The sequence below is a fragment of the Plecotus auritus genome, assembly GCF_963455305.1.
Source record: "Plecotus auritus genome assembly, chromosome: 5".
In the NCBI taxonomy this organism is placed as follows: Eukaryota; Metazoa; Chordata; class Mammalia; order Chiroptera; family Vespertilionidae; genus Plecotus; species Plecotus auritus.
Window position 1 is genome coordinate 143,318,370 of NC_137776.1, and position 72,089 is coordinate 143,390,458.

A 72,089-nucleotide genomic window follows, 5' to 3' on the forward strand; every position below is an offset into this window, starting at 1 on the left:
ATCTTGTAAATCCTTTTCACACCCCTCTACCAGTTTCCCAGAGTGCAGGGTCTCCCTCAATGCTACAAGTCAATAAAAGCAACAGTGTGTTTCAGGAGGTTTTTAGCTGGAGAGATTTGACAAACCGGTGACATGAGTATTTGGGGGCCAAAGGAAAGCTGGAGGAACACTTACCAGAAAGACAGACATGTGCAAAGGACAGAGAGGTAAGCTAGCAGCGATAGGAAGTCCCCCAAATGCATGGAAAAGGGGGATTGATATGGGAAAAGGCAGAGGGAAACAGTGCTAGAAACATTTATGAAGAGAGGACTTGAGGAAACAGGCACAGGTCGAAATGTGTGTTGGCAGCGGGGCGTGGTGGGAGGGGAATAATTCGCCTAGGCACTTATTCACTTATTCAGTCAGTCAACAAAAATATACTGCGTGCCAGCTATATGCGGGGCACTGGAAACAAAGAAAGATATTGCTCTTACCCTACTACAGTTTAGTGGTTAAGAGGTGGAGGAAACCAGTTTTACTCAAATCATTGCAAGATAAGAATTGTCACAGTTACTGGTGCTCTGGAGGAAGACTGTGCGAGGCTATGGGAGACTATGCTAAGGTGGAAGGCCACAGAGGACTTCCTTGAGTAAGTGGCTTTGAGCCAAGATCTGAAGAAAGATTAAGAGCTAACCAGGTAAATAGCCAGGCATAGAGAAAGATAGTGTGACTGCCCTATGGTGGGAAAGAATATTATCAGTAAAATCAGTATGAAGTTTTATTGGAAAACAGCCGCATGTTTGTTTACATGTTGTCTGTGGCTGCTTTTTCATTACAATAACAGTGTTGAAAAGCTGCAGCAGAGACTGTATGGCCCACAGAGCCTAAAATATTTATTTTCTATCCTCTTAGGAGAAAAAAGTTGGCTGAGCCCCTTTACAGGCAATGCTAGGAGTTTTGTCTTTGTTGAAAGAGAATAGAATGCCATTGGTGGCATGGAAAGCATGCCTTATGATTAGAACATGGTGAGCTCACTGAACAGAGTCTCAAGAACATGTGGGTAGAACAACTATGAGACAATAGCAGATGAGGGTGGTGGTGGTGAAGATGGAGAGAAGTGTAATGGGCTGGATACATGAAATAAGAGAGAAGGTAATGTCATTTGCTGAGGCAGAGGGTGCTCAAAAGAGGACTAGTGTTTTTGTTTTTTTAATATATTTTTATTGATTTCAGAGAGGGAGAAGGAGAGAGAGAGATAGAAACATCAATGATGAGAGAGAATCATTGAACGCTGCTTCCCGCATGCCTCACACTGGGGACGGGGGGCTGGGTGGGGGTTGAGCCCACAAGCCACACATGTGCCCTGACCAGGAATCAAACCATGACCTCCTGGTTCATAGGTGGACACTCAACCACTGAGCAACACCGGCCAGGCAGGATTAGTGTTTTGATTATTTTTACCCGAGGAGATTATGAGTTAAGTTTAGGCATGTCAATTTTGAGTTCACTTTGAGATACCCAAGAGAAGATACACATTAGACAATTTAGATATACAATGCTGGAGCTCAAAGAAGAATGCTAATTACATGCACAACTTCCCCTATGGTTTATAAACAACCCAAGGAGATAAATGAGGATCCAAGTCCAGAGTCAAGATTATTCTGAAAATACTGGATTTGAGTACATTGTAGGGCTTCATCTCACTGGGATTTGATCTCCCCAATCTAAGGTGGAGGAAACTAGAGAATGGCAGACACCCCTGACAGGTAGCTACCATATGGACACAAAAGAGTTGAGGGAGGAAAGCATGTTCCATTTGGGGACAAACCCTTCCAACAGGAAAAGAACAATAGACAAGGGACAAGGCCATTCATGGACAAGGAATTCAGCAACAATCATCTCATCCAGTAGAGAAACCTGACACTGAAGAACACCAGATTCTCACAAAGTTCACCAATGAAATAAGACACTCCAAGAGAGATATGGCCAAGCAGAGAGAGGGACTAGAAGTGTTTTTCTAACACTGTTCTAAGTCAGAAAGTTCCCTTATGGCAATGTGAGGAGTTCAGGAAGGGAGTGAATAAATATTCCTCTTTAAGAAAAATATCAAAATCATATAAAGGACAAAAAACCTGTAAAGAGTTAAAAATTAATTTATGTTCTTTCATTTTTTTTAACTGAATGTGTTGGGGTGACATTGGTTAGTAAAATTTATAGGTTTCACCTGGCCAGTGTGGCCCCGTGGTTGAGTGACAACCCATGAACCATGAAGTCACAGTTTGATTCCCCGTTAGGGCACATGCTGGGTTTTGGGCTCTGTACCAGTGGGAGGTATGTAGGAGGCAGACAACTGATGATTCTCTCTCAATGATGTTTCCATTTCTCTCTCCCTCTCCCTTCCCCTCTCTGAAATCAATAAAAACATATTTAAAAAAATTATAGGTTTCAGGGGTGCAATTCTATAATACGTCATCTATATATTGTTTTGTGTTTTCACCACCCCAAACTTTATGTTCTAATTTTAGGGAAGAAGAAACCATGAAGCTAAATTTAAATAAAAGAAATACACTAATATAATTATATTTTAATAAGCAAAGCTGACAAGGGATTAGTGTACATAAAGAGACACTAGTATGTAAGAAGTTGATAGAAGGCTGCTTAGAAGTAGCTTCCCAGAGCTTGGCCATTCTAATGGGCCAAGTATTAGTGGAGGGTAAACTTCTGAGCCTGAACTTTGAGCAGCATTAAATCCTAGATGTCTTTATCTCTTTAAGACACTCACTGTGGTGAATAGTTGATTGATGTAGGAAGTAGCTCATGAAAATTTTTTATTAATTTATATCAAACAGTCCATTGTTTGTCAGTCATAATTTAATACAGAACTAGCATTAGGACTGAATTTTGAGCTCTTATTATTATGCTGGTTAATCACTAACAGACTATATTTTCAGTGGGAAAATAATGGATGTCTTTGTTTCTTTTTTTATAATTAAGTTCAAAGACCTTTCATAAAGATAATATTTTTTTCTCATAGTTAATGCAGTGTTCCCTTTTATAATTTAAAGTTTTGCTTTTTAAGTGTTCATCAATTCAAAAGTTATGCACATTTGTTGCAAAACCTCAAATATTATGGAAAAATTGCAGAATAAAGTGAAAGCCTTCTTGGAAAACGTTTCACCTGCTCCTTTCTCCCTCTCTTCTCATAGTATCATGGTTAACAATTTCAACTGCATACACTTACAGAACTTTATCCATGAATTTACACATGTGGTTTTCTTTATACAAATTATATTACATGTTGTTGTTGTTGTTGTTAGGACTGTTATGTAACTTGCTTTCTTTGCTTAATCTGAGCCTCCAATTCAACACAGATAAATCTATTTGAATAACTTTAACAACTGCAAAGTAACAGTACTATGTGTGGACATAAGGTGTTTCACAGTATTCAGAACCTAAAGCAATATTGTTTTAATGATCTTTAGCATAATAATATCAGACTTGTGGAAAAAAACTATTTTAGCTACAGGTTTTACATTATGATCACAAGAGAGATGACAGAACTTCATGGAAGGAGAACTGCACCTGATGAGCCCTTGAAGCAATCAGCTTATCATTTGACCTCTCTGGGATTTGATGCCCTTATCTGTAAACTGAAAGATTTTTGGTCCAGATGATTTCCAATATTCCTGCTAGCTCTATTTTATATTTATACATACGTGCATATAATTTTATATGTGTACAGGATTGGAACAGTCAGTCTTAGTTAAAAACTTTTCATATTTGGCAACTATTAAATATCTATCTTCACTCAATACTCTAGATAACCTGATGGACAAAAATGTATGGTACCTGCTGTCCATGTCAGATGTCAATTGAAAGATATTTTCTGGCTGCCCTTGAATTGTTATTTCAAACAATAAGCATTTTTGAAGAGTCTGGTTCCACATTAGCTATCCACTTCTTTAAAAATAGGGAATTAGGACCCAGCCAGCATGGCTTAGTGGTTGAGCATTGACTTATGAACCAGTAGGTCATGGTTCAATTCCCTGTCAGGGCACATGCCTGGGTTGTGATCTCCATCCCCAGAGTGGGGTATGCAGAGGCAGTCAATCAATGATTCTCTCTCATCGTTGTTGTTTCTATCTCTCCCTCTCCCTTCCTCTATGAAATCAATAAAAATATATTTAAAACATAAATAAAAATAGGGCATTAGAAATCTGTGTAGAAATTAAACTATTAGTGGATGGAGGAATAGAATGAAGGAAACTAAAATAAAATTTTCTTTTTAAGGAGAAGAAGGAATTTTCCTTTAGTTGTAAAAATACATGCAAAAGAACAAAACAAAAAATAAAACTTTATGGGAACAAATATGGGGGAGAGCAAAATATTGGGGTGGCAACTGTAAGAGAGTGAAAATGTGGTCATTCTGGTTCCTCAAAAAGAGCTGCTGCTCCCCCTTGTGTCAAGTGTGGAAACTTAACCTGATAAAACAAAGCTTTTATCCTAGACTGAAAATGATAGGAAGATCTATTTGGATGACAATGGCATACTGATTTCAAGGGTAAAATGAAGGACATATTCAAATGGACAATTCAAGTAATGATTCTGTCTCAGGTATAGGCTTAATGTCACCAAGATAACAGAGCCAATGATGTGGGCATGTGCCCAGATAAAGCCCCAGAGGATGACTGTAATCAACCCAGGAAATTGGTTGGTCAACACTTATTTCACAAGTATGTTTCTATGCCAACCACTTGGTAAGCTACTAAAAAGAGTGCAAAGTAATATAGGACAGTCGTCTTTCAGAAGTGTGCCATCCACCTGGGAAGATAAAATATGACCACAAGGAGACAATTATAAGGTGTTAGGTCTGTGTCCTACTGGGTGACCTAGAACAGGGAGAAAGGAGAAGGGTTTTTGTGTTGGGATCTGAAGGGTTGGGTGCTTCAGAGAGATGTAGAACCTAATAGGCCAATAAAGTAGAAAAGCATGAGGCCAGAAAGTTAACCATAGTTCTGGAGTTTTGTGTTTATAAACTAAAGGCAAGAAAGAATACTTAGGGTCAGATTAAGCAACTCTGGGCTAACTACTTTGGACTATATTCCATTTGTTTTGTAGATGAATAATTATGTAATGTGTTTGAATAGAAAAATGCCATAATATGAAACGTTTCAGGAAGTTTAATCTGGGAAATTATAGGCAATGAGTTTTCTTTAATTGTATGTAAATATAAATACTAAAAAATTATATTAAAATATTCACCTGTCTAATTCATCATTTCATATTCTTTTACTCCTTTTTCATATAATTTATTACAATCTGACAGTATAGAACTGTGTGTGTGTGTGTGTGTGTGTGTTTAAATTTGCTGTCTCCTTCACTGGATGCAAATTTCATGCGAGTAGGGACTTTGTCACTTTTGTTCACTGCTGTACTCTCTAACTTCAAAGACTGGTGAGCATTTGATAGGTATTTGTTGATATCATAAATAAATTTATATTGAAAGGCTTGAGGTAAGGACAGCAATTAAAGTGTTTATACCGATGATAAAACTTGACCTTGAATAGAAGCAGGAGAAGAGAAAAATGGAGACATTTAATATTTTGAAGAATGAATAAACTAGAGTTAATAACTCACTGGATGTGGCTGGTGAGGGAGAAAGAGGAGTCTAAAACTGCTGAGGCTTCAAGGTTATATGCATGGATGGATAATGGTAGCATTAAAAATACGGGGTAGTCAGTTGAAAAGTATGTTTTGGCTAGATAACAGAGCAAGCTCTTGACACAGACTGAGTTGTTGAGGGACAGTTAGAGATTTCTGATTAGAATCCAGGAGACAGGCCAGGCTTGCAAGTTTAGCTTTATTGTGGAGATGATAGCTGACACATGAGCTTAGATAAGATTCCTGTGGGGCAAACTCTAGCTACAGTGAGAAAGGGAACAAAGGACTGACCCTTAGAGTTATTTAAGCCATCATCACAAATAACCTTAAGAGATTAGCCCATTTATAATTTATGCACTCTCCTCACATATACCTATTGAGTCCTGACCAACAAACAAACGAAAACACTATGATACGAGGATTCTGGGGAACTCACAATCTGGTAAGGGAGACAAAAAGAAAAGATTTACACATCCAAGTGAATCAGCCATCCCAGCTCCCGCCAACTATGGTCTGGTGTTGTTAAATCTATTGATCTTTCAAGACAAGTGAGGTTTATGTGAGAATTTCTAATGCCAAAAAATATAGGACATTGATTAAAATATGTGAAGCCAACCAAAACATTTTTGCTGGCTGGATTGAATTTGTATCCAGCCCTATCGCAATCTCATTCAAGAAGAAATTCCTCTAACTCCCTTAATTGTACAGCAAGCATGTCAAACTTGTGGCCTGCGGGCCACATGTGGCCCACAATAAATATTTTTGTGGCCCAGCCAACATAACGGTATGTAAGAAATTTTTTAATAAAAAATTATAACTTAATTTTTACAATATCCTGTTATACGTAATTATTAATAACAAACTACAACATTTGCTAATGACTGATTACTATAATCATGTTACATTCATTTCCCTTACACGCCTTATGCGCAGGCGCACCATTTTTCTCCCCTAATACTAGCAGCGAATATTTTAGCAGCCAATTGCCACATCATTAGTCTTGGACTGACTTGTTTGGTGTGCACAACAGGAAATATTTTGCTTTCAGATAACAAGAAAAATAGGTTTATTTGCATTACGCTTATTAATCTGTGCAGTTATTCAGTGTCTGGTCAGTTAATGTTCAAGAAAAAATATTAATTTTTTATTAAAATGTTGTATTATTTTATGTTAACTATTAGTCATTTATTTCAGCCCTTTGTATTCAGCATGTTTCTATAGAAATAAACCTATGTTTCTATGAAAATTGAAGCTTTTGTTTTTTGCGGCCCACATAAACTTAAACCTTGTTTATTTGGCCCATGTTAGCCTTTTTTTTTTTTTTTAATATATTTTATTGGTATTTTACAGAGAGGAAAGGAGAGGGATAGAAAGCTAGAAACATCGATGAGAGAGAAACATCGATCAGCTGCCTACTGCACACCCCCCACTGGGGATGTGCCCGCAACCAAGGTACATGCCCTTGACTGGAATCGAACCCGGGACCCTTCAGTCCGCAGGCCGACGCTCTATCCACTGAGCCAAACCGGTTTCGGCCCGTGTTAGCCTTTGAGTTTGACATGCTTGCTGTATAGTCTCAGGGGAAGATGCTTTTAGTCATTTGAGAATAAGTTTAAACAATTTGCTTGTGAGAGATGTTACAGGAGGGCCATTTTATAATCCTATATAATAAAAGGCTAATATGCAAATTGTCCCTGCTGGAGGGAGTTCCAGAGACTGGGAGTTAGACATGTGCTGACCACCAGGGGACAGCGTGGAACATGACAGGCATCGGCGATGCAGCGGGCAGCAGTGGAGGCGCTGCCAGCCCCGATGGACCCTGATGAAAGCAGGACCACAGTGGGATGGTGAAGCAGGTGAGCCGGCGGCGCCAGGCCAAGGCGGGTGCTAAGGGAGGCTCTGGCCGGCTGGCAGCCGGGGGAAGGGAGGCCACAGCCGGCAGCTGCTAGGGACCCTACCCATGCACTGGGCCTCTAGTGAAAGATAGGGTCACTCTTCTTAGTAGGTTTGTAATATTTGTTTACTTATTTAACAAATACAGAGTTATACTATGGATTGGGCACTCAGTATATAATGATGTACAAATTAGACAAATTGACACATCGGTTAGGCAAATTTCATCAGGTAAGAAGGACTTAAAATAGTTACCAATGGAAGGAAAAAAATGCTAGTAGCTGAAATAAAGGGCACCCTGGCATGTTGCTGTAAATGCTTTAATTTGATGAGAAAGCTGAGGGTGCAGGGGAGGTACTATTCCTAGGTAAAGAGTTTATCTGTGTACATTACTGGTAGAGACTGTCTAAAAGGCCCTAGAAACATCTAGCATGGGCAGGAGAAAAGAAAATTAATGAAGAACAAAATACATCACAATAGCAGAAAATAGAAGGAAAAGTTGAAATTGAAAACTGATTAAACCAGTGGTTTTTAAGCTTTTTTTGAGTGTGCCATAGTTAAATAAACTATTTTCCCTTTCTACACAGTCCACAAAAGAGACACACACTTAGATGTCTTCATACACACACTTAAACACAAGTTTCACTGATTATGACCTACTAATGAGCAAAACCGACATCTTTGAAAACGCTAAATCAAGTAGTCCTTAATTCTTCTCAATGGGCTATAGATTTTCCAGGACTTCAGTGTGGCGAGTAAATGGTGATATCTAAGATATGGTACAATTCTATACTATTAAGTTAGTAGATTTAAATTATTTTACTATGTATTTATTCTTTTACATGCATACTAAGAAGCTATTCTCATTTCAGGGACTTTTTAGTTTTACCAGTGTGATTTTGAAAAAATATGAAAACTGAAATTCTTAAATAAAGGATATCCAGGATAAATTTAGGTTTCAATTTCTAAAACTTATTTTAAAGATACTGACCAAAAAAAAAAAAATCAGTGATAAATCACAGTATTATTTAATCATTAATTTAAGTTTCAATTTACATTACTAGTATAATAGTGACATTAGAAAAATTAACCCAAGATGTGTAGTGTCTTGAAAATATGGAGGCTTATTTATTAATGTTGATTCATGCAACTATTTTTTCTATCTATTATGATATTAGTTGAATTTTGAAATAATTAGAAGAGTAGGATATCACATAGAAATCACCACCTTTGTGCTAAACTTTTAGGAATTGAATTTCTTGGATGCAATGGAGTTTGATCATAGTGTTTAAATTATGTTATTTAAAAATATACCAATGTAAATTGAAATACTGTAGACTCAAACTGACACTTTCATATTGTGTGACAAAATTTTAGGGTAAGAAAACAAGACAGGCACCAAAAAGTAAGTAAGGTAAAGAAGCATAAAACTGCCCTAACCTGTTTGGCTCAGTGGATAGAGCGTTGGCCTGTGAACTCAAGGGTCACAGGTTTGATTCCAGTCAAGGGTATGTACCTTGGTTGCGGGCACATACCCAGTAGGGAGTGTGCAGGAGGCAGCTAATCGATGTTTCTCTCTCATCAATGTTTCTAACTCTCTATCCCTCTCCCTTCCTCTTTGTAAAAAAATCAATAAAATACATTTTTAAGAAAAGAAGCATAAAACTGATAGTCCAAGACACACAAAATAGACTTTGATAAAGTTTTCTATTAATCCAGATGTTTGGATCACATTTCCCACATAATAGAAAATGAACATGTGCTTCCTATAAATAGGCCTGTATTTGGATACCATTTAATTTCTCTGCTCTTACATCTGTTATGTGGACCTTTGTTAAAGCTATTATATGAGAAATTCCATAATTATTCATGATGTTATGAATGGAGGTTGAGGACGTAGGCTTTGAGTCTTTGCTCAGGTTTAAACGCTGGCCTCAATGTTAATAAGCTGTGTACTTAGAGAAACAAACTACCATTGGAACTTTCTGGAAAAAGATGCATAATCTGAACATAATCATGGGGAAAACTCAGATGAATTTATGTTTTTAATGATATTTGAACAAAGAATTAGCCTTTACTAATCCTCTTCTTCTTCTTCTTCGCTTTAAGCCTGTATTCTTCTAATGTGTTAAAAGCACAAAAGACAAAGGAAAACTGTGTAACAATTTTAGAGGGAGCTTATAAAAACATGACAACTACATGCAATGTGTTTTTCTTCTGCTATAAACAATATTATTGGGTAATTTGAATAAGATAATATTATTGTATCACTGTTGATTTCCTGACTTTAATTGTACTGTAGTTATGTAAGAAACTGTCTTTGTTTTTAAGAAATATACTCCAAAATATCCAGAGGTAAAGGGGCATCAATCATGTCTGCAACTTACTTGTAAAAACTGAGAGAGAATGATAAAGCCAAGGTGATAAATGTCACCATTTTATTCTTGCAAAAAACACCATTGAACCCCAGTGAAATATTCTAAAAAATGGGCATAATTATACTGAAGTGAAAAAACAAAACAAAACACGAAAAACTTGTATTAAGGATTAAATGAGATCATTTGTATGAAGCTGCAAATAATCCTAAAAAATGTTAGGAACTAGATGTTTCTACAACAACATAATATATATTTTACAGAAATACCTAGATTTCTGCCAAAGGGACAGCAATAGGGCTTATTGGAAAAATAGGGTTAGCAGCAGACCACTCAAAGGCATTCTTATTTTCAACCAGAGCACTAATAAAAATCAATAAAACCCTAATAAAATCTCAACACCTTACATCGCCATTGGCAATCCACACTTTGCAGCCTTTTACTCTCAGCTAAGGATTTTTTCTCAGGGGGATCTTTAAGGAGGGTCTTTATATTTTAAAAAGACCAGTTTCATAAAAAAAATGATCTGTGATAGAGAATTCTTAATCAACCACTTTTTAGTTTTTAAACCACAACAGCAAATATCTTTTGGATATTTTCCATCGACATTTTCAGTTTCACCAGATAGCTAAATGTATGGAAGCATAGCCACTAAACCAGCCATCGAAAAAGAATATCTCAGAATTTAAGGGCCACCCCCCTTAGTTCTTCATCTATTGATAATGATGCTCTTTGAGAGAAAGTTTGCTCCTGCTGACTTCAAAACATTCATACACTAGGGGAGATCACAGACTGAATAACCGGACTTCCTCTTTAAAATAACACAAACCCCCTATGAGTACATTTCTTTTACAGAAGCATGCATTATACGAACAGACTGTATTATTTCCTAAGAAGGAAAAATAAGAGGGAATGAATTTTATACAAAGCATGTTGTTAAGCATGGGCAATTTGAACCAGGAATAGTATGATTGAGAAATAGAATAGGCTCTACTGAGAGTCTTAGAAAAGTGAGTAAAATAACAAAGGGCCATCTTCCTGGAATGGATGGGTCTTTCGTAGAACAGATGAACTAGATACATTCTTGAGTTTGTTTTCAGCCCTCTAAATGGATTCACTGTAATCTCAAGTCAAATCTAGACCTAGTAATACAGTCATAGCCATTACTCTTGGGGGTCAAGTACTCTTTGAAATTATTTTTATAAAGAAAGAGTGGCTTTTATATTTATTTCAGAAAAGTTCAAGCATTCAAACACTGCAATATTAAAATAAAGGGTAAAAAAAATAATCCCAGCTCACTTATCTCTGAAATGGTTAGAAGTGATACATGAATAAAGAATTAAACTAAAAAGCATTTTTAAAAATCAACACAAGGCAATGCTTGAAAGAGAATTCTGACCACATGTTTATTTTTAAAATGTATATACCATGGCATGAAAATGAGAAATGCATGCTAAATAAGTTGAGTACTACTAACGGAAAAAAGAAGCCTAATATGTTGAGAATTATAGTTTTTCACTTGAGAATTTTGGTCATACCTTTTTTATAGTGACAAATATATATATATATATATATATATATATATATATATATATATATTTATATATATATATTTATATATATGTATATATATATGAACTATACACTTAAAAATGATTAAAATGGTAATATACAGTATCTATATAGCATATATATATATACTGTATATTACCATTTTAATCATTTTAATGGTAATATACAGTATATATATTATATACATATATACTGTATATTACCATTTTAATCATTTTTAAGTGTACAGTTCAGTGATATTAAGTACTAAACAGTAACTTTCCATTCTTTCCCTCCCCAACCCCTAAAATCTACTATTCTACTTTTTGTCTCTATGAATTTGACTACTCTTGGTACTTAATATAAATGGAATTATGAAATATTTTTCTTCTGTAATTGGCTTATTTCACTTAGCATAATGTCCTCAAAATTTATTCATGTTGCAGTATATCTCATAACTTCTTTCTTTTTTAAAGTTAAATATTTCATTGCATGTACATATTAGTGATATTAAGCATTTTTCATGTATTTTTTTGGCTACTTGTATAGTTTTGAAAATACCTATTCAAGTTCTTTGCCTGTGTTTTTTTCTTGTTATTGCTGGTCAGTTATAGGAATTTTTTTTTATCACTTCTGGACATTAATCCCTTGTCAGATACATGATGTGCAAATATTTTCTCCCACTTTGTGGTTGCCTTATCACTATCTGTTGACAGTGACCTTTGCTGTATAAAAGATTTTAATTTTGATGGTCACATATATGGTCAAATGATTTTTTACTGCCAGTAACATTTGATCATTTGACCATCTATTCTATTCTATTGGTCTATGTATCTTACTTTTGATTCCTATAGTTTTATAGTAAGTTTTGAAATCAGAAAGTGTGAGACCTACAGCTTTGTTTTTCTTCAAGATTGTTTTAATTATTCAGAGCCCCTTGAAATTCCATATACATTTTTAGATGATTTTTTTTCTGCAAAAAAAAAAAGCCATTGGAATTTTGTTTCATAAACATGAATCAAAATATGAATGTCTTTCCATTTACTTGTGTCTTATTTGATTTCTTTCAGCAATGTTTTCTAGTTTTCAGTGTATAAGCCTTTTACTTTCTTGGTTAAGTTTATTCCTAAATATTTTACTCTTTTTGATGATGTTGTTTTGATTAAATTGTTTTCTTAATTTTTTACAGGTTGTTCATTTTTAATGTATAGAAACCAACTAATTTTTGTGTACTGATTTTGTATTCTGCACCTTTGCTGAATATATAGATTAGATCTATTTTTTGATAGAATTGTTTAAGTTTTCTAAATATAAGATTATATTGTCTATGACTTTCTTCCTTTCTAATTTGGGTGCCTTTTATTTCTTTTTCTTGTCTAATTGCTCTGGCTAGAACTTAAAGTGCTATGTTGAATACAAATGGGCATAATTGTCCTGTTTCTGATCTTAGAGGAAAAGCTTTGTCTTCCGTCACTGATGGTGATATTAGTTATGGGTTTTTCACATATGAATTTCATTATGTTGATGTAGTTCTTGTCTATTCCTAGTTTTTTGAGTGTTTTTATCATAAGAAAGTGTTGAATTTTGTCAAATGTTCCTTATGTCAGTTGAGATAATCTTGTGATTTTGATTTCTTCATTCTGTTAATGTGGTTTACATTGATTGATTCGAAACTCTTTAGAGCAACCCAAGTCTCATTGAAGTTTTAGAGTTTAAATATTTAGAAATCAAGATATTTTGTGAATATGACACTGTAGCTCAGGCCCTGAAGGTTTATCCTTGAGGAAATACATTAGGTTTAGCATGCGCTTTGGGGCTTGCTTTCTTCCCTATGTGAGAACATTCTAACGATGATCATTCTTGGATAGTCCCATTAAAAGATGACCTTGAAACCTCAAATATTTACGTCCAAAGATTCCAAAGCTTTAAAAAAAATGGTCATTATATAATCAGTTGCAGACATCTTGACAGAACACACATCATTTTCCTGGTAACAGGTAGAAAAACTAGCCTTTAGATGAAAAAAGTGCTGTGAGGTAGGTAAGACTATATTCTTAAATCAAAGCTATGAATATCAAACTCAGAAGTTGACTGTTCTAGTTGTGTAAATGCAAATCCGGATAGTGAAGACTCCTGAGGAATCTACCAAATCCACCTGAGAAAGGGAACCTAAGTTTCCTAGACTTTTAAGTTCAGCTAACACCTCTTCCCATTCCTTGCCTTGAGTGCAGTGCATTTTCCTGGTTTCCTGAAACTCACAGTAAAGCAATGCCTCTGTACCATTGTCTTTTTCCTTCCTGCTCATTGCTTCCTTACTACCTATCTTTTGCCCTTACCTCTGCTTTTCACCAGCAATTTAAAAATGACAGCTTTTCCATTCTCCCTTTCCCACCCTGCTTTTTTCCAAGATCAATTTCTATCTCATTCTCTTCCTCAGAACCCCTTGCTCCATTGTGTCCTTCTGCCATTCAGACTAGAATCTTACAGCTTCCTGGATCCAGTTCTGGCAAAGAGGCCTCTCCATTCCTCCCTCCAGCTCTCAAATGCCTAATCCAGTTCCAAACTCCTCCCCACATGAGTCTAAAGTCCTCTCCTCCTGTTTTCTTCCCAGAATGTTCTCTCCTAGCCTTTCCCGAGGCCTGTTGCTGCTGCTGCAACCAGACTGTTCCATTTCTCAGGATACCATCAGCTTTTCCCAAAGCTTTCTCCGTCATTAGATCCTTCCACTAGATTCCTCACACTGACCTGCAAGATCTCTGGGCACAGGTAAGCCTTCCAAGCATCACTGTCATTTGGCTAAATGGATTTGTTGATGTCATAGCAGGTTGTTTTTCCTCCAAAAAAATGTCCTTTGCTCAGAATGCCCCTTAGCCATATTAAGGAGCTTTTTAAAAATGCATCTACCTCTAGAGATTGAATTTAATTGGTTGGATATGGACACTGCAATGGTTTAATAGCTTTTGGGGTCGGGTTGGGGTAGGGGGTGGGGAAGGGAGGAAGTCTAATGTGTGTGTCTAAGTTTGAGAATCAGTACGAACACCCCCAACCTATGTATGCTTTTCTTACCTGGGTCATTTCTAGAGTTCCCCATGAATCTTTGATGATGTAGCAGCCCACCCTTAGGGAACCCTTTACTCTCTGTCCTCAGCCCTAATTCACTCCCAAAACAACAGGAACAAAATGTGCCTTCAGAGCTTTCCAAGAAAGTTGCTGGCAAAGTTGGCAATGCGTCTGGGCCTGGTAAGCTGCCAAAGAGATTTTAATGAAAGAAGCTAGAAGAGCCCAGGCTGAAAAAGAATTCAGGGTGATCACAGTTGTTTACATTTTCTGATGGATGGTGAACTGCCTGGAAACTCTGGCAACATAATATTGCTGCGCAATTAACCCTGTGCTCACACTAGTGCTTCTGCCCCATGTTCCCTACAATTGGCCTTCGAAGTCTTCCAGTCCGAAGTAGTCATCTTATAGATGAGGAAAAAGAGTAAAAGGGAGATGTAATTTAACAGAAGTCCCACAGCTAAACAGGGGAGGAGTGAAGCAGGAAACCTAGTCATCTTTATGAGGATCCAGAATTCTTCCAGACACAACCACTTCTCACCTCTTTAGTAGTCTGCTTTGGAAATGCTACTGATGTTTCTCAATGTGCAAACTGGCAGTTTGATGAATGCCCAAGAGAAATTAAATTTTGTAAAAAAGCAAGTGCTAGAGGTAATTGATGATTCATTATTCAGCTCAAAAAACAAGGGAAATAAATGGGGGAAATGACTATCTCTCTAAACTTCTTCATACTCTCACAGAAGTATGAGTTTTGAAAGGCACTGTAGATTTAATGCTGAGTTCTGGGTCTGGCACATGGTAATTGTGTGATACATGGTCATAGTTATTTTTAATGGAAGAGGTTTTGCAAAATCAGCACACTGCAAAGCAGAAACACAATGAAGCCCCCACACTTTCCTTTCTGAACAGAGAGAAAATGAAATTTTTCAAACTGTGGGTGTTGCATTGATTATAGATTCAGGTTTGGTTTTGTTGCCTTTTTATTTTTAGTTTAAATGTGTATTCAGGTTCTTTTTTCCATAAAAGAAGTTGATCTCTCACTTTTAACTCCAAAGTTCATTTTTTAGTAATCAGTGCCAATCAAGGTGGTATAGTTAACTGGCACTGATTACTAAAAAATGAACCACGTTTTATCTGTGAACTTGGAAAAGTGAAGCAATCAGATAAGGCAGGAAAAAACAGTTTGCTTGCATGCTCATTTAAATTGTCTAGAAAATCAAGTGAGAACCGGGCATTTACATTGTCCGAGTATATTGCCTATTTGTCCCATAAATAATTTGAGAAATGTGAACAGTTTAGTTATGTATGCTCTTAAGGAAAAATTTTTTTTATTCCTTCTATAGTTACTATAAAATGCAATGGTTAACAAATATATTCTCATGTTCATGAAACTTTTTCTTTTGTTAGGACCCTCTTTGATGAAGTAATAGAAACAAATTGTAGCTAGTTTAAACTGGAAAGAATTCAATCCAAGAACAAGATCTCATGAAGTACAAAAAGTCATGAATGCAAGGTCATGAGAGCTCCCTCAGTCTATAATTTCTTTTCCTTTCTACTCCATTTATTTTTAAGATCTGCTTCCAGAGTTTCTCATGTCCTCCTACTGGGTTAAAGGTCCCCAAATCATATCTTCAGACTTAGATTTTATAGATATAGCTGCCAAAGAGAGGATGATCTTTCACAGTTCCAATTCCATATTCCTAAAGAAGGTTCATTTTGGGTCAGTGGCCCATTCTTGGATCAACCACCAGTGGCTACATGGGCAAGTTCTGGAGCAGAAGGATAGCTTCAACAGGCCATGCTTACAAGTGGGCTAGGAAGTCCAAGAACAGGCTAGGCAGACAACCAAGTAGATATCTACTAAATGGCTGTAACTCACTAAGCACTTATTTTTAATAATTATTTAATTTGATCTTCAAACAATGACAGACAACTCTGTACTCAATTCTATAGCATTTTATACTTTGTAATTTTATATTTGTTTACTTAGTTTCCTCATTATTCTGTGAAATTTTGTATTTTTAGTGCCTGACATTGCGGGGAGGGGCACTAAATGTCAATAAATGTATGTTGAAAGAATGCATGGGTAGGATACTTTGATAAGAAGCCTGGGACAAACTTAGATTAAGTGACAGGATGAAGATCATCAGTTAATAATGAGCATGAGATCAACTTCTATAGCTTCAATCCCTTTCTCAACTACTAGGGTGCTTTCTAAAATTGTCCTTTTCTCTTGTCTATCATGTCAATGACTGACATGAAAAGATTTGGTCTGGTGTTTAGAATTTCAAAAATAATAGAATTGGAATAAAGGTACAATGCATTTTATAAGATTTGATTTTGCCCTCTTAGTACATTGTTTAAGAATAGTTTCCAAATCACTACAAAGAGTCTGTATTTTTTCATTTAAATGTTCAAAGGGAGAAAGACTCTTCGTCTATGCTTAACATGGCAAAAATAAGGTTTATATTTTTCTATTTTAGGGTATGTATTTTTGAAAATGATATTGGACAAGGCAATCACTCCTGAAGAGGTAACTACTTCTCTCATAATTTTGGTGATAGTTTTTGTTTTTGTGAGAGCACTCATGAGTAAGGGGAGAAAGCAGGTATCTCCTCCTGGCCCATGGTCCTTCCCCATCATAGGAAATCTTCTTCAGCTTGGAGACCATCCTTTCCTTACATTCATAGAGATGAGGAAGAAATATGGAGACGTCTTTCTCATCAAACTTGGCATGGTGCCTGTCGTAGTGGTGAATGGAATGGAAATGGTGAAGCAAGTACTACTCAAGGATGGAGAACATTTTGCAGGCAGACCTAACATGCATACATTTTCTTTTCTGGCAGAAGGAAAGAGTTTTTCATTTTCAGTCAATTATGGAGAGAGTTGGAAGCTACATAAGAAAATAGCGTCCAATGCTTTACGAACTTTTTCTAAAGCAGAAGCAAAATCCTCCACCTGCTCTTGCTTGCTTGAGGAACATGTCATTGAGGAAGTTTCTGAGCTGGTAAAGGTCTTTGCAGAGTTGACTTTGAAGAAGGGTAGCTTTGATCCCAGAAATGCCATCACATGTGCAGTGGCCAATGTTGTCTGTGCCCTTTGCTTTGGCAAGAGATATGAGCATAATGATGAGGAATTCCTTAGGATAGTTAAAACTAATGATGATTTACTGAAGGCCTCCAGTGCAACTAATCCTGCTGATTTCATACCATGTTTTCGCTACCTTCCACTGCGGATTATAAATGCTCCTCGAGAGTTTTATCGGGCCCTGAATGAGTTTATTGCACTACATGTACAAGATCATCTTACTACGTATGATAAGGTAAGAATTTAATTTCATGCTAGAACAAGGGATTTGTTGAGAAGCAAAAGATAATGATGAGATGTGTCAAATACCGAGAAAGTTATATGTATTCTTCCTTGGCTCTTTTCATTATAATTTTGCCATAATGACCCTTATCAAAACTATTAGGAAATGTGAGTTCCAGTCAGTGAGATCATAGGGCAGCATTATTTAGTTCTCATGTAGAGACCTAAGAGTAGTTTTTAATTCTTTGAGACCTTAGTAATTTCCGTAGTGTGTGGATAAGGTACATACTTGAATTATGAATCTGTAGTTGGCTGATGAATGGTGAATACGTAGGTGAGTTCCTTGAAGAAATGAACTAATGGTTTTGTCTCTTTCATTTTACACTTGAAATTATGAGGTCTTAAAAGTATCAGCATATCTTTTTTCAGAGAGTGTTTTTAATAATTACAAAGAATATTGTATAGGAAGCTTCCAATTTACCCACTTTTTCTATTTGAGTCCTTTTACTATATGGAAATGAACTTTGAGATCAAACACATGTAGATAGAAAATTTCTTGAGGTGACAGAAATGGACCTTTTGTGAGGCTACTCAATCTTTTTTGGCCAAATTTGATGGTCCACAGAAGAGTAAATTTCTCTCATGGAATAGGTGTGTACTAGAAAGAATCCTAGCTCTTGGAGGCCAATTTGCTGAGATGATGGCATCATGAAAAAAAAATTAAAAAGAAAAGGTGGATAGTTGAGCAAATGAAGAAGTGTAAGGAGTTAAGACCCTTCCAATGAGAAAGAAAAGACAGCAAACAATCTGTTTCAAGGTACCCATCAGAATTTTAGAAAAAATACAGTAAGTAAAAGAATTTATAAAGTCATAAATTTTCTTCCTATTCCCTAACCTACTTCAGCCTCATCTCTTCCTGCATGGCGATTACAGTAAAATTCTTAGAATGGGCTTGGAAACCTCTTATTGTATTCATTGCCTAACAATGTCCCTATAGTAAGTTAATCTTTAATTTTTGTAAATGTGCTTCTAGCATAAGTACTTTTGTATTTATTGAAAGAAATTTTAAGAAGAAAATTGAGTTTGATAACTTTTTAAAAATTCTACATACTTTTAAAATTGAGCATTACCAGTGACAAGCAAAATTGCAAGTTTTGAAATGGTTTACTATAGTCTTTATATTCCTAAGTGAATTGAGTTCATTTTACATTACATATTACATGAGATTCATATGTGATATGAAATGTAGGTAGGGACAATAATCATACTAAGAATTATCTCCTCAGGACCATATGCGAGACATTACTGATGCTCTGATTAATACATGCCATAAAAAATATGCCACTACCAAAACAGCCACCTTAAATGACGATGAAATCATAAGCACTGTGAATGACCTCTTTGGAGCTGGTATGTATTTGTCAATATGTAAGGCAAATAAGGTCTAATTGCAATTTTTGTGTGTGCTCTACTGCTTACAGTTTAGAGTATTTTCTTCTTTTGATGTAGGCCATTTTGTATAGTTATCTCACTCTGTATACCTAGAATTGGGGTCCCTGGATCATATGATAATTCCTTTTAATTTTTTTGAGTAACCTCCATACTATTTTCCATAGTGACTATACCATTTCACCTTCCAACCAGCAGTGCATAAGAATTCCAATTTTCTACATTCTCACCAGTCCTTATTGTTTTCTGTTCTGATAGTGACTATACCAATAGATGAGAGGTTAAGCCTATATTCTGAAAAAAACTTTAATGTATAATAATTACTTTATTGTGAGTTTATTGATTTTCAGTTATATTTAGATTCTTTTCTCTAGATTCATAATATTCAAATATGAAGCAAATTGAAGATACAGATTTTGCTAATAATTTTCTTCATGGCATTTTGTCTCATTTCTTTTTCAGGGTTTGAAACTGTATCAACATGTCTATACTGGAGCTTTCTTTATTTGATACACTATCCAGAAATTCAAGCCAAAATTCAAGAAGAAATTGGTAACATATTTTCAGATGAAAAAGATAATTCTTACAATTATCTTTTTTATTATTAAGTTTTTAAAAAACCACCTCTTCTTTCAGATGGAAACATTGGTCTAAAACCACCCAGATTTGAAGACAGGAAAATGTTACCCTACACAGAAGCTTTCATAAATGAAGTATTCAGACATGCCTCCTTTATTCCTTTTACTATTCCACATTGGTAAGCAAAAGATTCTCCTTTGAAACAGCAACCAATGGCAGGTTGAGGGGAATGAGAAATCTAAGGCATTAGAATACTTTAGGTCCTTTAAAAATACATATTATGTTGGTACTAGAGGCCCGGTGCACGAAATTCGTGCCCAGGTTGGGGGGGGGTGTCCCTCAGCCCAGCCTGCACCCTCTCCAATCTGGGACCCCTCGAGGGATGTCTGACTGCCTGTTTAGGCCTGATCCCAGTAGGATTGGGCCTAAACGGGCAGTCGGACATCCCTCTCACAACCCAGGACTGCTGGCACCCAACTGCTCGCCTGCCTGCCTTCCTGATTGCCCCTAACCGCTTCTGCCTGCCAGCCTGATCACCCCCTAACCACTCCCCTGCCAGCCTGATTGATGCCTAACTGCTCCCCTGCCAGCCTTTTTGCCCCTAACTGCCCTCCCCTGCAGGCCTGGTCACCCCTATCTTCCCTCCCCTGCAGGCCTGGTCACCCCTAACTGCCCTCTGCTGCAGGCCTGGTCTCCCCCAACTGCTCTCCCCTGCAGTCCTGGATCCCCCCCCAACTGCCCTTCCCTGCAGGCCCGGTCGCCCCCAACTTCCCTCCTCTGCCGGCCTGGTCACCCCTAACTGCCCTCCCCTGCAGGCTTGATTACCCCCAACTGCCCTCCCTTGCAGGCCTGGTCCCTCCCAACTGCCCTCCTCTGCTGGCCTGATCACCCACAACTGCCCTCCCTTGCAGGCCTGGTTCCTCCCAACTGCCCTCCCCTGTTGGCCATCTTGTGGTGGCCATCTTGTGTCCACATGGGGGCAGCCATCTTTGACCACATGGGGACAGCCATCTTGTGTGTTGGAGTGATGGTCAATTTGCATATTGCTCTTTTATTAGACAGGATTATTTTGCTATTCTTTTAAATCTTAATTCTTTTTATTTTTAACTTTTCTAATGAAAATTTTACATAGAAAAACAGCATATGTTGTGAATGTTTTCATAACTAAACTATGATGTCACTATTTTTCATCTTATATGTACTATTTAAGGGGAAAGAAGGCTATGGAAGTTCCAAACAATGGATAATACAAACGTAATATATGTTTGGACACGAAGTGTCATACAAACTCACTTAACTACTTCTCTGAGCTATCTTAGCCACCTGCTGATGTGGCTTCATTTTTAGTAGCTTAGAATTTTGCTGGCCAATTGACTCAGGAAGCCAGTGTTGCCACAGATAGATTAAACAGAGTTTCTGTTTACAGATATTTGAAAGTTTACTGAACCTCATACCACACTCTCTAGTGCACAAATGCATGCCAGTGTAGATTAAGTAGATAAGCTTTATTAAATAGTAATGTGGATAACCAAAGTTGTGGTAGTTTGAACTATTACCATTCTACACAATTAAAAGAAAAATGAAATTCTCAATGCTTTTTCTCTTCCCATCCTTAAATAGTGAGGAAGTGGGGATATCTCTCACTCCAGGAAGCCGATGTAGTTATGGTTCTTGGCACAGCAGTAGGTAGTGCCTTCAGCCTAGAACTGGACCAAGTAGGTTTGCTCATACTTCTCACCTGAATTAGACATACTTTGCCCCCCAGTCTCTGGCAAGGGTGGACAACAGCAGTCTCCCCTGGAAATGCAGTCTGCTTCTCCAAGCTCAGGCCGTTAGTGATTATAGATGAAATGTACATTCTCTACAGGTTGGTTCATCAGAAGAGAGAGCCCAGAAGTAGCTAAGCCAAATGTGTTTAGTATCTCCTCTCAAACTCGTCAAATTGAAATGTCACTGCTGCTCCTCTGGGGCAGAAGTGAGTGTTGGGGCCATCTAGGCAGTTAGTCAGTGCCATGTGGAAACATACCATGATCCATGCATCATTACAGAGGTATTAAGGATAAAAGTATACAGTTTGCATAACTGAGTATGGGACTAGAAAATAGGTTATTTGTCTAAAGACAACTTAGAGATCATTCAACACAAATAATATCATTTCACAGCTGGGAAATGAAATCATAGAGTCGATATGAGTTTTTTTCAGTAGTTCCCTGTCAGCAGTGTCTAGAGTTCAGATTTCCTAGTTCCAATCCCATTGTTCCTTGGATTTGTTTTCTTAATTTATTGATAAAAGCCAAATCACATTGGATACACAGAAAGTGCTTTGTAATTTCCTTTTAGTTCCCTGCTATATTTTTTTGATTTTTTAGAGATAGAGAAAGGGAGAGGGAGAGAGAGAAACATCCATGCAAGAGTGTATCATTGATCAGCTGCCTCCTGCAGGTCCCCTACCGGGGGATTGAGCCCACAATACAGGCTTGTGCCCTGACTGAGAATTGAACCAGCAACCTTTTGGTACACAGGACAAAGCCCAACCAACTAAGCCACACTAACCAGGGTTCCTGATATAATTTGATGTGTCTACATACAAGCAACTTTGTCGGAGAAATACTGAAATAATTTTCCACTGAGATTTTAGCTCATAGCAATGCCTTAAATATGTTAAGTGCTCAATATGTTTCACAAATACAAGAAAAGGAATAAATTACTAATTTGACAATAGGTGGAAGATGTATCAATTAATGAAAGAATGAAGATTTATAAAGATTTCATTTCATTATAGTTTTTAAAAAGACAATAAATATAGTCTGTTAATTGTGGGTAGCAGTTTGCGGGGGGGACCTTATTTGAATTACAGGATGTGCTGTAATGATAAGGATGTATTTTGCTTTCCCAGTACCACAGCAGACACTACTCTGAATGGCTATTTCATTCCCAGGAATACGTGCACCTTTATTAACATGTATCAAGTAAATCATGATGAGTAAGTCACCAAAATTATTTTTGGGGTTAAATTTGTTTGGCTGTTTGTTTGCTATTTATTAATCAAGAAAAGATACACATTCTTAGCCAAAGTTCATTACTTCTATTTCTCTTGAAATAAATTACAATTCAGTTTTCTATTCTCACTGATAATAGGAAGGGTGATATGTGTTTTTTAAAATATATTTTTATTGATTTCAGAGAGGAAGGGAGAAGGAGAGATAGATTGATCGGCTGCCTCCTGCACGCCACCCACTGGGGATTGAGCCTGCAACCCCACGGAATTGAACCATGACCTCCTGGTTCATAGGTGGACACTCAACCACTGATCCACACCAGCCAGGCAGGAAGGATGATATCTTAATACAAATTCATTCAGGGCAAATTCAATTTCAAAAGTGGGTTTACTGGAAAGGTGTGGGCCAAGGACTTCAAAGGCTCACCCTCTGCAGGGTTATGGCCAGCTGATGTTTGAAATGCAGCGTAAAATCCCCCAACAGAATTAGAAAGACCAAACAGGGATTTTTCTTTCTTTTGATTGGTTTTCCTCTACCTCAGCACCTAGATCAATGCCTGGTACATACTATCCACTCAATAAATATTTGCAAATAAAATATAGCTCGAGTCTCATCTATCTCAGCTTTAAAGGGGAGAGCAGGGATGAAGATACCTCACACAATTTTAAAAGAAGATGATGGTAGTGGTGTTAGCAGTGATGGGAATGATGATGATGGCAGCTAATATCTATAGACCCTACTGTGTGTTGGGCACAAAATCTTTAAGTACCTCCTCTGAACCTCAACAATAACCCTCTGCATGGTGCTACCATGATCCCAATTTGACAACTGAAGAAACTCAATCAGGTGAAATGAATTGCCTAAAGTCACATGTACAGCAAGTAGCAGAAACAGGGCCCACATGCAGTGTGTATATCCTGATTAATGGAAATTGGATGCTCCATGTGGTTGGAGCTTAATGTCTCCAGTAAACTGGTAGAGATTGCATTCTTATGCACTCAGTGGGCCGTATACAGAGCACTCTGTACAACTTCATTGTCTTTACCCAAGATTTCCTCTGACTGATGTCTCATGCTCCAGGCTGTTTGGGAGAGAGGTGATTATCCTGTGTACCTAATAGCACATTCACTGCATAGGTTGTCCCACTGCAAAATTTATTGTCAGAAAGGTTGACACCTCCACTCTTCACATCCAGTGTTCATGCTAAATAAAAGTAAGCATTAAAAAACCCACTTTAAGAAAAATATAGTCAATGTAAATTTAATGGCATTTGTTCTCAGTTAGCCCTATCCCAAGTGCCTGAAGTGTTCCAGTATCTTAAGAACCTGTGATTATATTGAATATTGAGTAATGTTCAAACAAGCTGTGTTAACACAGGTGCTTACAAAGAAATAGTGTTTGTATAGAGGCACTTATTGAAACTAAATGAGTATGTAATTCAAGACTGATATCATGGGGAACTTACTCCGATTTAGCTTAAACAAAGCTCACAAACTTAGGCACCTACTGAGCAGTGGAAACCACCAACAAAGAGAGAATTGCCCTTGTTGGAGCAGTGAGGAGAGGTCACCTGCTCTACCTCTTTCAGCTCAGTAAACTGAAGACAAGCAGGACATTGTCCCAGCATTGTCAGCTTGTTCAATAAGACAGAACTTGGAAATGGAAATTTTCACGTGGAGTCTTCTGATGTTTAAATGTCCACAGCAGTGAATTGTTTTTGAAAGATTATGAGAGCAAACAAAATTTATTGGAGGACTGAGTATGACTTGTAGGTCTTCAGGTCTATGACCTTTGGTGCAGAAAGAAAACAAATTTTCTGCTAGAAAGAGAATGACATCAATACACAAAAAGTCCCATTTCTTGGTAAAGTCAAGTGGGTCCCTGATGTATGGTTTAGGTTGTGTTAGGAAACGTACTAGCAGGAGTTGTCATGGACAAGGCAGATGTGGTGCCTGAAACAAGAGGTGGGGGAGAAGAGAGCACCAGATGCACAGCAATCGGGGACTGTGAGCAGCCCTCAGTCAGAGCTGCTGTCAGGTGAACTGCCTGCTCCGTGATGGATGAGCGAAGGCCTTTTCCTAAACTTATTGGTACCGGAGTGAGAGGTACCACTTAAAGCAAAGGAGATTGAATATTTATTCCTTTTTATTTATACCCAAATTTTGGAATATTCATATGAGAATTTTGTAGAATTCTTCATTAAAAAAATTAAAATAAATTTCCAGGTATTTTATTCATGATTTAATGAAGCAGAAGTCATTTTAATGAAAACTAAGAAAAATTGTACTAATTCTTTAAGGTAACTAAACTTGTCAATAAGTTTAAAAAGTGTATATACATAAATTCATAATAATGATATACCTCTATAATTATATGTATGTACCTATATGTACATATGTATGAATATTTACACATACATTTTGTATAAAATTTCTAAAGGATATTCCAAACATAAACCTTTCATGCAAAACAAAATTATTGTGGGGAAGTTGGCAAGAATGGCAAAATGATAAAATGATTCTTTTATAAAATGTAACTTTTGTCTATTTTATACAGAACTATCTGGGATAATCCCAGTTTATTTAGTCCTGAGAGATTTCTAAATGAAAACAGGGAACTGAATAAAAGTCTTGTGGACAAGGTCCTGATATTTGGAATGGGAATCCGGAAGTGTCTGGGGGAAGATGTTGCGCGGAATGAGGTATTCCTTTTCATCGCCGTGGTTCTGCAACAGCTCAAGCTGAACAAATGCCCCAGGGCCGAGCTGGACCTGACGCCCACGTACGGCTTGGCCATGAAGCCCAAACCGTACCAGCTCCAAGCAGAGCCCCGCTCCACTGGTAGCGCATCCTAGATTCTCAGACTGGTGGCGGCTTTCTGATGTAAGTCAGAAATATTATGGGATTCATATTCATTTAATAAGCAATTTAAAGGTTGCACCCTACGTTATGCTATTATTTCAATTCTTTGTCTATCATCCTAATATAGGAAGTCTTTTTTAGAGTGTGGTGTAGCCTCAGTTCTAAGATGAGAGATCAAGTCTCCTAAGGATATTTTAAGATAATAACAAAGTGTGATGTCACTCAGGAGTTTTAAACCTATGTCTCATGTGATGGTGACCCAGGTGCCACTGTGAACAAGAAAGGAAGGAAAAAGTGAGTGGAGGATTGGACAAGGAGGTTAGGAGGACCTGTCTTCTTTCTTTACACCAGCTTCAAATAGACGGGTATGTTCTTATAGTTTTAAATATAAGGTTCACAATAAGAACAAGGTTCTGATGTTCAATATATATTTTCCCAGTGGTCTAGGGAATATGTGCTCAAGAGGTCCATAAAAGGGAGCTAGAGTGGCCTAGAAAAGCAGAGAACATTTTGTGGTGGAGACAGATGAGCTGAGCTAGTTTTATTTTTTTAAAATATATTTTTATTGATTTCAGAAAGGAAGGAAGAGAGAGAGAGAGAGAGAGAGAGAGAGAGAGAGAGAGAGAGAGAGAGAAAAGAAAGAAAGAAAGAAAGAAACATCAGTGATAAGAGAGAATCATTGATTGGCTGTCTCTTGCATGCCCCCCACTCGGGATCCAGCCCACAACCCAGGCATGTGCCCTGACCGGGAACCATGACCTCCTGGTTCATAGCTTGATACTCAACCACTGAGCCATGCTGGCTGGGCGAGCTGAGCTAGTTTCAGAGAGGTAGAGAAAAGGACATAAGAAGTAATTTCTTCAAAATCCATTTTTATATCAGCTCTTATGTTTTCTGTATTAAGGATTTAACATCAGAGAAAACTGATGTTTTTATAATGCTATCAGTTTTTTGTTTTTGGGTTTTTTTTTTTGCTACATACTAAATATATATGTGTATTAGTGTGCTAGGGCTGCTATAACAAAATACCACAGTGTGAGTGGCTTCAACAACAGAAACGTATTTGCTCACAGTCCTAGAGGTGTCGGCAGGCTTGGTTTCTCTCCAGGCCTCTCTTCTTTTGCAGATGGCCACCTTCTCATCATGTCCTCACAGGGCCTTTCTCTGTGTGCAACCCCCCCTTGTGTCTGTCCTTTATCTTACAAGTTCACCAGTCATATTATATTACAGTCTCCTCCTATAGCCTCATTTGAACTTAATCTCTTTAGAGACCTTACATTCAAATACAATTTCATTCTGAGATACTGAGGGTTGATATTTCAACAAATGAATTCTGGGCGGGGACAGGGGCACAATGCAGCCCACAATAATATGAAAGAAGAGATAGCAATTATTTACAAATATCTTTCAGTGTAGTACCCAGCTTATGTGTGTGCTTCTTTAATTGAAAATGTTAGCGAGCTAAGGCATGTAAGGAGCAGAAACAGTGAAAACCAGAAAAAAGCTGTAAGGGGGTTTGCATGCTAAAGGACTTAGAAATCCAGCTGGTGGAGAAAAGCATGTCTGGGGTCTGATTTAAATGGGAGGCCTTAACGGAGGGATTCGCTCTAGATAATGACCATGCGGACCCGCCTGCTGCAATAGAAGCAAACTTAAACAATTCAGAGACTTTGAGGATTACAGTCGGGACTTAGTCTTTCTTTTCAAATATAAATAAACTCACATTATCCTTGGGAATAAACAAATTGGGTTGTTTTTGTCTTTTTTTGTGAAAGCTTTTGAAATTATTTATATTATCCTCATGACAGTGTGTCAAACAGAAACTATTTTTGTCTTTTTTTTTTTTTCAGTAAGAAACTGTCAAATCTTCTGTTTATTCAACAATGATGGGATGACTAGAACACTACAAGAATCCTCTGTTTATCTGGTTATTTTCTTTAAAGAATTGGATTTTTCTAACCTCTTCTTTTTTGAACAGCAAGCATATATGATCGAGTACTTTTATTTTAACACACTGTATTGTGAAATGTTAATTTTCACTTTTACTATGCTGCTGAGGCATAATTAAATGGTGTACTATTGGGCTTTTTGTACAATTCACAAGTTTGCATTATATGTCTTTTTAGAAACATGGACAAGAATAAAATAGGAAAAGTGTAAAAGCAAAGTACGAATGACTTTTTTTTTGTCATTTAATATGTAAAGATAAATTATTTTTAATTACATGCATTTGGTTATCCTGAAGTGATAATTTATTTTATGACATGTAATCAGGAGCAACGCAGTGTACCAAAATATTACATCAAAATAATTTCTATTAACATAAACACTTTAAATTATCAGCTGGAAATCACAAAAAAAAATGCATTGTGACTATAGAGCTGTTGATAATATGTGGATATGTGCATCAGTGATAAACCAACATGAATTAAGTCCTTCAAGTCATTGTATATGAAGTACAAAAACTAAACAGAGCTATAGGAATTAGATAGCTTGCTACACACAAGTGTATATGGCTACTTATAACTCAGTGTCCTCCTTGTAGCTACAGTTCCCTGGGGCTCTTGGTAACATCATACAGGCAAGACCAGCCTAGAGACATTACTGGGTGAATGATGCAAATGAGATGCTCTTCAAAGAAGAAAAGTTGCACCAAAATTTATAAAGGCACTTATGTATTCCCACATTGCAATTCCCTAACTTCTTTCCTGCTAAACCTATGATTCCGGTGTGATATCAATCCACATGAGAGAATAAGAAATCATAAGCATTTTTGAGAGGCAGAAGAGGTCTTTGGGGATTTTACTATCTACATAATTATTAATTAGACTATAAAATCTGCAGATATTCCAGGCCTCCAGAGGGGTGGGTACACAATATGATTTTTCATTTTCATACAGCATTTCCCCACAAAATCTAAGATTCATAGTTTAAACCAACAAAAAAACTGTGTATACTTTGAATTAGAAATAGCTGAAAGAGCTTTTTTATGGCTTAACAAGCTATAGAAGCAAATACCCGGTGAGGACTGCACCACTGGCTTTCTCTTTAGAGATGAAGGAAATGCAGGACACAGGCAACTGATTCTCTATGACACATTTTAACACTGAAAAAACCTAAATAAATAAAAGTCATACAAGTTGATAGGTCTCCTTCCACCCTTCATCATGTTGTTGACAAAGAACAGTTTACCATGTACTTGAACTAAGTATGACTATCAGGCCTCACCAACAGTAAACTCCACACATGTACACAACACTGTTGGCCTTATCTGCTACCCCTATGGACAGAAACACGTTACATGAATGAATTTCCCAGCTAAGTGAGACGATTGAGTTCTAACATGCTCATATTAATGGAATGGATCTTAATAAAAGTATTTCTGAGTGGCTGATGTTTCCAAATGCCTTTGCTAAACATAATTTTATCTTTCTCAGGCTTTATAGTGATATTTGTTTCTAAATTTACTACTGGGGTTGTACTCATTGATGGACTCTTGACCACCCCCTCCTTCCCTGCCCCAGTGCCTGGTTTCACTCATAATGTTAATGTGAATGTCCCTACTCCCTGCGAGCTCCACAAATGCAGGGCCAAGTCTGTTCGGCTTCCCACGTATCTCCAGTGTTCAGTACTGTTTCAGGCACATAGCAGAAAATCCATAAATGGTTGTTCAGTAAATGTGGAAATTAATTAATGATTAAACGAATGGATCTAGTGCAGGGGTGGGCAAACTTTTTGACTCGAGGGCCACAATGGGTTTTTAAACTGGACCGGAGGGCCGGAACAAAAGCATGGATGGAGTGTTTGTGTGAACTAATATAAATTCAAAGTAAAGGAGCAGAGGGGAGAGCAAGAGAACCCTCCGCTCTTTCGGCTCCACGGGCCGGATAGAACAGCCGAACAGGCCAGATTTGGCCCGCGGGCCGTAGTTTGCCCACGGCTGACTAGTGGAAGGGCAGGAAATCTTTGCAAAAGCAAGTGTCTGAGATTTTCTAATATGGATAGTATGTGTGGCATCTCTGCTTGTATTTTGACTTTTAACTTATCTACATCTCAGGCTGAAAATCTGTCCCATCTTCTCATACTTCTTTAAACTGTAACTTCCAGGTCTCTAATCAGCCCTTCATTCTTTTCTTTTTTTTTCTTAACTAACATTATTATGGCACCAGATTCCAGCTGGAAATTAGCCCCCTAAGTCTCTCCCCAGGACCACCGCCCCAGTGTGCCCTAGGCCAGTGGTCGGCAAACTCATTAGTCAACAGAGCCAAATATCAACAGTTACAACGATTGAAATTTCTTTTGAGAGCCAAATTTTTTAAACTTAAACTTCTTCTAACACCACTTCTTCAAAATAGACTCGCCCAGGCTGTGGTATTTTGTGGAAGAGCCACACTCAAGGGGCCAAAGAGCTGCATGTGGCTCGCGAGCCGCGGTTTGCCAACCACTGCCCTAGGCACTTAGTAAACTATCCAAGGGAAAGATCTCAGTTGTGTCCCAAAAAGTCACTGCTTCTCCCAGCTTGACCTCTTCATCTTGCCAACACACACAGCAGCTGACCTTGTCACTGACTTCACCAGGAACATTTGCTGTCCAATGGCAGCTGTCACTTCTGGCCACTCTGATGGAGAGAAGGGATCCCTGTTTTCACCCTGTAATGTGTACACCCAAGGATGGGTTTCAGGGATTTACCTATTTTTCAATTGTGTAACTGAGAGTAGTAATTTTGAAGAAGGCTTGCATGTCCTGTCATTTCCTGCCTGGCCCCCTGTCCCAGGACCTCATCCGCTCCCTGTGAACAGGTGTGGTTCCTCCATCCTGTACCCACAGCACTGTTCCAGTCCCCATTGCAACTGTTCACTCCAGCTTTTGCAAACTCTGAGGCTAGTAAAACAAAGAAACAAACTAACCTTCTCACAGTCCTAGAGAGATTCGGTTTAGCTTCTGACCCTGGCCCCAGGTATAACTCCTGGATCTTCACTTCCTAGTAGGATTCATCTTTACCAAGGATGACAAAATGAGAACTTTAACTTTATTCAGGGCTAATCTTAGGACCTAATGGGGGAAAAGCCTGATCTTATAACAGATATTCATTGTTGTTTTCCAAAACCTGGGCTATTTATTCTTCTTTATCTTCCCTGTGTTATGCTAAAATTAGAGAAACAAGCATTCATCTTGATTTGTTGTAGTTCTCTCAAGGTATTGCTGTTTCACTGCCAAAGACAAAAGCCATAAAGTCTTTGAATATCTTCTGTGTGTCAGGCAATGTAGTAGGCATTTTGAAATGATTAATTTTTGACACAAACCATGGACTAGGGATGAATATCTTTTTACAGAAAAGGAGGCTCAGAAAGAGAAATAATATAGCCAAGATCACTCCGCTGAAAAGAATTTAACCTTGGCCTGTTTTGTACTATTTTCTAGCATTCCATACTCAGTGGTCTTCACTGGGTTTCAGGTCTCTTACTGTTCTGCCTGACCTTTGACTTTCAGTGGTCTGGAATTCCCAACGGGTTCTGCCATCTCAGAGGAGGTGAGAGCAGAGCAGTTAAGAAATTCAGTGCCTTGGGCAGAGAGTTTGACACCAGAGGACAGAAGGTCTCAGCAGTGCTTGCTTAGCTTCTGTAGTGTTTGGAATGTAAAGTCATTCAACATGTACTCAGATGACTCATTCCCACTGAAAATATTTATTGGCAATCCACTTCATCAGGCTTCTGTGGGCAACGGAACAGTATTGTGTATAAAGGCTTTTCCAAAGTTTAAGTCGCTTTGGGCAGTGAAGTGGTTTTAAAAGATGATCTCTTTTTCGTTAGTATTTTTACTCTACTTATTGCAGCAAATTGGGAAAGGGAGTCAAGTATATGAAAACTGTTCTTTGGAACAAGAGCAATAATGGCCTTTGGTTTTGAAATAAGAATCAAAGGTGGTGTTTTCCCCAGGCTATTGGGCAAGATAGATATGAACCCAATTATTTTAGATATGAACAGCTGCTGTTTGCTTTTTAGTTAAAAATTTGTATAAATCTTCCCTCCATTTAAAGAAAGTTAACTTGCTCTCTGCTCCTTCCCACTGCTTTCTGCTCTATCCTACAGACAAAAGTTGGTGGTGGAGCTTTTTATTAAAATATACATACAGAAACGTGCACAAAATAGAAGTTTAAAACGAATTTTTACCAACTGAACACCATCAACATCCCATAACCCGCCTATCCCCCATCTTTTCATGACCACTTTCAGTCTCCAATCTCTGTGCCCCAAGGATGACTGTTTTCCTGACGTCCGAGGCCATAGTTTGGTCTGTTTTGAATTTTAAATAAGGGAATGAAACAGTATGTACTCTTTTGTGCTTGACTTCTTTTGTAACACATTGTACTTGCAAGATTTATCCACATTGTGCATAATTATATTTCATTCATTCTCATTGTGCTGCTTATGAACATTCCAGTGCCCATTTTTTTGGTGAATGTATGTCCATCTTTCTGTTAGCCATATCAGTGTCAAACTGGAATTGCTGAGTCATGAAACAGTCACGTGTTTAACTTTAGAACTTCCAACTGGTTTTTCAGCATGGCTGTACCAATTGATAATTTCACAAGCAAGGTAAAAGAGTTCTTTGTTTTTTCACATCCTTTTCAATGGCTGGTATTTTCTGCATTTTTGTTTTAGCCGCTGTGATGGCAAACATGCCCTCATTAAAGAGACAGATGGTCAGAAACATCCCTGGCCTGTTACCTCAAGTGAACTTGTTTTTGGCAATGTTACTTAGCTCATTCACTCTTAATGAAATGAATCTAGGACAGACCCAGTGCATTCGTCCACCAAAGTCCTTCAAAAGTGGGTGATCTCCCAACCCTCTGCTCTCTCCCCTCAAATACTACAAATGATCTTACCTCACAGTTACCATGGCCCTCTGCTCTCTCCCCTCAAATACTACAAATGATCTTACCTCACAGTTACCATGGCCCTCTGCTCTCTCCCCTCAAATACTACAAATGATCTTACCTCACAGTTACCATGGCCTCCTGAGAAAGCAGCTTTTGCCAAGACAATCTTTTTCTAATTTCTTGGGAAGATAACGCTATAGAATTTTCTCTATTAATTAAAACAATTTTTGCCTTCAAAATATATCCCAGTTATTACAATGTCTATGTTTTTGTTCATAACTTAGGAGTGATCTAGAAGTGGTTATTTATATCTGTTTGTCTTGTGGTGTATGTCTTTTATTTTTATTTTATTTTCAGAATTCAACAGCTTTTCATTACAACAGCTGAGATTAAAAAACAGGATGTTCTCTCTAATTATCACATTTCTAGAATTCCTTCTTGGTCAAAAGTGTAAGTCTCTTGACCCTTCCAAACTTTTGCTTTTCTGAGGAGAAGATAAAATCTTGGGGAGAACACTTTGAAATCTTATTTATTATTTTCCATTGCTTTTGTGTTTCATTTGCTCTATTTCACTCTATGTATTTTTCAACTAATACCATTCTGTTCATTATTTATTCATATTAAAATAAAGAATTAGAGTAATATTCACAAGGTATTCCTGGCAATAAAAAAATCTTAAGTTTTTTTTTTTTAAATAAATCTTTATTCAGATTATTACAATTATTTCTCCTTTTTCCCCCCATAGCTCCCCTCCACCCCTTTCCCACCCCACCTTCTGCCCTTACCTCCCCCCCAATGTCCTCATCCATAGGTGTATGATTTTTGTCCATTCTCTTCATGAACCCCCCATACCCCTTTCCCCCTGAGAATTATCAGTCCACTCCCTTTCTATGCCCCTGATTCTATTATATTCACCAGATTATTCTGCTCCTCAGGTTTTTAATTCACTTGATTTTTAGGTTCGCTTGTTGATAGATATGTATTTGTTGTTCATAATTTTTCTCTTTACTTTTTTCTTCTTCCTCTTCTTTAAGAATACCTTTCAGCATTTCATATAATACTGGTTTGGTGGTGATGAACTCCTTCAGCTTTTTCTTATCTGTGAAGCTCTTTATCTGCCCTTCAATTCTGAATGATAGCTTTGCTGGGTAGAGTAATCTTGGTTGTAGGTTCTTGCTATTCATCACATTGAAAATTTCTTGCCACTCCCGTCTGGCCTGCATAGTTTCTGTTGAGAAGTCAGCTGACAGTCGTATGGGTGCTCCCTTGTAGGTAATTAACTGTTTTTCTCTTGCTGATTTTAATATTCTCTCTTTGTCTTTTGCTCTTGGCATTTTAATTATGATGTGTCTTGGTGTGGTCCTCTTTGGATTCCTTTTGTTTGGGGTTCTGTGGGCTTCCTGGACTTGTAAGTCTATTTCTTTCACCAGGTGGGGGAAGTTTTCAGTCATTATTTCTTCAAATAGGTTTTCAGTATCTTGCTCTCTCTCTTCTTCTGGCACCCCCATAATTCTGATGTTGGTACGCTTGAAGTTGTCCCAGAGTCTTCTTACATTATCTTCAACTTTTTGTATTTTTTTTTTTGCTTTTTGCTTTTTCGGTTGAGTGTTTTTTGCTTCTTTGTATTTCAATTCTTTGACTTGATTCTTGTGTTCCTCTATTCTGTTTCTGGGTCTCTGTATAATATTTTTTATTTCAGTCAGTGTATGTTTAATTCCTAGTTGGTCCTTTTTCATATCTTCGAGGGTCTCGTTATATTTATCGGCCTTTTCTAGGATATTCTTAAAAAGTCTTATAACGGTGGTTTTGAATTCTATATCCAGTCGTTTGTTTTCCTCCATTTCTTTCGTTTGTGATCTGATTCTTTGACCCCGCATTTTCACTGATTCCCTGAGTTGGTAAGGTAGATATTTGTGCTAGGTTTCCAATATGGCCCAGTGGGTCTGCTTCCCCAGTTAACCTGAGGTGGACACTCTTGGTGCACCCCTTTGTGGACTGTGTGTACAGCCTTGTTGTAATTAAGTCTTTATTGTTGTTGGTATCACTGGGAAGAATTGACCTCCGGGTCAGTTGGCTGTAAGGATCAGCTGTGTCTATGCTGGGAGAAGCCCGGTGCTGGAGACAGCCCTATAGGATTAGACTTGCCAAATTGCAATAGCCTCTGTGCTCAGCTTGGATGGGGTGGAGCCTCAGTCTTGGCTTCCTGTCAGCCCCGCCCCTGCGCGCACATGCGCTTTCAGTCCTCCGCCTTCCCCAGCTCGAGTCTCCGCCTGAGAGTCCAGACTCCCCCCACAAGAGCGTGGGTCCCCAGGGGCTCGCCTGGAACCGGGGTTCACTGCAGTCAGAACTGGGGCACAGTGCCGTCAGGAGCCTCTGACTCCCCTCCACCAGGGAAAGCCCGCGGCAACCTCCGCAGCCCTTGTGCGCACCGGCGCGGGCGCGCTTTCAGTCCTCCGCCTTCCCCGGCTCCCGAGTCTCCGCCCGAGAGTCCAGACTCCCCCCACAAGAGCGTGGGTCCCCAGGGGCTCGCCTGGAACTGGGGTTCACTGCAGTCAGAACTGGGGCTCAGTGCAGTCAGAATCCTCTGACTCCCCTCCACTAGGGAAAGCCTGTGGCAACCCCCGCAGCCTTTGTGCGCACCGGCGCGCGCGTGTGCACTTTCAGTCCTCCGCCTTCCCCGGCTCCCGAGTCTCCGCCCGAGAGTCCAGACTCCCCCCACAAGAGCGTGTGTCCCCAGGGGCTCGCCTGGAACCGGGGTTCACTGCAGTCAGAACTGGGGCTCAGTGAAGTCAGGATCCTCTGACTCCCTTCCACTAGGGAAAGCCTATGGCAACCTCCACAGCCTTTGTGCGCACTGGCCCGCGTGCGCCTTCAGACTTCTGCCTTTCCCAGCTCGAGTCTCCGCCCGAGAGTCCAGACTCCCCCCGTAAGAGCGTGGGTCCCCAGGGGTTCGCCCAGAACTGGGGTTCAGTGCAGTCAGAACTGGGGTTCAGTGCGGTCGGAGGCTTCCTTCCCCCTTCCGCCAGAGGAAGTCAGCCAGGCTCTCAGCTGCCCTTCCTCTCTGTGCGCACAAAGCCCCTTTGCCGTACCTCCAATTCTCTGTGAGCTTTTCTCCTTCCTTCTAGTTGTAGAATTTTCACTCAGCCTGCTTTCCTGTGGTTCTGGATGGTGTCTGTTCTGTCTTTTAGTTGTAGTTTTGAAATTGTTGTGCAAGGCAGCAGTTTAGGTGTTTACCTATGCCGCCATCTTGGTTTCTCCAAAATCTTAAGTTTTAACAGTAAAATTCTTCTAATTTTTTATTGAGAAAGTTTGAAATTCCTCTTTCAGCTGTTATAAACGCCAAAAGTGGATTTTATATACAATGATCCTTTAATAACTAGTCTCTAAGAAAAATAAAATCTTTTCTACACTTAATTTATAGACACATTTGAATTTGTAACATCATTTTGTTTATAGTATCTTTTGCCATGCAAATATATGTAATTTTTAAGTTGCCAAATATATCTAGTTTTTTTCCTTCATGGTTTTTGAGATTCCTGTCATACTTAGGAAAGTCCCACCCTGGATTTCTACAAATGGCCTCTTACATTTTCTTTCAATATCCTATATATTAAAAGGCTAATATGCAAATTGTCCCCTCGACTGTGAGTTTGACCTGGAGTTTGACCGGGGGAGGGGCCATGGGAGGTTGGCCGGCCCCTCCCCCTAACTGGCTTGGCCCAATCGGCCCGATTAGGGCCGGCCGGCTGGACCCCATCTGTGCACAAATTCGTGCACTGGACCTCTAGTTTTTCTTATAAATAAATGATAGAGATCCAATTCCATTTGCTTCTGGATGGATAATCAATCATATCAACACTTTATTAAACTAACCACTTTTTTTCACTGTTAGATTACCCTCCTCCACGTAATGATCTTTCTGTGGGTGCTCAACCATATGTGACTAATTATTTATCTAGTTCTGTGCCAATATCATACACTTTTGACTATAGTGACTTTATTGTTATCTTACTATTTAGAAGTCTCCTACTTAACCTTCTTAATTGTTCTTATTCAATGTTCATAAATTTTTGGCTATTCTTAGAGATTCATATACATTCCAGAATCACTTTATATACTTCATTTGGGTTTCATAACTTAACTTCTATGTCTTATACTACTCTTGCTATATTTTGTTCTCAGAATTGTATTGTTTTATCTCTATTATAGATGGATATGTCCTTTCCACTTTAGTTTCAAATTTATTATTATTAGGGTAGAGAAAAAGCTATTGATTTTCAGCAGGTGTCCAGTCAGAATTAATCTTAGGATTTTTCAGGAGCTACTGAGAAGGGATACTCACCATTTCTCCTATTTCCATTTGATTTAAGTAGATCTTCTTTTTCTTTTTTTTTATTAAATAAGGTGGATATGGAAATTTGAATTGGACTCTCTCAGCTAATACTGATGCTGGGAATCTCCAGAAAAATTCCAGGTTACACTCTGCTACTATCATGAGAAAAAAATTAATGTAGAATTGAACCTAAAAGTGTGCTTAAATGTTATCAAAAATGTGTAGGCTGAAGCTGGGATTGCTTCATTTAAGAGTTGAGTTTTAAGAGATACTAATACAATAAAAAATAGGGGGACTCTAAGTGCAAAATTGTAAATATAAAGTAATCCAGTTTTGTGAAATGATGATGAAGCATATCTATCTTTTATTGCCTGTACAATATAAATTTGATATATTAATATTTCCCTTCTAGTGTAGAATTTAGAAATTCACTTGACAATCACAATTTTATTCAAGAAAATTTTATTAATTAAAAATCAACACTAATTATAATATCGATACCATAATTATGCTCTTTCACTTAAAGAAAACATTGCCTGAATCCACTATGGTGTTCTGAGGTTTCTTTTCTATCCATCTTGTTTATTCAGCTGACTTATTTTTTCATTATTGGCTTCCTGGCAAATCATTGCACAACTCATATTTTGTTTGTGTTTCACTTTTAAAATGGCACTGAGACCGATCCACAGCTTTCAAATAAATGACTATATTTGAGATTATATTTAGGGGACGCCTTTGCTTTCTGCTGGAAAATGGTTGAGACTCAAATAGGATTAGGACTTATCACTCAGGGTTTCAAAACATAATTTCTGTATCATTTGGTAATTCCCTTATTTGTTCATACATTTTACTTCATTAATTGTGACTATGGTCCAGGCACTTTCCAGACAAAGCAGACACAATGTCAGAAAAAATAGCCAAAATCTTGCTCTCATGGAACTTAGATATATGTCAAGTGGTGGTGGTAAGAATTAGAGTAAAGAGCAGTAGAGTAAGGAGGGTGGCAACTAACAGTGGAGAGGGCTGAGGATGCTCTTTTGTATAATATTAAAGGAAGTCCCCCTTGAAAAGGTGACTCTCATGCAGAGAGTTGTAGTGAAGAAGGGACTAAACAGATATCAAAGGGAAGCAGATTCCAGACAAGTCAAGAGACCTTAAGGCAAGAATATGCTAAGTGTATTAAAGGAGCAGCAAGAAGGCCAGGAGGGCTGAAGTAGAATGAGGATCCAGAAGAGAAAGAAGAAAGGTGTCAGGGAACTTGATCACGAGGGATATGATATTTGCTTTAAAAGATACTGTGTTTGTGTATGAGAACAGACTGTAGAAGGGCAAGTATAAAGGGCTATTACACACTTGCACAATAACGTTGAATTTTTCAGTGCAGATGTCATTAATGTCTGACAAAATCAGTGTAGGAAAAAATAACGATTGCGTTTCAACAGACAATTACACATTTTCTCTAGCACACTTTTCTGGTTTTTCGAATTGTAGGGCAAAACCAAAAGAGAGATAATGGTGGTGGACCAGGGAACTTCCAGTGAGAAGTGCTTAAACTCCGGATATATTTTGAAAATAGAAGAAAAGAGCTGGATGTGAAATAGATGGCTTGTATCAGTCAGTGTCCCATCAGAAAAGATATGGTACATTAAATTAAGATAATTAGAGGTATTTTTAATAAAAGAATTATTTAGAAAGATATGGGCAAGGTATAAGGAACCCCGCAGAATAGTACCATGCCCCGAAGAATGAAGAGAAAATGTAGGTATTCAAATTTGGAAGTTGAAAGTTTAGTATATAAAAACAAAAACCTGCGTTCAGTGAAATTAAGACCAGCCTTAAGGAAAGCACCCAGCCCAAAGCTACCCCATAAGGACATAGACAAGGGGAACAATACTTTGACTTCCTTCTCCTCCCTCCCTCCAATCTTCAGCAAAGGTTCCCCATTAACTGGGACCAACTGCAAGACAAAGGACAGGGAGAACCTTGATTTATTTACTACAGGTCAGCATTCATTGTCATGAATCACAGTATAGAAGGGTGAGGACTGGGCCTAGAGGACACTGGGAGAGATTCAAGATGACTCTATAGCAGCAATTTTTAACTGGTGTGCAGCAAGAATCTGTGAAACGTACAAAACCTGACTATTTAGTCAGGGGCACTGACCTCTTTTCCTGTAGACTGTCAAATAAAAAAGTGACAACAGCCAACATAACAATAACCATCCAGTGTGAATGAATCAAAATTATACCTATATTTTTTTGTCAGATCAGCAAAAAATATAGAATGTATTCTTTGGTGTCCTGAAGAATTTTAGTAATTAGTTTGTGTGTGCCATGAGATGAAAAGGTTGAAAATCACTGCTCTACAGACTTGGGTTGAGTAAATAGAACTGCAAGAAGATGTGTGTGCGTGAATGTGTGTGTGTGTGTGTGTGTGTGTGTGTGTGTATAAAAAGGGATAGATTGAAAGAAATCAAAGTTCAATTTTGGATAACACAGTTATAAAACAGCAAATTGACAGTAGATGTGAATTTTTAAAATGTATGTCAAAAGTACAAAGGAGAAAATGAACTGAAGTTGTAATATTAGGAATTTTAAGTAGGTAGTTGCTATTTAAACCCTTGGAACTAGGTGAAATTACCTAGGCAATGAGTATAGATAGAGAAGAGTTTATTAAAATAATAAAAATGAATCAGCAAAGGAGACAGCAAAGAATTTTTTAAAGTAGTGAGTCATTAGTTATGTCAAAACTTTTAATAATGGTAGCAAGATGATTACTGAGAAATGACATTAAATTTTTAAGAAGTTATTAAATAACCTTGAAGAGATTAGTATAGAAAAAAATGTGTTTCAGTAGACAACTGCATTTCCTGACCTTCTGGGTTATTAGATTTTAGTACAGTTAGTTCATTGTATTTGAGCTATGTTGCAACTCTTCGTAAATGTAGGTAACTAATAAGTAAATTCTGACTTGCCTGGCAGCATTTAATTGACATTTACTGTCTAGTTTGTTAGTGACTTAATGGGTTATGGAAAAAAACAGTTTTGTCTCCATTGAAAATGAAAGTTCAACAGGACTTTTCTGAGAAATGAAAGAGAGTTTTATTATAATATGATTTGCAAATTGGAGAATGAGTAGCCTTTTTGGCATGAACTGAAGACTCACTCTAGGGTAGGAAGGACATGGAAAGCGTTTAAAGGCAAGAGTTGTGAGGTGGAGTTGCTGGGAAAACAAGACCATAAACTTGCATTATTCATTATTCATTGGTGGGAGTAACTGGATTTTGAGGGTTCTGCTGACTCGGTGGTCAGGAACTGGGGTTGTGAGATGAGAACAATGGGTAGTTTTGTTTGACTTCTGGTCAGCAGGGAGAGTCACCATGAGGATATAGAAGAGGGCTAGGTAGAGAGGGACAGGATTATGGAGGCTGGGAAGTGGAGCGCTGCAGATGCAGGCAGAACACCACTTGCTGACCACACCTGTTCTGAGAAAAACCACAGAGACTAACAAAATGACCTAGAACTAGACCCAGCTGGGTGGGGGAGCGGAGGGAGGGGGAAGAAAGAAAGGCACGTACTGGAGCCTGGAGCTTTAAAATGAAGGCCTGGGGCAGAGGTGGGCTGCAGTGTGGTCAATGGGGTAAAAAGAGGGGATATGTAATACTTTCAGCAATAAAGATTTTTTTTTAAATAAAATAATAAAATGTATGGATGTTACTAAGACAGGCAGCTTGCTGAGAACTAATCACAAGGTAGTGAGATGTATAACCAATCTCAAGAATGTTACTAAGGCAGAATTCTTTGAAAGGACCAATCAGGAGCTATTAAGGCACGCTGTTTTTTTCTCTCTCCCTCTCTCTGGTGCACTGGGTTCCTGGTTACCGTGGCTGATGGCCTGCGGGACTGCACACATGGACTAATGGGCTTTAATTAGCGTGGCTGCTGAACTCCATCTAACTGCAATAGGAAATGGGAGCTCTGGACACTGGCCTGCTCCTGGAACCCCAGCTGCACCTTTGCCAGGACTGGCTTCTCTCACTAAACTTTACTTCCGCCTATCATATTTGTCCGCAAATTCATTTTTTGATTTTGAGAGGTTGGAACTCAGACCCGAACAGAAATTTTGGCATCTACTGGATGTGGCCAACAGTTGAAGTGATAAGACACGGTCAGGAGGGAAGGGGGATTGCAGGCAGGGGCCAATTCCTCAGTTTCCCTGGGAGTCTGCAAAATAAACTAGTAAGACAAGTTTTGGAGTGAAACGGACAACACAAAGAATGTAGTTCTTCAGGTAGATAGGGTAAGAGTTTAAACTGCAAAACGGTTTAATCTCTAGAGCAGGGTCAGAGACCAGACTGAAGAAGGTCCCATATGTTTGGTCACAAAATTATGATATTAGAATTCTCTATTGCAACATTCCTTTATTCCATAGAAATGTGTGTTTTGGCTTTTCTTTGAACCGGTTATAATATATTCTTGGTTCTCTCTGTTTAAGAGAAAACTAGAGACACCCAAATGGTGTCACTGGTGCTAAAGCCCATGATACTAAAGCTCCATTTAATACCTGAGGCTAATTGCTATTTCTATCCCCAAAATGTAATTTTAATCACCCATTCTGGCACCTCACCATAGAAAGAAGAGGCAATCTGCACGATAAAAGGTCTTGCCATAGATTTTTTAAAGGAAAGAAACGGGGGAAAAATAGATACAGAGGCAAAGAAGCATTGAACAGACTGTCAAACTACAGTGGGAGGGCAGGGGAGGTTGGAGCGGGGGGGGGGGGGGGGCGCTGTAAGAGATCAACCGAAGGACTTGTACGCATGTATATTAGTATAACCAATGGATACAAGACACTGGTGCGGGGGGGGGGGGGCAGGTAAAGGCATGTACTGGGGGGCAGAGGAGGCTGGGGGGAGGTCACTGGGGAAAAAAAAGGAGACATATGTACTACTATTTGTAATACTTCAAACAATAAAACAATATTTTATTAGTAAAAAAAAAAAAAAAGGTCTTGCTATTCCCTTCGCCTCAAAAGATGTCTTGGTCTGAAAATAATATTTTATCTTGTCCCATCCTTCTTCCTATAAAAACCTTACGTTTTGGACAACTCTTGTGAAAGGTTAACATGGTGGTACATGGGCAGGCTGATAGCCATCTCAGACTGTGGATGAAACATTACATTTGTTTAAGGAGAGGTGGTGGGGGATGGGATATCTTTTGCATAGAATCGAGGCAAGCGGACATTGGGTGGGTGATGGCAGCACGCAGGAGCTGGAATTTCATCCTCATTTGCAGTCACTAGCGGGAAGCTCTTGTCCTCAGTGGATCTGGGGGCTGAGTCCATGGGCTTGGAATGTGGATGGAGTGAGGATGGAATGAGGATGGATGAGGATGGAATGCAGGTGTGCAATCAGGTGTCTTCAGGACAGTTTCCATTCCTTACATGGTCTGATTCCTGGTATCTAGCAAGTTTTCCTGGTCTTTTGTTCTCATGTGGCAGGAAGCTTACAGATGGCCCTTAAGGACTAACACCTTGGGAATACCCTTCTGGTTGCTGGATTGGAGCTGCCTGATTCATGAGTCCCTTAGTGCCGTGGTCGACAAACGGTGGCTCGCGAGCCACATGCGGCTCTTTGGCCCCTTGAGTGTGGCTCTTCCACAAAATACCACGGCCTGGGCGAGTCTATTTTGAAGAAGTGGCGTTAGAAGAAGTTTAAGTTTAAAAAATTTGGCTCTCAAAAGAAATTTCAATCGTTGTACTGTTGATATTTGGCTCTGTTGACTAATGAGTTTGCCGACCACTGCCTTAGTACAGTAAATTAGATCTTTAAATTGCCTCGGTTGAAGTTTGTTGTCTAACATCTCATATGAATAAAATGCATTCTTTATCATGTATTCATTTTATATTATATAAGAGTCAAGATTTTACTTTTTTTCTGAAAATTATCTTTGAATGTTAGTTTTGGTGTAGGGATGTGGGCAAAAGGCTGACTCAAGTGTGTTTAATGGAAAGCAGGATCAAGATAGCCGATTTGGTATTCAGAAAAATCTTTTTTTGGTGAGGCACATTAAAAAATGTCAACACGATTTAACAATCATCTTTTTCAAGCATGAGAAGTGAGGAGAGTCTTGACACGATGAGAAAGCAATCCAGAGAGGTGGGTACTGCAACCGCTCTTGGGGCACGAAACAAAGTCTGAGACCCGAACAGGGTGGGAGGGAGGACCGCAGTAGAATAACGCTGGGGTTCTTCAAGGGGCAAACCTCAAGGGAAAAAACCTGCCTTTCCTTTAAAAAGGAGATAGCGAAAGTAATTGCCTGTTTGGCCTTAGCTCTAGTTGAGGCAGAATGAAAGAAGAAAAAGTTAACCACTGAGAATTTCGACCACAAGCTACACACACCTTCTTTGTCTACGGAACTGAAATAAGGCAGGTTTGGGGAGCTAAAGGAGTAGGTTCTTATCTCCATTCTTATTCGTCACCTCCTTGTTACCCTGACACAGGAAGTTGCAAATGCTAACTTCTCTATTTCATGGCATCGTCGTTCAGCTATGAGGGTGTTTCTTGATTCACATTATAAGAGCCCAAACCTGACTCGGTGCAGTGCACACATGCAGGTAACAAGAAGAAGAAAACCCACAGATTCTACTCCTCTCCAATTCCCAGCTCACAAGAATCGGTTTGTTACACAATAATGATACTTACTCGAATTTTTATTTTCTCATTTGACCCTCGAGTCCAGGGATGGGCAAACTTTTTGACTCGAGGGCCACAATGGGTTCTTAAACTGGACCGGAGGGCCGGAACAAAAGCATGGATGGAGTGTTTGTGTGAACTAATATAAATTCAAAGTAAAGGAGCGGAGGGGAGAGCAAGAGAACCGATAGAACAGCCGGATCTGGCCCGCGGGCCGTTGTTTGCCCAAGGCTGCAGTCTAGTCAGTATGTTTCCCCAGGCAAGAACATTAAAAAAAGAGTTGTTTTTATTTCCTCTCCTCGCATTTTTTATTTTCTTTGAAACATTATTTTCCTTTGTTGAGAGGGATAGTTAGTTACATTAATAATAAATCTCAAAATGGGAAACGAAACTTGAACTAAAATATAAATCTTACTCCATAATCTCGGAAAGAATATTTACTTTAAAAATAAACGTAAATGTTTCTCTGAGGTCCAATCCATGATAATTCATTCGGAATCTATTTGGGTCCTCTCTCACTCACATCTGTCTTATGAAAAACAAGGCATTCTGGGAAGCCCGTTGATCTTTTCCTCATTCGGTTGGTTACCTCTGAGATGCCCTGTCTTGGCTTCTAAGGGTTAGTGAAATCTGAGATCCTTAAGTTTCTGCTGGGAAATTTCCAGATCTTCCTTCCCATTCCCAATTTCCTGGAGGATGCCTTCCCACCCTCCTCCTCTTTCCCACAAAGTGCTTATCTCCTTTTCTCCTTCCAGGCATAATTCCTTCCAGTAATACCAGGAAAACAATGATCTTTCCTGTCCTATAGCAAAAGCCTAGTAGGCAAGACAGTGCAACAGTGAAGTGGGAAAAAGTGCGTTGAGGACAAAAGACAAATTAATATCTCAATCCATTATGCTGTCTCACAGCTTTTACAGGGGTACCCTTCCCTCATAACCAGAAATACCTGATGAAGGAGGAAAAGGCCCAGCACTAACATACCAGCCAATTTGTGGGTGACTGAGGCGTGCCCTAATCCTCCAACAGTGGCCTAACCTTCATAATCTTATTAGTGTACAATCACGTTGTTTCATTCCTGAAATCTGAAACTGGAAGAAGAAAGGAAATTCAAATTACAAATGTCCCCACACATTTATTTAAAAATTATGCTATGCTACACGTGCAGATGCTTATGTTCCCTGCCAATCTTTCTAAACCCTTTACCCAGCTGTAGCCTTCATGACATTCAAGAAATGAAATCATCTCTTGACTTCCAGAGGCAGATGAGACTGAGATGGAAAGACCTTGCCAGGAACAATATAGGGAGATGAATGTTGCTTTTGATAAGAAACCAGTAGAGAGTTATGTTTACTTTTTATAAATGCCAGTCAAATATTCATTGATAATTAAAGTTATTGTACTGGCAATTGCAATCATTTCTCAACATACTAGAAAGTCTATTTTGTAGCATCATGGATTACACACAGATGACACTTTAATGAATCAGTGTTTCTTGGAGACTAAACTGGGCAGAAATGGAATGGCTGTTAGTTCTGTCAGGACTTCAGTTTCTTGGGGAGGTATAATTGTGCTAATTAGTTGAGACATGTAAAAGTTTGTTTTTTAACTGTTCGTGTTTTGTTTTTGTTTTTTAATATGTTTTTATTGATTTTAGAGAGAGAGAGGGAGAGGGAAAGGTCATTGAGAAGAGAAATGTCGCCCCCTACTGGGGATCGAGCCGGCAACCCAGGCATGTGCCCTGACCTGGAATGGAACCTGAAACCTCTCCCCGCACAGGCTAATGCTCCACCAACTGAGATCATGGGCCAGGGCCTGTCTGTGTGTTTTTCACTAAAAGCATATTACATTGACATGTTATTGTTCCCATTTTTGCATGTCAGTCTGAGAAATATGTTGGGGAAGTGAGCCTTCATACAGCTTCTTTGATGCTGCATTCTTTATGTGGAACTGGGACTCTCTGCACGTATGAAGTGGCCACAGAAAGGAACTCTTACAAATAGGGACGTAAACCTCCTCCGAGGGAAAGTACTGAGAGGATCGTAAAGCATGTTGGCATTCCAGCATTTCCTCACAACAGCACCGCATTCCAAACAGTCTCTTTTTTATAATATGGCTGAAAATATCATTTAATTTAATGCTCAACTCACAGTATTTGATTGGTTGTGGGTTCTTTTTGTTTGGTTTTGTTTTTGTATGTGGAGAAAAGGGACCCAGTCAGCCTTTTTTGGATTAAAATACATATACTCCAGCACCACCTACTGGGGAAAGGGTTAGAGTGTCCCAAATTACAAGAAATTAAAACACCCATCTGATTCTTTCCCCAACACTTTCATTTATTTCTTGCTTTTTCTCCTTCTTGTATTATTTTATTTCCTGTTGTTCCTCTATTCATTTTTCTTTCTTTCCTTTTACCTATTAGAAATACTCTGACTTGGGTGCCCTCAGTGGTCCCAGATCTGTCTCTTGCGTCAACAGTGTTTGGACTGAACAGAACCAGGGACACCCCTTCTTCCAGCCTCCACATCTTACCCAGTGACCACCTCTGAGACCAGCCAACACACCGTTTTTGTTTGTTTGTTTATTTTTCTACCTGAACTCCTTATTGCTAAACAACCATGAGTTCCCAAATTCGTCAGAATTATTCCACCCAGTGGAGGCTGCGGTCAACCGCCTGGCCAGCCTACATCTGCGGCCCCAACACCTACCTCTCTCTGGGCTTCTATTTCCACCGTGAAGATGTGGCTCTGGAGGGCGAGTTGGTGGAGAAGCAGCACGAGGGCGCTGAGCTCTTAAAGTTGCAAAACCAGCGCAATGGCCGCATTCTCTTCCAGGACGTGCTGAAGCCTCCCCAGGACGAGTGGGCAGAACTCAGGACGCCATGGAAGCCACAGGCCCTGGTTCTACCCGCGCGCACCCTCAGCTCTGTGGCTTCCTGGAGAACCACTTCCGGGGTGAGGAGGGGAAACTCATCAAGAAGATGGGCCACACCTGACTCACCTCCGCAGGCTGGCGGCCCCCAGGCTGGGCGGGGTGGGTATCTCTTTGAAAGGTTCCCCCTCAAGCGGACTAGGAGCCTGTGGAGCCCAGAGGCCTTTGAGGGGAGTGGGCCTAAGCCACAGTCGGACGCTGCCTCAGAGGCAGGAGAAATTTGTGCACAGTTAGGGTCCCTAGCGGCTACCAGCTGCCGGCCAGGCCTTCCTTCGTTCTGCGCTGCCCCCTGGTGGTCAGTGAATGTCATAGTGAGTGATCAAACTCCTGGTTGGTAGAACTCCTGAGGGGACACTTTGCATATTAGGCTTTTATATAGATAGATAGATAGATAGATAGATAGATAGATAGATAGATACATAGATAGATATAGATAGATGCCTATTGTTAACACTATTCATTAAATAACATTTGCCCATGGATGTTTCCTAAGCTTCTACCATTTAAATTATTCAGGTTCTAGACCTGAACAGTCCTATATTTAGGTAATTAGAGTTGTAAGTACTAATTCTGAGAACAAGCAGGACCAATAATCTGGCATTAACTATGCCCAACTTTAACCAATGAAAGAGAGAGAGAGGGAAAAAAAGGAAGGAAAGGAAGGAAGGAAGGAAGGAAGGAAGGAAGGAAGGAAGGAAGGAAGAAAAATACAAAAACAAAAACAGGCATTAAATTTGAAACAGAATCATGACATTAAAATTAAATGTTTATTAAAATATATTCGCAAAAGGATAGTTTATATAAATCCTATCTAATAAAAGAGTAATATGCAAATTAACCATCACTCCGCTACGCCCTCAAGCCACGCCCACAAGCCACGCCCACAAGCCACGCCCACAAGCCAATCAGGAGCAAATATGCAAATAAACCCAACCAAGATGGCTACAGCCACAGAGAGCAGGAGGGAGGCTTGGGTTTCCCTGGCGATGGAGGAAGCCAAGCTTTCCACCTGCCCTTTCCGGCCTAGGCCTCCACTCAAGGCTACAAAGTTTCAGTGATAGAAGATACATAAACCCAAACAGAAATGGCAGCGGCCACGGAGCTGGAAAGAGCAGGAGGCTAGGGTTGCCCCTGGCGATGGAGGAAGCCAAGTTTTCCGCACACCCTGGCTAGCCCAGGCCTCTGCTTAAGGCTACAAAGTTTCAATTATAGAAGATACATAAATCCCAACAGAAATGGCTGCCGCCACGGAGCAAGCAGAAGGCTTGGCTCTGCTCCAGGCTACAAAGTTTCAATTATAGAAGATAAATAAACCCCAGATACCAGGGCCTCCACTTGGGTCATCAGGGGGTGTGGCCGGCCTGCAAACCACCACAGGCCCCTCGCCCAGGCCGCCCCACACCCCAAGGGAACCCCCACCCTGATCTGGGACACCCTTCAGGGCAAACCAACTGGCCCCCACCCCTGCACCAGGCCTCTATCCTATCTAATGAAAGAATAATATGCAGATTGACCATCACTCCAACACACAAGATGGCTGCCCCCATGTGGTCAAAGATCCTGCCCCCATGTGGACACAAGATGGCCACCACAAGATGGCCAGCAAGGGAGGGCAGTTGGGAGGGACCAGGCCTGCAAGGGAGGGCAGTTGGGGGTGATCAAGCCTGCAGGCGAGGGAAGTTAGGGGTGACCAAGCCGGCAGAGGAGGAAAGTTGGGGGTGGCCAGGCCTGCAGGGAAAGGCAGTTGGGAGGGACCCAGGCCTACAGGGGAGAGCAGTTGGGAGGGACCAGGCCTGCAGGGGAGGGCAGTTAGAGGTGACCAGGCCTGCAGGGGAGGGCAGTTAGTGGCAAACAGGCTGGCAGGGGAGCAGTTAGGCATCAATCAGGCTGGCAGGGGAGTGGTTAGGGGGTGATCAGGCTGGCAGGCAGAAGCAGTTAGGGGCAATCAGGAAGGCAGGCAGGCAAGCAGTTGGGAGCCAGCAGTCCTGGATTGTGAGAGGGATGCCCGTTAAACAAGCAGTCAGACATCCCTCAAGGGGTCCCAGATTGGAGAGGGTGCAGGCTGGGCTGAGGGACATTCCCCCCCCCCCATGCATGAATTTCGTGCACCGGGCCTCTAGTATTTTATATATAAAGACTAGAGGCTGTGTGCACGGATTCGTGCACTGGTGGGGTCCCTCGGCCTGGCCTATATCCTCTCACAATCTGGGACCCCTCAGGGGATACTGGAGGCCTGGTGTACAGACTCAGCCTGATCCCTGCAGGCCAGGCTGAGGGGTCCCACCAGTGCACGAATCCATGCACCAGGCCTCTAGTATGCATATACTAGTAAGATCTTTGGTTACTCTTTTCCCTCCCTCCTCCTCCCCTCTTCCCTGAGATTCATCAGTCTGTTCCATGTTTCCATGCCTGTTTGTTGAGCGTATGCCCCTTGGTGGTCAGTACGCATCATAGCTACTGGTCAAACGGTTGAACGGTAAAATGGTTGCTTAGGCTTTTATATATATAGAGAGAGAGATGATAGTGGCCACCTTAACTTCAGCATCTGTTTTTAGTAGGCTTTCAACATTTGGGATACCAATTTGCCTTTAGCATTTGAAAGATAATTAGCTGCTTTAATTAGAGGCCAATGAGGGACTTATACTATTCAATCCACACAGAAAGCAAACCTATGATTATCCCAATGTTTTAATCAACTGTACTACAGACATAAACTTCAGGTTAATGATGGTAAAGGGCACAAGAAAAAGTCTATATTAAAATATCACCCTGTTACTTTCATTGTGTTACTATGCATCCTCTCAATTAAATACATTACATGGGCAATGTTTTCTTCCTACAAAAAGTAAGAAAAACATGTCTACTTGATTTGTTTTCTTGCCATAAGTTGAAATTGGGTTTGGGAAGGCAAATAACTGTACTAAAGGCTGTCTGCACATCTGTTAAATGTTTTTCTGAAGAGATAGTATGGAGTAAGATGAACACTGGAAAACCGTGGGAAGTACAGGAATGCTCTCTCATCAGTCACTAGCTGTACAACTATGGATAATGTCAGAAAAACTCACTGGTGTTCCCAGCATGAAATGAGAGGATTGGACCACGTGAGCGTTTTGTAAACTGGGCCCTGGAAGGGTTAGGTTTCCCCGGGGTTTTCAAGTATTTGTCCCTCGGCTTTCAATTGTTGTATCCCAGCATCAACAAAGCATCTGTTTCTTGTTATTATTTTTGTTTCAATATGTTTTGTATTTTGGGTTTTAGGAGTAAGATTTTCCTTGAAGAAGGAAGTCTCTAGTTTCTAATTTAAAAACCATTGGTCAGAATTAGCACTGATGTTAGCTACTAAGGACAAGGGTCTCAAGGTCTGGGCGGTTGTTATTACTAAACGTTATTCTTGCTCAATGTTAAAACGTAGCATAGTGTTTTACAGATGGCAGCTGTAAACAGGATGAGCTTGACAGGAACTCAAGTGTAAGTGTAAGGGGTAAGTGTAGCCAACTGCAAAGAAAAAATCAACCTGTAATTGACCAAATAGTATATACAAGCTTGTATATTAGCATTGGTTCAACCTCTCTTCCAGGAGACAGAGCTTTGGATATGAATTCCCTCTTTTACTTGCTGCAAGTAAATAAAACTGCCTTGTGACAGCTATGTCTCTTTCTTGAGGAGAGCACCCCGCGCGGCGAACCCCTTGAGCTCTGTAACACTGGCACTTTCTAGCTCACAAGTTCTTTGTTCTGCTTTATTCTGATTTAGTGAGCCATTTGCCCCAGCCCACTAGACCAGGCAATAAAAACAATGAGTGGATAAAAATTCCGGCCTTAAATATTTCTACCCACCAAAGTTTTATTGGGAGAACTTAATTGATATTTACCTTGCTTACTAAAATTCCCAACAATAGATGGATTGTTTTCCCCCAGGGCCATTCACTCTCCTAGGTTTATTACAGGCATCTCTCACCAACACCAGAGAGGTGTTACTGGACAGCCCCCTGAGTCAGTGGAAGAGGGCTGTTCCCACCCTCAATCCTTGTCTTCTCACATAAATGAATTTATACAAGAGACCTTGACTGCATTGTGAAAAGCCAATTTATTGAAGCACCTAAAGCATGCACCTTTATTGAAAAAGCAAAGCAAGCACACCTATACATCTGGCTTATGAAGCACAGATGGGCTCTCAGCTAATCTGAAGAGCAAGTTGGGTGGGGGTCTGAGGTATTATATACCCTCCTGTCTATAGGTTTTTTTTGTTTTGTTTTGTTTTGAATATATTTTTATTGATTTTTTAGAGAGGAAGGAGGAGGGATAGACAGAAACATTGATGAGAGAGAAGCATCAACAGCTGCCTCCTGCACACCCCCCACTGGGGATGTGCCCGCAACCAAGGTACATGCCCTTGACCAGAATCGAACCTGGGACCCTTCAGTCCCCAGGCCGACGCTCTATCCAGTGAGCCAAACTGGCTAGGGCCTGTCTATAGGTTTTAAAATTCCTTTGCGGAATATTTTGGTGCAGATTAATTCTCAAGGTCTTTTCTCTCTCTCTCTCTCTCTCTCTCTCTCTCTCTCTCTCTCTCTCTCTCTCTCTCTCTCTATTTTTTTACTTTTCGTTGCCTTCCCAGAATTCATGAGACACACCTGGCAACTTTATCCTGCCAAGCCTTGAGACTGCTGGCGTCTCTGCCTAGGGAGTAAAATTGTCCTTTTTTCCTTTCCCCTTTCCCCCCGCCCTTTCTACTTCTCTCATTAGGGAGGCTTGTAACCATTTGCTCACAAGTGTCCTTGGCTACGGAACATAACGGCTTGTTAGTTACAAGCTGGCTGCAAACTGCCCACACTGTTTGGCCTTGTTTTAACTTTCCTGTATCCTGTAACTTTCCTATTCTTTCTGCTCTGGAATCCTGTAACCAGTTCACCTTCCCTTTGCAAAATCTCTTTAATCACTTTCTCATTTGGATAAGGATGGTTTCATTTTTTCTGATGTGACTAAGGCCCTTGCTATGTGTTGTTCTAGCAGTACAGTCTCCCTTCCTCCACTGTGCTGATCACCTGAAAAAAAAAAAAATACAAGGTTAGTTTTAATTTCTAGATAACAATGTTTTTTGATCTATGAAGTAGAGGCAAACACTATTATGTCACCATTTATTAAGAAGCAGCAATAAAATGTACTTATAAAAAAGAATCATGTATGAAATACCAAATACTTTAAATTCTGATGTGTATTTTAACGTGTTTTTTTTTAATGTTCTAGAAATGTTGTGGGAAAGGCTTAAAACTAAGTTGAGGTATTTGTTGCTGTTATAGTTGAGTCTTTTTGAGTAATTGAGTGTGTATTTAAGGAGAGAAAAACAGCTTTAAGAATTACTTTATAAAACATAATATACAGACTTTTTAAAGAATATTTGGAAATATGTTCACAGAAAGTTTATATATATCTTCTAAATGGGCAACAAGCAAATGGGGTGAATATAAAAAGAACATTTTATTAACTAAACAACCAACATTAACTTAATAAGTAAATGTGCAATAAATGGATACATAATCATGTGTTGTGTATTAAATGTTTAAAATGGCTTTAGAGTCTCCTCCAGCCGGTGCGACTGAACCCGACCGAGCGGCTCCAGCCTCACGGACTCCAGGTCTCTCGCTATGGCGCCTCCGTCAATGTTTGCCGAAGTCCGCAGGCCCGCCGGTCCTTGTCTTTAAGCTCACTGCCGACTTCCGGGGAGGATCCGGATCCCCGCAAGGTCAACCTGGGAGTGGGAGCTTATCGCACGGATGACTCCCAGCCTTGCGTTTTGCCTGTAGTGAGGAAGGTGGAGCAGAAGATTGCTAACGACAGTAACCTAAACCACGAGTATCTGCCGATCTTGGGCCTATCGTAGTTCCGGACCCATGCTTCCTGCCTTGCCCTCGGGGATGACAGCCCAGCAATCCGGGAGAAGCGGGTAGGAGGTTTGCAGTCTTTGGGGGGAACAGGTGCACTTCGAATCGGAGCTGAGTTCTTAGCGCGATGGTACAATGGAACAAACAACAAGGACACGCCTATCTATGTATCCTCACCAACCTGGGAGAATCATAATGCTGTGTTTACTGCCGCTGGGTTTAAAGACATTCGGTCCTATCACTATTGGGATGCAGCGAAGAGAGGACTTGACCTCCAGGGTTTCCTGAATGATCTGGAGAATGCTCCTGAGTTCTCCATCTTCGTCCTCCATGCTTGTGCACACAACCCAACTGGAACTGACCCAACTCCAGATCAGTGGAAGGAGATCGCCTCCGTCATGAAGCGCCGGTTTCTGTTTCCCTTCTTTGACTCAGCCTATCAGGGCTTCGCATCTGGAAACCTAGAGAAAGATGCCTGGGCCATTCGCTATTTTGTGTCTGAAGGATTCGAGCTCTTCTGTGCCCAGTCCTTCTCCAAAAACTTTGGGCTCTACAATGAGCGTGTGGGGAATCTGACCGTGGTTGCCAAAGAACCTGATAGCATGCAGCGGGTCCCTTCCCAGATGGAGAAGATTGTGCGAATCACTTGGTCCAATCCCCCTGCTCAGGGAGCTCGGATCGTGGCCACTACCCTCTCTAACCCTGAGCTCTTTAAGGAATGGACAGGTAATGTGAAGACAATGGCTGACCGGATTCTGACCATGAGATCTGAACTCAGGGCACGATTAGAGGCCCTCAAGACCCCTGGAACCTGGAACCACATCACTGAGCAAATTGGAATGTTCAGCTTCACGGGGTTGAACACCAGGCAGGTTGACTATCTGGTCAGTGAAAAGCACATCTATCTGCTGCCAAGTGGTCGGATCAACATGTGTGGCTTAACCACCAAAAACCTAGATTATGTGGCCACCTCCATCCATGAAGCAGTCACCAAAATCCAGTAAAGAGGTACCACTGAAACCAGCACCACCAAAGCGGCCCTCTGTCATGTGTGTTCCCTGCCTGCACAGTCTAGTTGTCTACATCATGGATTAGACTATTGCAAGACCGAAAGGCTGCTCTGGTGAGGTTGGGCCCACATGAAGAGAACATCCCTTGAAAAGAGATTCGGGCCTTGATTAGAGCCCTTCTGAAGGCCAGAGCAAATTAAGCTTTCTGTTTAAGAAGAATAAAACGGTACTTTGATCATGAGTTGTAGATATCTTGCTCCCTTGCTAGAAGCAAGAGGCTTGCCAGTGTCACTTGTGCGCTTCTATGTGTTGCTTGACTCTGTACAAAGTCTAGTCCCAAAGATCAAGTTGTCTGAAGAGCCATGTGTAATTGTGGGTGTTGGATGTCAGTAAAACTCATCACCTCTAAAAAAAAAAAAAAAAAAAAAAAAAGGCTTTAAATATTTTGCATTCAGTCATAATTCTAAGACACTCTTCCACTGTATTCTTTCCCTGGATCTTGTCTGTCCACAAGTATCACAAAAGCAAAATATACACCACATCTACCATTGAGTTATCCATTTTCTTCTATATATATAATTATTCTCCCATGAAAAAAAAAACACAATTATTTTAACTAATGGTCTAATTGTTACAAGAATATCACTATAAATTTTAGTTGTATAGACTTTTTAATTTAATTTTTTTATTATGATGAAAAACATATACCTTTAAGATCTACAGCAGTAAGATTTTCAGCAATTAATATTACAACTAGTGGTACTCATATTTTTACATATACTCTAAGTTACAATTTACATTTACAGTTGATATTTTTCTTATGCTAAATTCAAATGATTTTAACCAACTGTTCTCACGTTTAACTTGCTATGATGCTATAAATCATTAGTGTTTTTAAAAAAATGTAGAATGAGAGTATGGGTTGGGGGAGGTAAATGCACAAAAGTTCATATTTATAATTGCATACTTGTTTAATTTTTGTCATAAGATTAATTATCTCCCAAGGTTTACAAAGTCAAAGTTAAGTGATGTCTTAGAACATATTTATGGGTTACTTGAGCTTTGAATCCAGCTTACTAATTCATTAATTTGTAATTCAAGGCCTTTTTGAAGATAATTATGGTCTTATTTATTTTAATGTATTATTCCTCTGCTGTTTTACCCTAAGATCACATCTGAATCATTATCATCCAAGATAAGCTTTGTCTTAGTTATAACCAGTGATTTGGTAGAATTCTAAATTGGAAGATACATGTCTGGCTATTTCCTCCAAAACTCAGAGAGAGAGAATAGATCTCTGCTTTCAAAGATAGTTTTGAAGATTCTCAAGCTGTGGTATAATAATGAATCTAGAGAGTGTGCTTTACCTAACAGCCAGAACCTATATCTCCACATGACATTGTGAAATGATTTTTCAAAGCTCTTTGTAAGGAGAAAAAAAACACCTGTGAAAGAAAATGACATATATACATTTGTATATCCACGAGATACAGACCTTCAAATATATTCCCTATGCATGATGGTTTCAGCCTTTTAATACACTGTCTTGTATTACAAATTCAAATATGAGAAATATATTTGACCAGATTAATGCTGTTAAAATTACTTCAGTTATTCCAAAGCCACGAGAAAGGATTACATTTCCAAGCTTGTTTATATTCTTGTTCTGCTTCCTCATCCAAATCCCAGAATATCATCCTCCCTGGGGACATTGTGGCTTTTGGATGGCCACATGCATGTTTCTAACTAATCTTCCTGGATTTTTCCCAGATTCACTGTGAATTCTTGTAGTTTATGGGCAACTGGAATAAGCAGGAGAATAGGGAAGAACATTACAAGAAATTACAATTAAAAATCACTGAACATTAATGAAAAAATTTAGTACAAACACAGCATTGATCAAAAGTATATTTTATCCATTTGCTTATTCATTGTTTAGCTCATTCATTTGATATTTATAGAATATTTTCTACAGGAAGAATGCTTAGATTAGAGCCAAAACATGCAATGGTAATGTGTCTGATAGTGAGGGAGAAGAGAAGCAAATAACTGAACACATACACTAACATAATTGAAGCCTGTAATAAATACCAGTAAAGAAGTCGAGAGGGGTACCGTAGTAATGAATTACTGAGCAGGCTTGATTGGGTAAGGCTGGTTAGGGAAGATTGCTCAGAGGAGGTGGTATTTGAAATGATGAAGAATAAAAAGAAATTGACCATGCTGAGATGGGAAGGTTGAAGTTACTAGTACACAAGGGCTCCCTCATATCTCTGTTCCTTGGTTCATGGTTTTCCTTGTGCCCGGCATATCTGCTCCACTTCTACCCCACAGCCTGACTCATACTTTCTTCTGCTTTAGTGCTCAGCTCAGGCATCAATCTACTACGAAGTTATTCCCCAATCTTTATGTTTCTTCTCCAGGATATTAGATATGCTTTCGTCATGCTTCCCTAGTAAACCATAAACATCTCTCTGAACACACTTTCTTTATTGCACGGAACACCTCATTCCTCTTCTTAATACTAGAATCTAGCTCTTTGTCTCATAAATTGTGGTTGAAAAAATAAGTGTTATTATTCACAAAAAACTGCAAATGGAACTTTTGAGTCATGACATAGCAAGGATGGAATAAAAGCCCTATCAGGAACTCTACCAGGTCTAAACTATGAAAAGTAAAGTACACATTTTTCTCATCTCTCTCTCTCTCTCTCTCTCTCTCTCTCTCTCTCTCTCTCTCTCTCTCTCTCGCAGTGAAGGAGATTTTGCTTTTCTCCCATAAGTTCATCATTTTTTCTTATCAGAGTCTAAATACACTGGAAGAAGATAAAGGGAAAAATAGCAGGACAATGAATCGAACCGTAATCTCCTTGTTCTTAGGTCAACACTCAACCATGCCAGCTGGGCAAAAGTGTGCCTTTCTTGCCATCCATATGCTCAGCATTTGTCAAGCTTATATATGTGAGTCAGGAGTTAAAATGTGGATAAGTAGCATTTGTGTGTATTTGTGTGTGTGCATGCATGGTTGTATACGTATTTATCTAGATATTGTCCCACTTATAGACGCACAAAATAAGTTTCTGATTTCAAGATTTTATTATAGTTACAGTAATTAATACAGTGAGGTATTGGCAAAAATATAGACATAAATGAAGGAAGCAAATTTTTTAATGCTTTTAGGGGTAGGATCAGCTACACATACTTCCCTCTATACTGTTGGTCAGTAGGGGGAGCTGTCGCCTGCCATTGCAGGCATGCCTTAGGTGCAGAATCATTTTCTGAGGACCTGTATGTACCTCAGTGATATGCTGTACTGAAATAAAAACTATAGACTTTGATTGGTAAATATGTCAATAAACCAGACAAATTAAGACCTAGGAAGGAGTAACAAAAGACACATCATAGTGTATATTATATTTTTTAAAAGGAAGCTATAATGATAGATAATAAATTGGGTCAGTGGAAAACCATTAACACTTATGTAGTATAGCATTGCTGTGGTAGACAATGTTTATCATTCTTCACATTCTCTTCTTTTATCATAAACTCCATTTGCTTGGTTACTTGTTTGTGTTTGTGTTGCATTTGGTGCATGCTTTTGGCATCTGAAAGGTTCAGAGAAAAATAAAAATGTAGGAAAAGAAAAGCCCATATGACATACAGACCAACTTTTAAAAATGTAACAATGTTTTCAGCATTCATCTAAAATTTTTAAAATCATCTACTATGTAAAGGTTCTATATTAAACACTTACTGACATTATCTTATTTCAGTCTCAAAAATCATCTTCACAGGTAAGGGAATTACTACTCAGAGAAGGTCAGATACTTCTTAAGGCTTATACTACTATTAAGTCATTAAATTGACAATTGAACCCTAGTCTTTTGACTGTAATTACCATGTAATTATCCCTTCTTATAAGTTACTCCTCTGATCAGCTGTTCACCTAATTTCTGGTATATGTCAGGTATATGGGATCACTCTCTCTTTAGAGATACATTTTCTTGTCCTCTCTCAAGGCCTGTACTTGAGATAAAAATCTTGCTCATTTTATGCTATCACTCAAAGAATCTGTTGTCTTTACGTTAAGACGTCTAAAGAGACCCTGTGCTCTGCTCTGATCTTATCTGACCTGGCCTACAGCAGAATGTTCTTGAACCTGAGGTTGCCAGTGGTTTGTAACCTGTCTGGAATATTGGGAAACTGTCATAGGCTAAGAGTTGATTCATCAAGAAGCTGACTAGGGAACAACAAACAAAATCTACCCATGTATCTCCACCGTGGCTTTGTTAATGTTATTGATTCTGCATTTACTACAATGTTTAACACAAATGCCTTGTGATTGCATTTGGGGGTATAAGTAAAGATGTTTTATAACTAAAACTTTTATTAGTAAAGTTTACCAGCAACATGTTATTTAGAAGCTAAGTTGGGTCTTACTTATTAACACTTATCAAAATGGAAAGTAAGTTATTGAATTATTTCATTTAATTCTTGGATATTGCACACAAAATACATTTTAATTAGAAGCATGAAACAGAAGCATAAGTTGTTTAAATGAAATCATTGTTTGTAAGGTTGTTTTTTGTGTATATATTTATATAAATGTTGGCCAAGGACTCACCATTTCATAACAAACTGATCTTAAAGATTCTACTATCTATATTGGCAACTCTTGTACTTTGATGTTGTTTATTACAGGTGGATTCTTGTCCTACTTTTAACATGTAATCTCCAAAATAATATTTTGTTTTGGTCAATGATTCTTGCTTGACCAGACCTACATCATGTCCAACAGAATGACTGATTCCTTAAGGATAGTTAAATAGTATCAATTTTATTACTTATTTAAAACTGCCAAATATCACACCACATTCCTGCAGGATTGAATTGCTAGTCTCTCCTTTGGGTATAACACAGAATGGGCAGGTATGTGAGGCTGGGAATTAGAAGAAGGAGGATCTAATCTAACAAATTCTGTCACTGATGTTTTGAAATATCAGATGAGGTTTGAATTGAGATTAGATAATTCCTAGCATCCCACAGAGGCTGTGCAGAACACTGTTAAAGAGCACAGAGCTCAGAGATGATTGACTTGAGTTTAAATCCCAGCTCCAATACTTACTAGCTCTGTGAACTTGGTCAGGTTGCTTAAACCTTCTCTTTCCTCCTACAGGACTAAAAACAACACCTACTTCATAAGGTTGACAAGTTAAAATAGCATGAATAAGGCACCTATAACTTGTCCTGGAACAAAATAAGAGCTATACTTGTACATGTTGTTATTATCTAGTTTGATTCAAATATTTACAACTTTGTAAAATTCTGAGCAGCTCAGATAGTTACTAAACATTTATGCTTTTAGTCTCAATGACATTCCAGGTGCTACACTAGATTTGAAGGCTATATCCAGGAATAAAACAGACAGTATTTATGCCTTGAACTTTTACTCATGACAATGGTATATGGGTCGCTTCTACAGTATTCCAATTTATTAAAAAAACATTTGCTAGTTCAGGATTTTGGCTTTTTAATCTTAGTAACTGATGTGTCTAGTTGCAGAAATTGGTTACATCTCTGAATCTAATGCTCAACGCATACATTTTTGTGAAGTACAGTGCTAGTAAATGCTTAGCTAATGCCATATTCTTAGCCTAGTATTTAATCCTTACCCAAGGATTTGTTTTTATTGATTTTAGAGAGAGAGAGGAAGGGGAAAAGAGAGAGAAAAAAAACAAGTGTGAGAGAGAAACATCAATCGGTTGCCTCCTGTACTTGCCCTGACCAAGGATTGACCCACAACCTAGGTATGTGCCCTGAATCAAATTTTTGGTGTATGGGATGATGCTCCAACCAACTGAGATACCCAGCCAGGGCTTCACTATTTTCTTTGGATACATTCTAGAGGTTGAGAAGGAAAATAATACTGAGAGGTTAAATAAGTAGGCTTTGAAAGTATTATAAACCCGAGTTCCATTCCTAGTCTACAACATTCCATCAGTTTGAGTTTAGGCAAATGATTGCTCCTTTCAGGGCTAATTTTCCCCTTTTGTAAATTGGTGAAAGCAATACCTACTGCCTAGAGCTAATGTGGGGATGAAATGGGCTAAAGTAAAATTAAAATATATATATAAGAAGGTATTGATGGTGATAGGTACATTTATGGCATAGATTATGTTGATGCTTTCACAAGTATATACTTATCCCCAAATTCATCAAATTGTACTCATTAAATATGTACAGCTTTTTGTATGCTAATTATACTGCAATAAAGTGATTTAAAAAAATGAAGAACTAACATGTATTTTTACCTGATATTTATTAAGCTATTTAATAAAAAGTAGATATTATCACCACCTTCATCATTATCAATAATAGGCAAAGGAATATATGTATTTTTTATAAATTATACTAGAGGCCTGGTGCACGAATTCATGCACCGGTGGGGTCCCTCTGGGTGGCCTGCAGGGATCAGGCTAAAACCCGCAGTCCAACACCACCTGCAGCTCCTACCTGCCACTCCCGCTCATCCTGGCCCCACTGTGCCTGCCCCGGGCTTGCACCCAATCAGATCCAATCTGGAGAGGCTCAGGTTGCTGCAGCAGCAATCACCAGCCACGAGCCCTGCATCTGGTGCCCTCCCACAGGGAGTGGCCTGCAGAATCAGCTGAAACTGGCTCTCCGACATCCCCTGAGGGACCCCAGATTGCGTCAGGGTGCAGGCCAGGCTGAGGGACCCCACTGATGCATGATCGGGGCCAGGGAGGGACCGCAGGAGGGCTCCAGAGTGTGTCTGGCCCATCTCCCTCAGTCCCAATGTGCCGAACCCCAGCAGCAAGCTAACCTACTGGTCAGAGCATGTGTCCCCTGGTGATCAGGCATGTCACAGAGAGCAGTTGAGCAGCCTTAGCATATCATTAGCATATTACGCTTTGATTGGTTTTTCGGTTCTGCCTTTTGGTCTATTTGCATATTACCCTTTTATTATATAGGATTGTATTTAATTGTCTTATATATCAGTAGAATACCTCTTTGGATATGATTTATTCCTATTACCACCTTTAGACTATTTAAATTCTTGCCACATTTTGATTTTATCAATACAACACCAAAACTATTTTTTCAATACCTTCTGTAATGATAAGGAAACTAAAACACATTCTTTAGGGTGCTAGATAGAGTTAGTAGTAAGAATAGGGTAGTTGTATGGTATGTATCCTGGTTTGGGTGTGTTTTATCAAACTTGTTCTACACAAGTTAATACGAGTTTTTGCATGTTGTGTAATCAGATACCTTTTTTCACAGTGAGATACTTTTCTCCCATCCGATGAGCCACCTGAAAAAAAATCTCAGCCTTCTGTTAATGCCAAGTCTACCCATCCAGGGCACTCCCAGCTCTTCAAAGCCAAGAAACTAGTAAACTCAGGTGAAAAACATTCATGGGAATGTATCTGGAAGTGATCAACGTCTAACCTCAAACCAACCCTAAATGACAGATGTGGCAATAAACCTCACACAGTAAGGAAGAGAAAATGCTCCTCTAATGCACACTTCCTCATTATGGCCCAGGCTTTTAATATCTCATACGAAAGATCTCATATCCATTGGACGGGAGCAGACTAAAGCAACTCTACCACAACAGCACATAGAAAAAAGTGCCGCTGGACGAAATGAAGGCTGTTGAAAGCAATAACCTATTGCGTCATTTCAAATGTGCCTGAAGCACATTTAGTTAGTAGATGGCATAGGTTATGTTGACTTTATGCCATTTTGCTAGAAACCTCTCAAGTCTTCGCATCTTCGTCATCTAGATGGAAATATAAAGGTCTGAGTCATGACCCAAACTAAGCTCAATCTGTGCCAACAGAACTTCCTTTTTAAAAATTTTGTTAGACATTTTAGAATTATAAAATACTTCATAATGCCAATGAAATCTTTCATGATACAGCATCTCCTCTGTTACTATCCAAGAGGCAGTTCATTCTGAGAATAAAGAACCTTGTTTTTTTCAGTGGTACAAATATGTGCCAAATTGCTTAAATCAAAACTGTTTGTGAAAAGGTTTTTATTTTGAGAAGAGAGTGGATGCAAGGGATAAGTCATGCCTCGGGCCCAGATACATCCTTATTTCATGACTCTGTTTTCAACCTGGTATTAACCAGTCTAGTTGACAATATCTGAATTGTAAGTATCTTCACAGAAAGGTCATATAAAGCCAAGAATATTGCTCTCTGTGGGATACCCCTAGAAATCAAACATGACATCGGTAATATTGGATGACACAAAAAACTCTCCTCTGTCTTCCCCAGGCCTCCTTCTCAGGGCCACTCCACTTTCTATGTTATCCTCTCCCTTTGTCATGAGGTGTAAAGGCCCAACTAGTTTTTCTCTCCCCTCAAGGCCTTGTCACTGGAAACAAGTGGCTGACACTTTTCAATCATGAGACAGGTAAAGAAAGTAAGAGATGGTAGGCATGCCGTCATTGATCTGCTGGACACATGCCAGTAGAAAACCATTTTCAGATTTCTTGTTAAGCTCCTGTTAGACAAATTTTGTGTTACTCCCAAGTAGAAGCATTTCTTACTTAAATATACATCCTAATCTCAGCCTGTTATTCTGAGAATTTTCATGAAGTGATTGACCATGTTGATCTACCTTTTCTTTCTTTTTTTTTTTTTCCTATTGATTAGTACAGCAAAAGGATGCCTGGTGAACTGTATTTTTTTCTAGAAAATTAAAATATCTTGTTAAAAGTCAGAACAAACTATGATGCTAGCCACTGATTGGCCCATTTTAGTATTTTATTACTTTTATTATTTCACATTGAGAAAGGAAATGAGAGAAAGACACACAGAGAGATTCTTTAATCTTTATTGAATCCTCTCTGAAAGAAGGTTTCCATTCATAGCACATAACCCAAGATCAAAAATCCCCTTCACCTTCACTTGCCCCAAAGACCCTCACATCACAGTGTAGCATCTTAGTCCCAGTTTTCTCCCTTAGTTTCTAAAATTTTCTTAAATCTCTTCCTTTAACCAAGCCCAATCTCTTGCCTGTCCTGTTCCTCTCCTCTCAAACTTTCCTCCTTATAATTCCTGGCCCTGAGCAATGAAAGTTAATCAAATGGGTTTCAGCTCCCTATTCTTACTGTTTCCTTTCTCCATTATTCCAGTATGTGCAACCAAGCCCCAAATTATGGGGACAAAAAATCCTCCTGGTATGTGAGAAATGTAAGAGGTTCTGAATACTCATCTGTCTTTTTTATCTGTGTCATCACAAAGGATAACATGTTTAAAAGACTTGTGTATTTAAAAGCAATTATTAAGGAAATATAAATAAGGGGAGAAATATTTTATTATTATCACTCACTTCGAAGATGACTGATTTTCCATATTCTTCTATAACAGAGACCTTTAAGATTTTTCTTTTATGTTGTTTTGGGTGCTGAAAATCCCTAGGTCTATAGTAGTCCTATACCCTTAAAGTGGCACTTGGACATTTGTTTCCTGTTAGTAGCTTTAAAGGAGAGTACTTGAGAGTTTCCTAATTCTCTCTGGTAATCTATCCTTAGTGCTAACTGCCCATTGCCTCTGATTCATTGCATGAGAGGGAAAAAGTGGCTTTCTTACTCATAAACCTGACTTCATAGGTCTTGACTGAAACCAAGGGATTTAAAAATCAAAGCAACATTACAAAAGCACTTCATGGTTTCTCTGACTGCACATTTCCCAGTCATAAGGTTTGGCCCTCCCAGAGGCAAGGATGTCTGTCTCTCATTAAGTAATTTCAAACTATGTAATATATATTTAAACTAAAATCTGAAGGGTTATAAAAATAGTTTTATGGCCTTGCTTCTGCTAGGAAAATCTGACATGGATTGTTTTCAAATTTTAGAGCGGGTCAGGCCCTTTATACTTTTGATATTTGAAAACTCATCTGAAGCCAACATCCTTATGGACATGGACAAGAGTATGGTGATTACCAGAGGGAAAGGGGGGTGGGGAAGGTGGAAGAGGATAAAGGGGGGATAAATGATGATGGACAGAGACTTGTCATGGGGTGGTGAATACACAATACAGTGTACAGATGATGTGTTGTAGAAAAATGTAACCTGTAGACTTTTGTTAATCAATGTAGCACCAATCTTACCTAATAATAGACAAACATGTAAACTGACTGTACCTCTGCTACACCACCAGCCAATCAGGAGTGATATGCAAATTAACCCAACCAAGATGGCAGGTAAATTTGCATACACAGGCGGGGCAGGCAGGGCCAGGCCCCAACCACAGGGTCCTGGTCCATCGGGGGGCCCGGGGAGGCAGGGTGGGCAGCACCAGGCCCCACCCACAAAGTCCTGTTTCATCGGGGGCCCGGGGAGGCGGGGCGGGCAGTGCCAGGCCCCAACCGTGAGGTCCCGGTCCATCTGGGGGCCCAGGGAGGCAGGGCGGGCAGCACCAGGCCCCAACCTTGGGGTCCTGTTCCATCGGGGGCCCGGGGAGGTGGGGCGGGCAGTGCCAGGCCCCAACCTTGGGGTCCTGTTCCATCGGGGGCCCAGGGAGTCAGGGTGGGCAGCGCCAGGCCCCAACCACGGGGTCCAGGTCTATCAGGGGCCCAGGGAGGCGGGGTGGGCAGCGCCAGGCCCCAACCTTGGGGTCCTGTTCCATCGGGGGCCCAGGGAGTCAGGGTGGGCAGCGCCAGGCCCCAACCACGGGGTCCAGGTCTATCGGGGGCCCAGGGAGGCGGGGCAGGCAGCCCCAGGCCCTGCCTGAAAGGTCCCATTCTGTCGGGGGCCTGCGGAGTCCAGGCGGGCAGTGCGAGGCTTTTTAGGCTGCTGTAGGGCATGAGGGACGGCCCACATTTCCTGCTGTTTCTAGCAATACAACTGTCTATTTATTGTGCCTGAATTCTTCTGCCCCCTTACAAGGACTCTAAATTCCCTTGGGGGTTGATTTTCAATGATAGCTGTTCATGGAAATTACTTGAGGAGTGTGTGTGTGTGTGTGTGTGTGTGTGTGTGTGTGTGTGTGTGTGTAAAACAGGGGGGGGTCCTCAAACTTTTTAAACAGGGGGCCAGTTCACTGTCCCTCAGACCGTTGGAGGGCCAGACTATAGTTTAAAAAAAAACTATGAACAAATTCCTACGCGCACTGCGGGCCCGGGATGAGTCGGCTGCTAAGCAGGACAGGCAGTGGCACCTGGCAGGCTGGATAAATGTCCTCAGCGGGCCGCATGTGGCCCGCGGGCCACAGTTTGAGGACTCCTAGTGTAAAATATTCCAAACAACAAGTCTACCCCTTCAGAAATTAGTGTTCCATTTCTGTTCAATTTCCATAGATTCTGATTTTGCTGATTTGGAGAGTATCCAGCCAACAGTAAATTTTAAGTGTCCCTGAATGATTCTAACTTGTGGGTTAGAAGCCACTGCTTATGTTTATGCAAACACAAGAGCCAAATGTCCAGGTAAAATACAGAAATCTCAATTGTACAGCTCAATAAATGTTTACCTATGTCTACACCCAGGTAGCCACCATCCAGAATGTTCTGTTGAATCTTTCTCCATTAGCAATAAAGGCAGAACCAGCTGCTTATCTTGGAGAGAGGAAAAAGAGAAAACAAAGGAGAATGTGTGGGAATCCTATCTAATAAAAGAGTAATATGCAAATCAACCATCACTCTGCTATACCCACAAGCCACGCCCACAAGCCAATCAGGAGAGGGTATGCAAATTAACCCAACCAAGATGGCTGCAGCCATGGAGAGAGCAGGAGGGAGGCTTGGGTTTCCCTGGCAATGGAGGAAGCCAAGCTTTCTGCACACCCTGCCGGCCCAGGCTTCTGCTTAAGGCTACAAAGTTTCAATTATAGAAGATAAATAAATCCCAACAAAAATGGTGGCAGCCACAGAGCTGGAGAGAGCAGGAGGCTAGGGTTGCCCCGGCGATGGAGGAAGCCAAGCTTCTGCAGCCCTGGCTTGCTTTGGCCTCTGCTTAAGGCTACAAAGTTTCAATTATAGAAGATACATAAGTCCCAACAGAAATGGCTGCCGCCATGGAGTGAGCAGGAGGCTTGGCTCCATTTCAGGCTACAAAGTTTCAATTATAGAAGATAAATAAACCCCAGATACCAGGGCCTCCTCTTGGGTCACCGGGGGGCATGGCTGGCCTGCAAACCACCACAGGCCCCTCACCCAGGCTGCCCCACGCCCCAAGGGAACCCCCACCCTGATCTGGGACACCCTTCAGGGCAAACCATCTGGCCCCCACCCATGCACCAGGCCTCTATCCTATCTAATAAATGAGTGATATGCAGATTGACCATCACTCCAACACACAAGATGGCTTCCCCATGTGGTCAAAGATCCTGCCCCCATGTGGACACAAGATGGCCACCACAAGATGGCCAGCAGGGGAGGGCAGTTGAGAGGGATCAGGCCTGCAAGGGAGGGCAGTTGTGGGTGATCAGGCCAGTAGGGGAGGGCAGTTGGGAGGGACCAGGACTGCAAGGGAGGGCAGTTGGGGTGATCAAGCCTGCAGGGGAGGGCAGTTAGGGGTGACCAGGCCAGCAGAGGAGGGACGTTTGGGGCAAACAGGCTGGCAGGGGAGCAGTTAGACATCAATCAGGCTGGCAGGGGAGTGGTTAGGGCCAATCAGGAAGTCAGGCAGGTGAGCAGTAGGGAGCCAATAGTCCTGGATTGTGAGAGGGATGTCCTACTGCCTATTTAGGCCCGATCCCGCTGGGCAGTCGGACATCCCTCGAGAGGTCCCAGATTGGAGAAGGTGCAGGCTGGGCTGAGGGACACCTCCCCACCCCCGTGCACGAATTTCGTGCACCGGGCCTCTAGTATGTAATAATACCTCAAAACAGTACCTCCCAATAATTTTATTTATCAGATTATAGGCTCTTACTCATCTGTGTTGTACTTACTGGCAGTCAGTTGGACATCCCCGAGGGGTCCCAGATTGGAGAGGGTGCAGGCCGGGCTGAGGGACCGGGGCCCCGTAGTGCACAAATTTTGTGCACCGGGCCACTAGTAAATTCAATAAAAAGGAAAAAAATTCTAATAGTGTCTTTTATATAGTGAGTGAAACTATGAGTCAACAATTCTGTAATCTATATCATGCTCAATTAAAAATATAGAATAGACAACTGGGTCCAGCTGGTGTGGCTCAGTGGTTGAACGTTGACATATGGACCAGGAGGTCACAGTTCCATTCTGGGTCAGGGCACATGCCTGGGTTGCAGGCTCGATCCCCAGTGTGGGGTGTGCAGGAGGCAGCCGATCAAGGATTCTCTCATCATTGATGTTGTTATCTCTCTATCCTTTTCCCTTCCTCTCTGAAATCAATAAAAAAAAAATATTTAAAAAATAGACAACTGGGAAGACCTGTTTTAATAAAATAGCTGAGTGCATGAAAGTTTATTATTCTTTACTGTGAGGAAAGAGCCACTCAGATCTATTATGAAAATATCTGTTGGCTATCAATTAAAATATTAGCTGGGTTTTTATAGATCCTGAAGGAAAGTAAAACAAAACAAAACAAAACCTGACTAGGAGTAAGATAAAAATCTGTTGTTGGGAGAATGAGCTGTCATATGTAAAATGTATCACTGTTTCTAAATTGGACAGACACTTGTCTATCCACATAGCCTTATGTGTTCTAAGGTCTGTGCTTTAGTTAGTACACATGTCCCTTTTGAGCCCCTGTAGTGAAAAGTACAGACAATCCCAGATCTTTTCTTCCTAGACACAGTCACACTGAAAACCAAGAGTTTCAAGATAGAAATAGCCTGAATAACTGTGATATCATGTGAAGGGCATTGCTGTAGAGAGAGAGAGCTACCAAATTACAGCCCACATAAACTTTGATATATTAAATGGGTGAGATTTCAGGATCACTTTATTACTACAATATATCCTGACCTATCCTGAATAATACGAGTGGACTGAAAATGTCTTCTGCCTTGCTTTGCTGATCCAAATGACCAATTCTGTACAAATTCTACCATTTCTACAGTTGAATCACCTTTCAGTTTTGTCAGAAATTATTGCTACAACTTTGCTTGGTACTGACTCTCAGCTTTCTTGTCACTTCTCAGTTCAATGCTCTTTAATGTTTTGACTTCTATATGGGAACATGTTCTCCTGTTTGCTGAAGAGAAGCCAGGAAATATTTTAAATGACTTAAACTATAGAAAGTTCTAACTAAATAGTAATATAATTAGCTCAACAAAACTGGTCATGCCAGATAAATACGACAACTTGGGAAAGTTTATACCTGGTCAACTTAGATTGTTTCATTTCTCTAGAATAATTATTATTGAGTTGAGAGCTCATGAAATTTTTAGGAAGGTAAAAGAATATATTTGAATCAATGGTTTGAAGGTATGTTAAAACAACAAATAATTTTTTTCTTATTATGAGCATTAAATACTAGGATTTGTGTACATTTTGAATTAGTTTCATCACACTAAGCCATTAATCATGGCTTACTCTGTCCATATTATTCAATGCTTTTAATACCTTTAGTCACACAGGGTGGATAAGCTTGCATTTCATCAGGAACAATTCCGGACAAGGAAGCATCAAGGGCAATGACTACCTATTTCATGGCTCTGATGACAATCCTTTCTAGGTAATCTTCAGATTCTTGAGAGAGGCATTGGATTTCCTGCAGTTACCAAGGTTCTGTGAGAAGATTAGATTTTCAGGTGTGTGTAAAGAAAACTAAATGTTTAATTTTTGAGGTTCTTCAGAAATAGCCATTCAGATTTTAACTTTATTTTGAGTACTTATATTAAATTAGTGAACAGGTTCTGAGATCCTAATATGTTTGAATCATTATGTTAGGCCCTCTGGGGGTTGGGGTGAGTAAGGTAATAACTTAGTTCTCTTTCCCTTAATGTACTCACATTATTGTTTTTAAATATATTTTTCTATCTGTTTTTTTCTGTTAATCTTTACCCAAGGATATTTTTTTTCCATTGATTTTTTAGAGAGAATGGAAGGGAGGGGAAGAGACAGAAACATCAATTCAAGAGGGACACACCAACTGGTTGCCTCCTGCACGTGCCCCTACTGGGGCAGGAAATGGAGCCTGCAACTGAGGTATGTTCCTTTAACCAGAATCAAACCCAATATCCCTCAGTCCACAGGCCAACACTCTAACCACGGAGCAAACCAGCTAGGGCTCTGTTTTATCTTTTCAATTTTTTGTTCTTATTTGTTTTATTTGCATTTTATCCTATTATTTTTAACTAGATCTAAACAAAGAATTACAAGATCACATTCTTTAGAGCCAGTAAGCAAAACAAGTAGAAACTGTAAATAAATAAGGAGAGTAAAATAAGAAAGAGAGGAAATGTTAAACTAAAAGAACCCTTATTCAGTTGAATACATAGGCTGTACATACTATGTAGTCATCAGGATACAATAAAAGGAAACATTTCCTTCCCACATTTTCACAAGGAGTGAGTCAGGTCACATAATCTTCCCCCAGTCTCCGGTTGCAGGTCAGAGGAAGGGTGCCCTGTCTTTCTCAGTTTGGAGCCTGCTTTAGCTTTTGAGCTGCACCTTAGTTTGATGACTGACTCAGGATGGCCTGGGGACAGAGGGTTAGAGAGCCTAAATGTATCCTGGTTAATTCCTGATTTGAAATATCCCAAGTATTGGATTTCTGAAAATCAATGAGTAGGAAAATAGTTTTTCTGCAACCTACTCAACCAAATAATGTACAACTCAAGATCCTGTTAACACCAGAGTGGGTTTTCTAACACATCTCTATATCAAAACAAATTACATCCCAAGATTTTCACTTTAATGTAACTGAACCCACAGATACTGTTCATGAGATGGAACCTATTCATAGCTGAAATCTGACTTAGGCTGCATGTGAGACAACTTAGGTGATTTTACACTTTAATGGTCATTACTTCCTACCAATGGAGTGAAGGGACTGTTGCCATTGTGATTTAGGAACAAAAAAGCAAGTGTTACTTAAATATTCTCCCTATGGCCTCAGGTCAGTGAAATCTAAGCTATCTGGAAAGTGTGAATAATACTTCATATTTATAAAAATTCCTGAAGGCATGCTGAAGACCATTATGTGTGGAATGAACTAGAATACAAATGGGATGGAGCAATGCAATGTCTAACACAAGGTCATGTGGGTTCTATTCATTCCTTTCCTTTGCTGCTGTGCACCTACCAAGATTTATCCTGGCTGGACATGGGTTGTTTCCCATTTGACCCTGCTGTAGTGACTCTCTCTTCCTGATTTAACCTAATTATTTCATTGTCTTCTCTGGATTTTCTCAGGGCACCATGTGACTGCTCATGCCTGGTTTGACTCAACAGTGCCTTCTGCAGTTGCAGGGGTGAAGTAAAATGAATTGCTGGAGCCCTATCTTCTATTTCCCAGGCTTGCCGTTCCCAGCTTCATACAGACCCTTGCCTGCCTTTGTACTCCCTCTAATTATCTCCAGATTCAGCTACATCCACTAATTCTGTCTCCTGGCAGGTTCTTGGAACTTGCTGATGGTCTGCCTCATGCTGGGTCTATTGTGACACATGCTACTGAGAGATTAGATAGCTGGCAAATACTAAAGAAGAATCATGTATTTATAAATTCAGTGTAGGCAAAGTTTGTCTTCTGCACCATTCTGCATCCACCTCCAGTGTTATCTTGCCCTTCCTTGTCCCTTTCATATTCTGAAATTGAACAAACAACTTTATTTAGGAAGCGCATGTCTTTTGGAACCTACACTGACCTAAATCCATTAGGAAGACTAAGATAACCAACTTCCAGTGGCTTGCTCCTGGTAGAATAATGGGTTTGGAAGATATTTTGGAGTGGCATTATTTCCAGAAATCATATCATAAATTAAGTCAGGACCTCTCTGGTTAAGAAACCAGCCTTGTAGTAAAATAATATTTGTACTTTCTCACTTTTCTTGGCTGCAGAGTTGAAAAGTCAGTTCATTCACTTAGTCAACAAATATTTATTCAGTGTGGATACTTCGGAATAAAAGTATGAACCAGATATGGATTTTTCCCTTAAAGATTTATACTCTACTATGATAGATAAGGCAGGTACACAATAACAGTGCTAGGAGGTAGAAAGTGATAAAGACTATGAAAAAAGCAAGAGGAGGGAGAAAATGCCTTCTCAGCTGAAAGGATTATGAAGAGACATTTGGAGGAGGGGAGTGTGGATAAGGTCCTGTTGGGAGTGAGGTATTTCAAATAGAAAGAAAATACTGAATCACTTAAAAGAACAGCCAATGAGTTCTTTTAACCAGAATACAGTGTTCAGTACCGAACATAAAGGGAACTAAAATTAGAAAGGGAAAGAGGATCAAGGCAGTGGCAGGTCTTAATTTCCTTATTAAGGTGTGAACACATTAAAGCTGTTTGATCAGAAACCTGAATGTTCCAGAGTTGTTAATGAGGACATTTCATCTGGTGGCAATACATAATATGTATAAAAGGTGGGGTAAGGTTACATTAGTTGTGGGAAAGCCTTTCGGGAAGCTATTGCAAATATAACAAGGCAAACAGTATTAAGATTCAAAATTATGAGGCCCATTGAGGATAGAGAAAGCGATTAGATAATAATAGCAGCTAACCTTTATTGAGCATTTACTATATATACGAGGTAGTGTGCAGAGAGTTCTGCATGGATTATCTCATTTTAACTTCAAAACATGGTTATGAGGGAATGTGGGAGAAACAAGCTTTGCATTAGGTTTAGAGTCAGTACGTAAAGCCAACGTTAACACCAGCCTGAGACAAGCAGCTGCTGAGAACACTCCGTGCTAAAGGAAAAGGAAGAAAGGGACTCTGAGTTTATTCCTAAGCTAACAGCACCTGTGTGCTTGTCAGTGGGTACTGTATTAGTTTGTTAGGATTGCCAAAACTAAGTATCACAGAGTGGGTGGCTTATAAAACAAAAATGTATTTTCTTAAAGTTCTGGAGCCTAAGAGCCCCAAATCAAGGGGCTGGCAGGTTTGGTTTCCAAGTCGGATTTGTGACCTCTCTGTCCCCAGAACTCTATGGCTGGGTTGAGCAAAATTATCCTCAGTTGGATGCTTCCTGATAATGTACCCTTGATTGGCCTTCTTCCTTATCATTCCCATTTCCCCTCTCTCCTACTGAGTTTTTTTTGGGGGGGACTACATACTAATAAATCACTTATACACAAATTCCCATTGCAAGATCTGTCTTTGTGAAACTGTTATGGGTTGAACTGTGTCTTCCAAAAAGATATGTTGAAATCGTAATGTGTAAATGTAACCTTACTTGGAAATAGGGTATTTGTAGATGTACTGAAGTTAAGTCAAGGTGTTTTTTAAAAAATATATATTTATTGACTTTAGAGAGGAAGGGAGAGGGGGAGAGAGAGATGGAAACATCAACGATATCAGAGAATCATTGATTGGCTGCTTCCCGCATGCCCCACATTAGGGATTGAGCCAGCAACCTGGGCATGTTCCCTGACCAGGAATTGAACCGTGACCTCCTGGTTCATAGGTCGACGCTCAACCACTGAGCCATGCAGGCCAGGCAAGATGAGGTTTTAGCTGTATTAGACTGAGCCCTAAATGCAATATGAGCAGTGTCCTTAGAAGAGGAAAATTGGGGCACAGAGA

General features: G+C 39.7%; 1 protein-coding gene and 1 pseudogene across 4 annotated transcripts; both read left to right on the top strand.

The window, feature by feature from the left end:
- Positions 1-14,030: 14,030 nt before the first annotated feature.
- Positions 14,031-53,846, top strand: LOC308249332 (cytochrome P450 1A4-like). 3 transcript variants are annotated; one of them, XR_013960711.1, is made up of 9 exons: positions 14,031-14,225; positions 17,000-17,838; positions 19,112-19,235; positions 19,737-19,826; positions 19,911-20,031; positions 22,750-22,836; positions 25,409-25,734; positions 25,977-26,078; positions 27,564-27,937. XR_013960711.1 is itself a non-coding variant. In XM_080670609.1 (8 exons), the coding sequence occupies exons 2-7, from the start codon at positions 17,017-17,019 to the stop codon at positions 25,704-25,706; spliced, it is 1,542 nt and encodes a 513-aa protein (XP_080526735.1). In that variant the 5' UTR covers positions 14,031-14,225; positions 17,000-17,016; the 3' UTR covers positions 25,707-25,734; positions 52,123-53,846. The 3 variants fall into 3 exon arrangements, 2 of the variants coding, with proteins under 2 accessions (XP_080526735.1, XP_080526734.1); XM_080670609.1 differs by lacking the exons at positions 25,977-26,078; positions 27,564-27,937 and adding an exon at positions 52,123-53,846; XM_080670608.1 differs by lacking the exon at positions 25,977-26,078 and having other exon boundaries at positions 27,564-29,114.
- On the top strand, positions 52,193-53,433 carry LOC308249333 (aspartate aminotransferase, cytoplasmic-like; annotated as a pseudogene). Its single transcript has one exon. The product of its transcript is annotated as an aspartate aminotransferase, cytoplasmic-like (transcript).
- Positions 53,847-72,089: the final 18,243 nt, after the last annotated feature.

Excerpts from the sequence above, each read along its gene's own strand:
- LOC308249332 (XM_080670609.1), top strand. The coding sequence starts at position 17,017 with ATGATATTGGACAAGGCAATCACTCCTGAAGAGGTAACTACTTCTCTC. Across the intron at positions 19,236-19,736 it reads GAATGACCTCTTTGGAGCTG|GGTTTGAAACTGTATCAACA; the intron begins GTATGTATTTGT and ends TTTCTTTTTCAG. Across the intron at positions 19,827-19,910 it reads CAAAATTCAAGAAGAAATTG|ATGGAAACATTGGTCTAAAA; the intron begins GTAACATATTTT and ends CTCTTCTTTCAG.